Source organism: Geotrypetes seraphini, chromosome 8, assembly GCF_902459505.1.
Source record: "Geotrypetes seraphini chromosome 8, aGeoSer1.1, whole genome shotgun sequence".
NCBI classification, from domain to species: Eukaryota; Metazoa; Chordata; class Amphibia; order Gymnophiona; family Dermophiidae; genus Geotrypetes; species Geotrypetes seraphini.
The window spans coordinates 133,475,936-133,540,600 of record NC_047091.1 but is presented as its reverse complement, the minus strand read 5'-3'; the positions used below and the strand labels follow the sequence as shown (position 1 = coordinate 133,540,600).

General features: G+C 43.3%; 1 protein-coding gene across 4 annotated transcripts; it reads left to right on the top strand.

Moving 5' to 3' along the window:
• The first annotated feature begins 21,994 nt into the window (after positions 1 to 21,994).
• LOC117366142 (carbonic anhydrase 15-like) lies at positions 21,995 to 64,440 on the top strand. Of its 4 annotated transcripts, none has more exons than XM_033957293.1 (9): positions 21,995 to 22,153; positions 31,376 to 31,481; positions 38,470 to 38,505; positions 45,638 to 45,808; positions 46,256 to 46,416; positions 47,191 to 47,283; positions 52,879 to 52,945; positions 59,256 to 59,422; positions 64,079 to 64,440. In XM_033957293.1, the coding sequence occupies exons 2-9, from the start codon at positions 31,412 to 31,414 to the stop codon at positions 64,301 to 64,303; spliced, it is 990 nt and encodes a 329-aa protein (XP_033813184.1). In that variant the 5' UTR covers positions 21,995 to 22,153; positions 31,376 to 31,411; the 3' UTR covers positions 64,304 to 64,440. The 4 variants fall into 4 exon arrangements, with proteins under 4 accessions (XP_033813184.1, XP_033813183.1, XP_033813182.1 ...); XM_033957292.1 differs by lacking the exon at positions 21,995 to 22,153 and adding an exon at positions 31,038 to 31,114; XM_033957291.1 differs by lacking the exon at positions 21,995 to 22,153 and having other exon boundaries at positions 31,044 to 31,481.
• Positions 64,441 to 64,665: the final 225 nt, after the last annotated feature.

The following is a 64,665-nucleotide window of genomic DNA, read 5'->3' as shown; positions in this document are numbered from 1 at the left end:
CGACGTCGGCCTCGGCTTCGGCCCCGACCTTGACCTCGGCCTCGGCGTCCTCGGGGGCCTCGGCCTCGCCTCGGCCCTCCTCCTCGAAGGCGTCGTCAGTGAAGCAAGCTTCGGGTAAGTCCTCTGTTCCATCCCCTTCAGCAAAGAAGCCATCCTCGAGTCAGGCCAAGGCGGGTGGGTCGACCCCGGCCCCGCATCGGACCTCGACTCCGCACACCCCGAGGGAATACTCGAGACCGAGGTCGCCCTCCAGGGAGTGTGCCCCGGACTCGGAACTCCCCACCTTCGTGGGGATTCCGGCCTTCCAGGATCTCCTCCGAGCTCTGATCTCATCGGAGCTGTCGGGAGCCCTGGAAGTGTTGCAGCGTGCTGCGGTTCCGGCGGCCTCGACCTCGGCCTGGGCGCCTTCGGTCTCGGAGGCCACGGCCTCGGCTCCCTCGGGAGCCCCGGCCTCGGCGACCTCGGTCTCGGGTACTGGGGCCCCGTTCACCTCGGTCTCGGCCCCGCCCCGGACCTCGACCTCGGGGGAACCCCCTGAGCGGAGTGTAAGGCCCAAAGAAAAGTTGCGCAGAGTGCGCCGTCTTTCCTCCTCTTCCTCCGGGTCTTCCAGACACGCCTCGCCCTCGACGCGACCTCGGACGGGGCGTCGATCGAGGAAGTCTAAGCGGCCCCGAGGCTCGCCTCGGCGCGACCGTTCCTCGTCGTTCGGGGGCGAGGCGCTGCAGGTGTCGGAGTTGCGCCTCGACAACCCGAGGCTCCTCCGCTCACCCCATGGGAAGTCTTCCCGGGCCGCCTCGCCGAGGAAACGGGAGAGTGTCCCACGAACCCCGGGGTCCTCACCCAAGGGCTCTGCGAGGAGGATAACTTCCCCTTCCCCCTCGAGGGCCCTCGAGAAGGGATCCTGGGATTCGGGATCGGTTAGGGATCCTCATTATTCCCATGAGGCCTCCCCCCTCTCCTCGGTGGGGCGGTCGAGAACCCCCTCTCCCCAGACTAGGCCGTCCTCATTTTCATCCTTCGTTCAGGACATGGCCCAAGCCCTGGGGATTGACCTGATGGTAGGCTCTCGGTATTCCAAAGAATTTTTGGAGGAACAGGACCTCCCCACTCTTCCTAGGGAGGTGCCTAGACTCCCTCTCAACAGTGTCCTTCTGCAAACCTGGCTGAAGAACTTGTCAAACCCTCTTACAGTCACGTCTGTGCCTTCAAAAATGGAATCGAAGTATAGGACGATTCCCCCTAAAGGGTTCGATAAGGCGCAGCTCTCACACCAGTCTCTTCTGGTGGAGTCTGCTCTTAAAAAATCACAGCCCTCACGGGTTTCTGCGGCGGTTCCACCAGGCAGGGAGGGGCGGACCCTGGACAAGTTTGGCCGTCGCCTCTATTCAAATTCCCTGATGGCCACCAGGGTTCTAAATTACGCCTTCACCTTTTCCTCCTTTTTGCGTGGGATGGTGAAGGACCTTCCTCAATATCGAAACTCGTTACCGGACTCCCAAAGAGCAGGATTCGACAAGTTTATGTCCAACCTGTCTCAATTGCGGTTGTACCTATTCCATGCAGTGTACGACGCCTTTGAGCTGGTTTCGAGGGTGTCGGCCCTCGCGGTGGCCATGCGCCGCTTGGCCTGGCTTCGCACCCTCGACATGGACCCAAACCTGCAGGAACGCCTGGCAGACTTGCCTTGTGTGGGGTCCGAGTTATTCGACGAGTCATTGGACGCGGCGACCAAGCGCTTGTCGGAACAGGAGCGCTCTCTAGCATCCCTGGTCCGCCCCAAACCTAGGCCCCCGCCGCAGAAACCCTTTCGGCCTCCGCCGCGCCGATACCCTCAGAAGTCGACCCCGGCTTTCTCGAGACCGCCTCCGAGACGCCCGTCTCAGCGAGGCAGAGGGGGACAACCCCAAGCCCCGGCGCAGGGCCCTTCGAAGCCAGCGCCTTCCTTTTGACGGGCTGAGCGGACGGGGCGGGTTCCCCTCCGCACTTTCACAAGAACCCCTTCCTATCGGGGGCCGTCTTCGGTCCTTCCGGGAGGCATGGACCGGGATTACCTCAGACGCTTGGGTGCTCCGGATCGTCTCCGAGGGCTACTCGCTCAACTTTGTGTCCTCGCCGCCGGACAGTCCCCCAAGTTTAGTCCCCTGCAACCGTTCGCAGCTACCGACCCTTATAACCGAAGCCAAAGCCCTCTTGAAGCTTCGGGCGGTCGAGCCGGTCCCCAAGGACCAGTGGGGTACGGGGTTTTACTCCCGCTACTTCTTGGTCCCAAAAAAGACCGGGGACCTGCGCCCCATACTGGACCTCAGGAAGCTCAACAAATTCCTGGCCCGGGAGAAGTTTCGAATGCTATCTCTCCCGGTTCTGTATCCCCTCTTGGAGGAAGGGGACTGGATGTGCTCCCTCGACCTGAAGGAAGCATACACCCATGTTCCGGTGCACCCCGCCTGTCGAAGATTCTTACGATTCCAGGTGGGGGACCTCCACCTCCAGTACAGGGTACTGCCCTTCGGCCTGGCCGCGTCCCCACGAGTATTCACGAAGTGCATGGTGGTGGTTGCAGCAGCCCTCAGGTCGCGTGGACTTCACGTGTTCCCTTACCTGGACGATTGGCTCATCAAAGCCCCGACCAGGGAGGGGGTTATCTCAGCGACCCGACAGTCTATTGCCTTCCTGCAAACTCTCGGGTTCGAGATAAACTTTCCAAAGTCTCAGTTGAGGCCGTCGCAGTCTCTTCAATTCATAGGTGCGGTGCTGGACACGGTGCGCCTACGCTCCTACCTGCCGACCCAGCGGTTGGAAGCCCTGGTACGGATGAGCCACCAGGTCTCTCAACTGTCGAAGGTGTCGGCCAAGCGCATGATGATGCTGCTGGGCCATATGGCCTCGACGGTACATGTCACGCCGTTTGCGAGGCTACATCTGAGGATCCCTCAGTGGACCCTCGCGTCCCAGTGGCGTCAGGAGTGCGACCCTGTGTCTCGCCTCATTTCGGTGACTCCGCCCTTGCGGAAATCGCTGCGTTGGTGGACAGACTCTTCAAATCTGTCCATGGGTCTATTGTTCCGCACTCCGCCTTTTCGCAAGGTCCTGACCACGGACTCCTCGGAGTACGCGTGGGGAGCCCACCTCGACGGTCTTCGCACGCAGGGCCTGTGGTCGGCAGAAGACCGTCAGTGTCACATCAACGTGCTAGAGCTGCGGGCCGTCTTCCTAGCACTTCGAGCCTTCGTTCACATATTGCAGGACCAGGTGGTCCTCGTCCGCACGGACAATCAGGTGGCAATGTATTATGTGAACAAGCAGGGAGGAACGGGGTCATGGCCCCTCTGCTCCGAAGCTCTTCGCCTCTGGGAGTGGGCGGCCTCCCGGAACATCTTCCTCCGGGCGGTCTACATCCAAGGAGAACGGAATTGCCTGGCGGACAAACTCAGTCGACTTCTGCAACCGCACGAGTGGACTCTACACTCAGCAGTTCTACGCGAAGTTTTCGCTCGCTGGGGAACGCCACAGGTGGATCTGTTTGCCTCTCCGGAGACACACAAACTACCACTATATTGTTCTCGGATGTACTCGCAGGACCGTCTGGAAGCGGATGCCTTCCTACTCGACTGGGAAGGGAGGTTCCTGTACGCATTCCCTCCGTTCCCTCTGATCATGCGAACGTTGGTACACCTAAAATCGTCCACGGCCACGATGATTCTCATAGCACCTCGGTGGCCGCGTCAGCACTGGTTCTCCCTGCTGCTCCAGCTCAGTGCCAGGGAGCCTCTTCCCCTGCCTGTCTCTCCTTCTCTGCTGTCTCAGAGTCAAGGATCCATGTTACATCCCAATCTGCAGTCATTGCACCTGACAGCCTGGTTTCTTGTTCCCTGACTCCTCCGGACCTGTCTCAATCGGTGAAGGAGGTGTTGGAAGCCTCCCGCAAGATCTCGACGAGGCTTTGCTATGCGCAGAAATGGACCAGGTTTTCCACCTGGTGCTCGTCTTTTCACCTGGATCCGGTATCAGTTCCGGTATCCTCGGTTTTAGAATATTTGTTTCATTTGTCGCGCTCCGGCTTGAAAACCACTTCGGTGCGGGTTCATCTCAGTGCGATTTCTGCTTTCCACCAACCTCTGGAGGGACGCCCTCTGTCACTCCATCCCTTGGTGACACGCTTCATGAAAGGGTTACTCAGGGTTTGTCCCCCTCTTAAGCCTCCGTCTGTCGTGTGGAATTTGAATGTGGTTCTGGCTCAACTGATGAAACCCCCGTTTGAGCCACTCAACAAGTCCCTCTTGAAATTTCTGACTTGGAAGGCGGTGTTTCTAATTGCCCTCACCTCCGCCAGGCGGATTGGGGAGTTGCAAGCCTTGGTTGCGGACCCTCCTTTCACTGTCTTTCATCACGACAAGGTGGTTCTCCGCACCCATCCTAAGTTTTTACCTAAAGTTGTTTCTGACTTCCACCTCAATCAGTCCATTGTCCTTCCTGTGTTCTTCCCGAAGCCCCACTCCCATCCTGGTGAGACGGCGCTTCACACGCTTGACTGTAAGAGGGCATTGGCATATTATCTTCAACGCACCAGGTCTCATCGGAAGGTTCCTCAATTGTTTTTGTCCTTCGATCCCAATCGATTAGGGCATCCAGTTTCCAAGCGCACTCTGTCTAACTGGTTGGCCGCTTGCATTTCCTTTTGCTACGCTCAGGCTGGCCTTCCTCCCCCGGGTCGAGTCACGGGGCACAAGGTCCGAGCAATGGCAGCTTCGATAGCCTTTCTCCGATCCACTCCGATGGAGGAAATATGTAAGGCTGCCACTTGGTCTTCGGTTCATACATTCACCTCTCATTACTGTCTGGACACTCTATCCAGGAGTGATGGCCGGTTTGGCCAGTCAGTATTGCAAAATCTGTTTTCCTAATTGCCATCCTCCCACCTGCCCTGTTTTGGTTAGCTTGGAGGTCACCCACATGTGAGAATATCATGCCTGCTTGTCCTGGGATAAAGCACAGTTACTTACCGTAACAGGTGTTATCCAGGGACAGCAGGCATATATTCTCACAACCCGCCCGCCTCCCCGGGGATGGCTTCCTTGCTAGTTATGGAACTGAGGACCACGAGGTGGGATGCGCCCTCTAGTGGGCGAGAAGGCACGCACATGCGTGGTGCAGTGTGCAAACTTGAAACTTCAATCAAGTTTGCTTGAAAAGCTGTCCGCGCCGGGGCTCCGTAGATGACGTCACCCACATGTGAGAATATATGCCTGCTGTCCCTGGATAACACCTGTTACGGTAAGTAACTGTGCTTTCCTGATGTGTTGTAAATAAATTATATAATTTGAGTATTTACACTGTAGACTGAGGCAGGGGCTGTGAAGGGAAGTAGTGAAGCACTGGTGAACATGAGGGTGAAAGTGCTGTAAACAGCAGAGTAAAGCCAGAAGTGAAAGGCTACAGAGGGGGCTCATCATAGGAAGTGAGGATTTTGTGTTGTCTAGTGATCAGTTTCCTGTCGATTGGTTCTGACACTTACCCTAATACTTCAAGAACACTGTTCTTTGTTTCTCTGTTCGTCTTGTGTGCAGTGTTGTAGCAAGTGACAGTAGCTTTTTTTGCTGCTGGGAAATTAATTTTTTGCTCTCCTCCTGGAGACTTGATTTTCTTTAGCCAGAGGCTCAGTATCTGCACTCTTTTTTCCTGCCCTCCTCATTGCACTTCCCATGAGTTCTGTAGTAAGAGGTGATTGCAGAACACTGTTCAGCTAGTGCATATCCCTTTTACATGTTCAGGAGAAAAGGGAAAAGCATATACATATCCAAAACATGGATTACTATTCCTGGTAGGCTGCAACATTATGTAAATGCACAGAATCGGAAATGCACAGAACTCCATAGACTACTTATAATAAATAAGTAAAAATGTATCTAAAAATGGTAGATTATTCTGAAAATCTTTACAAAAAACTGATTTTAAAGTCATGAAAACTCTATAGTTAGTGATGTTTTCTATGTATTCTTCCCATAGTCCTATGGGCTGCATAAAATTCAGTGACAGGTTGCTGGATGCCCACCCCTAGTCTAGCTGTTTCTGAGCACTGGCATTATGCTTATGACTTTTTTGCCTCAAAAATTTGCCATTGCCTTTTGCAGTCCACATATCTGGTCTTACTAGTAGTCCCCATCCAGGTGCTAGTCAGGCCTAACTCTGCCTAGTATCAAATATAACGGGTTGAGGCTTTCCCAGGCCAGTTCTTCTATAGATTTAATGTTGTATTGAAACAATGGAAACTTGGAGGTAACAAAAGTTCTCCCTCCCCTTCCCAACCATTAAGCCTTGGTATGCACTGTACTTGGTCAATTTTGATGGGACTTTCTTCTTCTACATGTCTGGGAGATGGTACTTGAGAGGAGGGTTTAATATCTGCTGGCTTGTGCAGGTTGCATGCAGTTCATGTCCTCTCTGTTTCACTTACTGAGTGAATTTGATACTGTCCCTGTGACCATTTTATGTTTTTTATTTCATTGATATAATTTCAGGTGTGGGGGGGTAGTACCACATCTTTACGCAAGATGCTGTAAGACTCATTTCATCTAAATGACATTAAAATAAGTTCTGTGAAATACTGTTTTAAGTGTGTTACACTAATGTGTTAATGACACTTGTCTTGAAATTTGTTCCTTAGTAAAGTTTATTCTTTGTTAAACAGAGGAAATAAAGGACATTTCATTTTAGTACACAGCCTGCTGCCTTTTTCTTAAAAGCCTATATTGCCCACAGTGTGTCTAGACTGTGGGAGGCAGTATGAACCTGCTGTCTCTGAGTGCCTTGAGACCAGATCCCACAATTCTCTAGCCAGGGCTTCAAATTCTCATTCTTACTGTGGCATTGGTGGTTCTTCTGGACTTTCAAATGCCCATATTGTACAATTCAAAATTCAGGTTGTGCCTAAGCAGCAAAGAAGGAATAAACAGCCTAATCGGAGGAGGAGTGCTAAGGTTGTGGTGGTGGTGGAGGAGGAGGAGGATAAAAGGCCAATGGGCCAACGAAGGAAGTAGGTAGGGTAGGGGTTGGGGGTCAGCAGGAATATTGTGTGATAGAGAGGTTGATAGAGATACTAGAGAGAGTGTGATGTTCTACCTCACACTTTTGCAACCGTTGACTTCTCTTCCTGTCACTTTTTTTTCTTACTCTGATTGGAGCGGGCACACCATTGTTTACTTGCTTACCCCTTTTCTTGGAGCACAGTGTTTAGCCAAAGCTCTAGTTAGACTTGAATTTCTCATTGTGAGTGAATGTTGGCACTCTGGTTTTTTATAATGCTGTGTATGTTTCAAAGGCCTGTGCACAGGTAATCAATGCAAATTGTGGCCAGTTGCTCACCTGCAGGGCCTCTCTCCAAATGCAGACTGGACCACATATGTACATAGGTCACAATGTGTTGTACTTCAGCCAGGTCCATATTCATGAATTCCATTTGGATTTTCAAAAGACATTTGACAAAGTACCTGACTTCTGAGGCAATTAGAAAGTCATGGGATAAGAGGTAACGTCCTTTTATGGATTGCAAACTGGTTGAAAGAAAACAGTGGATTTAAATGGTCAATATTTTCAATGGAGAAGGGTAAATAGTGGGGTTCACAAAACCACAATGTTTTCCTTCTAGCAAACAATATTATCCAAACAAAAACCCAATTGCTTTATGTAGAATGTAGTGGAAGAAGAGCTTATTCAAAGGAGGAAAAGCCTCAACCTCAGAGGGGAAAACCTCACCCAACAGGAAAGAGTAAATCACTTCATTGGTTGAAAAACCTCCTTGTCATTGTAAGTTGAACAGTTGTTACGGTGTGCAGTTAACTAATCTTTGTGCGTTCTTATGTTATATAAAAAATATATAAAAATTCAATTATTTATCAACTTCATTATAAATTCATGAAAATAAACTATATATTAAATATATGCGAGTGCTCAGTTTATAACATCATTCAAACACAGCAGTGTTGTAAAATAATGATGTTGTCTCATTACATCATTGCACCCTCCTGCCTGCCTGCCTGCCTTACATATAATTAAGAAACTAGATATCAATCTGTTTGATCAACAATCAAAACATCTGATAAAGATGGTTCTTAGCTTCAAACAGTGATCGTCAGATCAAAGTGAGGACTCGGGTGCGAGGGATTAAAGAGTCTCATTGCTAATCATTGTCGCTGGTTTGAAATCGAGTCCAAATGATTCAGGTGTCGCTGTGACAATTGTGTCCCCCAAAAAAGAAAAAAATCCACAACGTGTAGTGCCAAAAAACAAAATCCTCAGTGTGTAGTGCTATTCAATGAATAATATTCCAATCGAAGAAAATAATGATGATATTCCAATCCAAAAAACTGCTGTGTTTGAATGATGTTATAAATTGAGCACTTACATGTATTTAATATATAGTTTATTTTCATTAATTTATAATGAAATTGATAAATAATTGAATTCTTATATATATTTTTTATTGTTTTCAGTGAATTCATATAATATTTAGTTTTTTTTTCTCCTATGATATATATTTTGTTCTTATGTTATATAACATATAACCTGTTCATATAGCGTTTAAACTGTTATAAACTGGTACACTTATCTTTTCCGGTGTGCCGATGCACTGATCTGTCTTAATGTGGTTGAGCAACACAAACTGGTCCTCCCTAGGGCCTTAGTGGGAACAGACCTGTAAAAAGAAAATCTCAATGTGCATACAGCTGTAAATGTTAACTAACTTGCAGATCACTCTTCCACGCTCAACGCTGCCCATCCCGCGGCGTACACTCTGGCTGACGTATTTATAGAGCTGCCCTAAGTTAAAGGGCTGGCTTTTTGATCGATGTGGGAACTCTAATTTAAAGGGACAATGTACTTTTGATAAAAATATGGTTTATTGTATAGCAGAAAAGTATATTGTCTTACAAACTACCATCGGCACAGAATCAGCAAAAAACAAATGAATCAGAAGAAATGGCACCATTCTACTTTAGCATTTAAACCAGTTGGCTCCTCCATGTTCAGTTTCAGGAGTGGCTCTATAAACTGAACCAGGAGCAGCCACTATGGCATTTCTTATGTTCATTTCTGCTCCATTCACTGCAGGAGATGATGCCTTTACTGTTGACTGGGCTCATCTGTTCTGTTGCCTTATTTTGCTATGTAACGTTAGGCTTTTATAACCCGCTTTATCCCCAACCAAAGTCCAGAGCAGGATAAGAAATTTAAGAAACTGATTTAAAAAATTGGAATAGTACAAAAGAAAATACCCAATCATTTGGACAAATATTTGTTTAGGAAGTATGGTGTAATCATTACAATTATATGACTTTAGCTGTTTTCAGAACTGAAGGTAAGAAGAACATGATTGTATTTTTGTTTGGTAAGGAATTCCAGGACTTTACTGACTGGTAACTGGATGTCGTTCTATCAATTGAAATTAAATAAAGAAAAAACAAATTTGTTTAATCATCCAAAAATGGTTAGTTAAATAAGTGTTATCAATAAATAATACTGAGTATACTCTGACATCAGTAATCGGAATTCTGGGATTATATTTTGATGACAATCTCTCATTACCACAAGCTAATATACTAATCAAAAAGTCTTTTGGCCTCTTTTGGAAACTTAGGGCTCCTTTTACGAAGGCGTGTTAGGGCCTTAACGTGCAGAATAGTGCGCACTAGCCACTACCGCTCCTCTTGAGTAGGTGGTAGTTTTTCGGCTAGCATGCGCTAATCCAGTGCGTGTGCTGAAACGGAGCCCTTAGAAGGTTAAGAAGATATTTTGATCATCAATTCCATTTACTGGTGCAATCATTATTCATGTCCTTATTGGACTATTGAGGCAAATTTCTTCTTTGGACTATTGTAATGTTACTTTCTTAGACTGTCTCAAAATAATAATAATAAAAAACTTCAAAAGTTTAACCCTCCCCTCCAAAACAACCCAAACAAACCAAAAAAACCAACAAAAAACCTATCTGATGAATTTGTACTTAAAAATATATAACTTTACGGTTAACCAGTTCATAATGTTATATAGATTTATTTTATGTAAACCGCTATGAACTTCCATGAGGTATTGGCATTATATAAATAAAGATTGTATTGTATTGGTAAATAAGAGGTTTCATGAGAATTCTTTCAAGTCTTAAACCTTTCACAGAGGGGAAACCCAGCGGATGTGAGGAGATATGATAAAGAGATGTTTAAATCTACATAATGTAAATACGCATGAGTTGAATCTCTTATTGGAAAGGAAACTGCGATGAGGGCATAGGATGAAGTTAAGAGGTGATACGCTCCAGAGTAATCTAAGGAATTACTTTTTTTTTTTTTTTTTTACAGAAAGGGTGGTAGATGCATGGAACAGTCTCCTGGAAGAGGTGGAGACACTGTCTGAATTCAAGAGGGCCTGGGATAGGCATGTGGGATCTCTCGGAGAGAGAAAGAGATAATGGTTACCGCAGATGGGCTGACTAAATGGGCCTTTTGGCCTTCATCTGCTATCATGTTTCTATGTATAACAGCTAGAACTTAATAATTGCATAAAAGAAGATAATTCCCAGCAGAATGGCCTAAAGGTTTGAAATTTAAATATATTTTAAACAAGATACAAACCTGAGGGAACCAATGGAATGCACCAATAGGGGAGACACATGGTCATATATCATCTTTCTAAATATCAATCGAGCAGTTGTCCTGTTATTAATTTCAAAGAAATACTTGAATAAAGTTACTGTAGTCCAGGTGTGAAAGAACCAACTGGACTAATACTGTAAAATGATTACTGGAGAAGTATGAGCAGACTAAAAAAGTTTGGAAAAAAATTGTAATAGTTAATCTGAGATTCCATACTTAAAGAAGAATCTACTAATAACTCCAAAACTCATGAAGATTTTTCCATATTTTTAAAGGAGTGCCATCATTATTTGGAATGCAGTTTGGAATTTCATTAACACACAAGGAATAGCCTAATAGTGTAGTAGACTAATAAGAACCCAGTTCAAATCCCACTGTGGCTCCTGACATAAGAACATAAGAAGTTGCCTCTGCCGGGTCAGACTAGGGGTCCATCGTGCCCAGCAGTCCGCTCCTGCGGCGGCCCATCAGGTCCATGACCTATAAGTGATCCTTTGTCTAAAACCCTTTAATCCCCATTTTTCTTCTATCTATAACCTTTCATGATCCTTAATACTCCATTGCCTTCACTATAAACTTAGATTGTGAACCTACTTACAGACAGGAAAAATACTAATGGGGGAGGGGGGGGGGGAGAAAGATGAGCTAAATAAATAAAACCAAAATTCTTTGGTTTAGTTATTAAGAGTATTTGAGAAAATGAAAAGATAAACCAATCTCTAATTTGATTTATACAATTAGTACTAGTAAAAAAAAAACACATCTGAATTTGAACTCATAGGAACCAAAACAAAAATGTCTGTTTAGGAATACATAATTTCCTCTACTCTCAAAATAATAGATCCTACAGTATTAAAAGTGGGGAAATGAGTGACTCCTGCTGTACACCACATGGGGGATTCCAAATGAATGAGGGTTCTCCTTCAAACCACATGTTCCTATTTTTCAAAAAGGAACTAAACCAACTGAAAATAAACATCAGTAAACCCTAATTCTGACAATAGACCATAACACCTTATGAGTATTGTTTAAATATATCCAACTTTGCTGATATGCCAAATTGTCATTTGTCTACCTCTACTTAGTACTCTTCATACTTCAGAAATTAGAGTGATCAAGAGTACTATAAAAAACAAAACAAAACCCAAAACCAAACAGCTGAATGTATTGAGAATCCTGTAATAGATTGAACTTATCAAGATAAGATAATTGAGACCAACCAACAATTCAATTAATGTTCTAAGGAAAGGTATATTAGCGATCTGTCTGAAGTTAGCAACTTTCAAGTTCAGTCAACTAATTAACTATTTCAAGGGGAGGATTGTCCAATAAAAAAATAGGATAATTGTTCAGTGGACAGTAAGTTGATAAAAGCTTTTTCACAAAAGGCTTTATATCATGGTTAAGTTCTAAAACATCTCCCCAACAAAATTATTCAGAACCTAGTGTACAAATAATAAAACTGTGTGTTTTCACCTAAGCACACCACCATTCAGCAATCCCCAAGTGTAAAACACTCAAGTATATTCACATCAGCACACTATGGATTATTCAAACATTATCCTTTTTCAGTTTTTCTTCAAAAGATTTTTTGGGACCATCAGACATCTTTCAGGTAATAAATAGTATATCCTGCTGGTCTTTAGTGGTCCGTTCCGTATCAAGTGCAGTCCATCTCTTAAGCTTCTTCAAAAGAGATGAACTGTTCTTGAGATTGAATGGACTACTTCCCTGATGAAGTATTGAAACACTGGCCATGTTATGAATTAAAATTTTGGACCAATGATAAGTTTTGACTGGCATGCTATATGCTACTTGCCACCTGAAAGATGTCTCTGAAAGTCCCAAAAATTATGTTGGGGGAAAAACATTTAATAATCCACATTGTGCCGATGTGATTATACTTGAGTGTTTTATGCTTGGGGCCTTGCTGAATGGTGATGTGTGTTCCCATGTATATAATATTCATCCTATTCAAAGTGGAGTTAACCTAAGCACAGGCATTCTCAATCAAAGCAGTTAAGTTTTTGCACCATGCATAATAACTTACACAATGATTTGAAGGAAAGAAATTATCCCCAACTTTTGGTATATTTTATCCATACTTTGTAGGGGCATGAACGCAGGAGATCTATATTACCTAAAACATATAAAACAGATCAAACTCATCCAGATAACAATGGCGGTTCATAGACAACCCCGTGAAAGACAAAGGCGCGCACTGACAACTGAGCGCAAGACGGAGGTGTGCGCTGAAGAAAATTACAGTTTTTAGGGGCTCCGACGGGGGTTTTTGTTGGGGAGCCCCCCCCAGTTTACTTAATAGAGATCGCGCCGGCATTGTGGGGGGTTGTAACCCTCCACATTTTACTGTAAACTTAACTTTTTCCCTAAAAACGGAAAAAGTGAAGTTTTCAGTAAAATGTGGGGGGTTACAACCCCCCACACCCCCCACAACGCGGCGCGATCTCTCTTAAGTAAAGTGGGGGGGGGGTTCCCCCCAAGCCCCCCCCCGTCGTAGCCGTAAAAACAGTAATTTTCTGCAACGCGTGCCTCTGCCCTGCGCTCAATTGTCTGCGCGCATCTTTGTCCCAGCGCGCTTTTGACCTGACACCAACAATGGCCATAGTGGTTTTGGAAATAACACTCATTTGTGCTGTAACAAATAGGAGATAATCAGTGGAATGCATGTATGTCAACTTGTGTAGTCCATGTAATCTGCTGTCCCTGTTTAAAAGTTTTACATAAATCATACAATGTGTCCTATGAAGACAGATTAACGGAAGACAAAAGTCATTTGACCACTGGGATCATAAATCTTGGTCCTCTATTGTCAAAACCATAGCCACTCTTTTCAGACCTTGTTTGGTTTGTTTTAGATCATGTTCCCTGCCTGGAATGGTTCCACTGTATTAAACTTTTTATTTTTGTCACTTCTACTAGACCCTCTAAAAATTAATCCATTTGCCTTCCCCTCATTGAGGGGCAAAAAGAGACATAAACAAGTGGAAAAACTGTTCTCTTTCCAAGCTGTAAAATTAGGCAAACAATTTTCCCAACATGACTGACTATTAGGAATTTAGAAGTCAGATTTATTTTGGATTTTTTTTCTGGATCAGAATTAGGATTTGTTGGAATGAGATTGTAGTGTAGTTGTTTAATGAGCGTTTGTGATTCCAGGTTATGACCAGCTTCTGTGGTCCATATAGAACTCTAAGATTTACTGTGGAAGATAAATAAATAGGTTATATTTTGTTCTGCCATCATTTATCATGTTACATGTTTAATTTATTTCTATACCGTTCTCCCAGGGGAGCTCAGAACGGTTTACATGCATTTATTCAGGTACTCAAGCAATTTTCCCTCTGTGTCCCGGTGGGCTCACAATCTATCTAACATACCTGGGGCAATGGGGGGGGGGGGGGGGAGGCCTTAAGTGACTTGCCCAGGATCACAAGGAGCAGCGTGCTAAGGATGTAGCTTTAACCACTGTGCCACACTCTCTTCTGTAATTGCCACTCCTCCATCACTATAAGAAATTCTAGTCCCAGAAAACTTGCCGCCACATGTCCCCCCAACCCCCCAATCAATTGTGCACACAAGGTTAAAAATTAATCTTATCCATTATGTTTAAAATGTGTATACAATGTCCTGTAGAATATTCTCTGGTAAACTGAAATTCTAACTTGCTGTTGACTGGTCTTAGCAATATTCTATTTGCTTTAATTTTGTGTGTGCGCTTGCCTATGTTGTTTTTATGCTGGAAAAAAAGAGCGAGTGACTAGGTAGGACCAACTAAAAGTCCCCATTAATTCAGCTGTTGTTGACCCCTGTAACAGAAAAGTTATGGGAAGATAAGGGAGAACGATTTATGTCCAGTGCAATGTGGAAAGCTGTCAAGCTAAAGAGAAATGTATGTGACGAATGATTCGTTAGTACCTTGGATAGCTCCTGCAATTGTACTCATTGCCTCCAGGGGGCAGGAGAAGGCAAAAAGAGACCTGACAGACTTCTGAACCGCATTATCAGAGGATAAGCGTCTGGTCCTACCATACTGAAACCATACCTAGAGCCGACTGAACCATAAGAAAAGACTACGAGGGCAGTCAAAGCAAAATCAAAGGCCCTAACAACCCTAGTAATTCAAAGAACAGACATGCAAAACTGGGGTTTTTTAAATGTAATATTTTGTTGAATTTATATAAGCAGAAGTAAACCAAATTAACACCACATAATATAATATTTACTACAAAGGCAAACCTGTAAATTAAACTGAAGTCTGATAATAGTCATCTAAAAGTCTCCAAACCTTGTTAAAATTTGATAGCTGCTGTTAAAATGCGCAATTTATCTCTTCATATTTCCTTCCTAAGCAAATAGCATTCCACTGAACGCATTCAGACAAAACTGAGTTATTCTTCCAGTTTGCTAATATTTGTTGTATTGCTATTCCTAATACAATATCTAATAACCTAGCTTTTGATTTTTGCAAAATATGTGATAAAGCTAAAGATGGTAAAACAATATGGGGCTCATAATCAAAACAAAAATGCATCCAAAAACTGGCTTAAGTCAGTACTTGGACGACTTAAAATACAGGTTGTCCAAGTGCTGATAATTGAAACCAGTTTTTGGACCTATTCAGAGACTTTTTAGGCCTCTGAATCCCGCTGTGCGCCCAGAGCTCAAAGGGGTGGTTTTGGAGGAGTGGTTAGGGTGGGAGGTGGGCAGGATGAGGGCCAACCTAAACTTAGTCATCCTGCAGCGATAAGTGAAAGTTTTTCAAGGCTGCCTGTATGGAACTTATACGTTGTGACTTAGATGAAGTCAAAACAGGTATAAGTGCTACATTGGGTTGCCGCTGAGCTGATTGTGGCAAGGAATCTCCCTGTCATGATCAGTTTAGCAGCCCAGACAGCCCCCCCCCCACTGTGAATTATACTGGCAGGAGGGATGCCCAATCCCTCCTATTGGACAATCCCCACAAACCACGAAAACATTGGCAGAACAATGCCTAGTCCCTCCTGCCGGACCCCCTCCAGCCCAGCCAGATCCCCCTTACCCAGTGGCGTACCTAGCATATGTGACACCTGGGGCCCATCATTTTTTGGCACAGCCCCCATCTGTATGAAAAACATGATTTTTAGTAACAAGCCACACGTCACACATGAGTACCTAGGAAAAGTCAGCATCTTAAAGCAGTACAACAGCAATACACCCATTGTAAAACTAAACAAGCCAGACTAGTACAGATCAATCCTAACAAAAAACCATGTCTTTTGAACACACAGAACACAAAAAACACCTTCGCCTAGTATGGAATGTCATTACAAACTAATCCCTCCCCCTTTTACAAAATTGTAGTGTGGATTTTAGCCACGGTGGTAACAGCTCTGACTCTCATTGAATTCTGAGCATCAGAGCTGCTACCACCACGGCTGGCGCTGAAAAACGCTCCACAGTTTTGTAAAAGGGGGGATAAAATAGAAATACATAGACAAAAGTTAAATTGAACCAGCAAGAAGCTGGACTCTGCATACCACAGAAACAGTGACGCATGTCTCCTAAAGCAATAAATAAATAGAAAATTTTTGTTCTACCTTTGTCTTCTCTGGTTTCTGCTTTCCTCATCTTCTTGTTACTCTCTTCCTTCCATCCACTGTCTGCCATCTCTCTGCCCCTATATGGCATCTTCTCTCCTTCTAGAAACTGTATGCCTCCCCCTTCCATCTCTCCTTTCACCCCCATTGGTTTGGCATCTCTCTCCTCTCCTTCCCTCTCCCACACCTCTCTTCTGCAATTCCTTTCTTCCCTCATTTTCCTTTTCAATGTATTTTCTGCATCTATCTAAATTACGTTCTTACTACCCTCTCATCAATTTCCTTTTTTACTGTCTACCTACAGCTTGCCACCTCTTTCCCTCACCCCCTCCAGTATTTCCCTAACTCAATCCTTTTCTCCCTATCATGTGCCCTCCTTTTATTTATCCCCTCCTTCCATCATGTGCCCTCTTTCTCTACTCCTTCCATCTAGTACCTTCTCTGTCCTCTTCCATTGTCTGCTCTCCTCTTTCTATCCTCCCATTTCCTTCCTGCATTTGCTCCTTTATCTCTCCCATCTGCACTTCCATCCAGCATAGGCTCCCCCTCTACCCGCCACACTACCATCCAATGTTTGCCCTTTCTCTCTCCATCCACCCCTCTTCAATCAGCATCTGCCCCCTTTCTTTCCCTCTGATCCAATTCCATCCAGTATCCTTCCCCCTTATGTCTCTCTCCCCTTTCCCTGTACATCAATTCCATCAGCACCACCCTTCCATACCACCCTGCCCCCTTTCTCTCCCTGCACCACTCTTTCATTCCAGCAGTCCTGCTCCTTTCTCGCGATGACTGTAGCTGCTGGCTGCCAGTCCACCCCACTCTGACGTACTAGCTCTGGAGCAGAGCCGGCAGCCACGTGCTGGAAGGTCCCACGATGACTCCAGGCTTTGCTCCGGAAGAAGTAAGTTACGTCGGAACGGGTTGACCCGGCAGATGCAGGGAGTTACGATGACTGCGTCTGCCGGGTCCACCCCCTCCGACATAACTTACTTCTTCCGGAGCAAAGCTGGCAGACAAATCATCGGAGGATCTTCCTGCACCTCAGCGCAGCTGCTGACTCTGCTCTAGAGCAGTGTTTTTCAACCTTTTTACACCCGTGGACCGGCAGAAATAAAAGAATTATTTTGTGGACCGGCAAACTACTAAGACTGAAATTAAAAAAACACATTTCCGCCCAGTATCCGCAAGCTCAGTCCCCGCAAACCATCTGATCCCATCTGCACAAGTCTCAGCTATGATTTTATATTGAACATATTTTATTAAAGTATAAAAAGAAACAATATTCTGTACAATTGTCATTTTATAAATATAAATATACAGAGCAAGGACCAACAAAACCCTTGTCTCCCCTCTCCTTCACATATATCCCCTCTATTATCAAGAAAACTGAACAAGCCAAATTATTATAGAATGCTACACAGAAATATCATGCTAACAGAATACTGCAATCACACATGACAGGAATAGTGTTAGGGGAGTGCAACTAGGGCAACTGCCCCCTGGTCTGAGAGAGCCCTAAGCCAGCTAGAAGCTAAAGAAGCACTACCTGGGCTTTGCAGTCTCCAGTTATGTCTCTAGCAGGATATATATTTCAAATCTGATATATTCTAATTACAAAATAGAAATAAAATGATTTTTTTCTACCTTTTGTTGTTTCTGGTTTCTCCTTTTATCTTCTTTTCACTCTTTTCCTTCCAGCATCTGCCCTGTCTCTTCAATCCAGCATTTGCCCGTTACATCCACTGTCTGCCCCTTCCAGAAACTGTCTGTCTCCCCTGCCATCTCTCCTCTAGACCCCCCCCCCCCCCATTGGTCTGGCATCCATCATCTTCCCTCTGTTCCCTCATGGTCTGGCATCTTTCTCCTTTCATCTCTCTTTCCCTCCCCCCTGTGGTTTTTAGCATCTCTCTCTTCTCATTTCCTTCGCTCAGATCTGATATCTCTGTCTCCTTCCCCTTCCCCGTTCTCTGGCATCTCTTTCTCTCTTCCCTTCTCTGGTCTTCCTTCTTTATTTTCTGCCTCCGTCTAAATTAAATTCTTTCTTACTATGCAGTCCTCAGTTTCCCTCTTTTCACTATGTCTACCCACAGCATGCCACCCCTTTCCTTCACCCCTCCACTATCTCACTAACTCTATCTTCATGCACATGGAAGGGGAAGGCCCACCATTTGGATGAAGGTGGGCTTGCCAGCTGGCCGGAAGAAGCATCTAGCTGGCCAACTAAAAAAGGTAGGTGGGGTCTGGCTGGGCTGGGGGGTGGAGGTCCAGTGGCTGCCTACCTTTCAGGGGGGGTTGGCCGGCAGGAGGTTCTGGGCATCCCTCTTGCCAGCAAACTTTCGGGGTTCGTGGAGGGTATTCGGCAGGAGGGATTGGACATCCCTCCTACTGGCAATCTTTGATAGATGCCGTTTAGAGAATCATGGTGTTAGGTAAAGGACTGGCCCCTCCTATGCCTAGAAGGTCTTGATTTGGGTGATTTTTTTGGTTGGGAATATGTTATAAAGATAGACATAGTGGTGGTCTGGATGATTAAACAAAGATTGAGTAACAGAAGCTGATAAAAGTGGAAGACAGATTCTAGTCCAAATAGTTGCCCAAATCTTCGTATCTAAAACTTCTCCCAAATATGTTCTCAAGCAGAACATCTAGTATCACTCTTGAATTTTCTGTAAATGGAAGCTTGTTTAATGTTTAAAAGGATGTTGCACTGATGGTATGAGTGGGGAGGTATGGATGCAGTATGCTTGGTTTATTTCAAGGGGGAAGGATATCAGGGGGGGACCTGTGGGAGGGGGATGTTAGCTTTCTTGTTTGGGACAGGTTTTTTTTTCACTCGCTGATTGCCAGAGAGTATCTGAATGCAGCTCTCTGACAGTGTGCTTGCTGGTTTTTTATATTTGGGGGGCGGGGGTTAGGAATAATTTGGGATGGTTATTTCTATCTTACTGGTTCTTGGGCTTGGGGACTTGTTATCTGATGTTTCTATTTGGTTACTGTACTGCAATTGATGGGGGGATTTTCTTTTAGGGGTTGGTGGAGGGGGAGTTGGGGAGGTGTTGTAGGGTGGGAAGATACTTTACGTATCATGATTGCCATATTGCTTTTTTGTATTTTTCACAAGTTCCATCTGTTCTGTGTTTTCCAGTATGATTTTGGACTGTGTTGGTTTGGTTGTGGTTTCTTTTTTTTTTTTTTTTTAACTTTATTTTTATTGAATTTAACATACTTACAAGTATAACTACTTGGTTTAGAAATACAGAATCATGTTCCAAAAGAAAAACATCATTGAACATTACAATATTTAAAATAAATATATATATATGAAACTTAACTCTTCCTTAGACCTCAAATTAGGAGGAGGAAAAAGAAAACAAAGATATTATAGGGAGTAATATTACAATAATATAACAAAAAAGTAAAGGCTTAAACGCTACAACCCAGCAATTCCTTTAAGCTACACTCCCTCCACTAGATAAACCTTTGAGATCCAAAAAGGAATGTAGATGATCTGGGCTCAGCGGCTGCTGTGGTTTCTTAATAAAAAATGATTTGATCTAAAAGGATGTTGCACACTTATGCATTTTACTGGATTGTTGTGTTGCGTGATAATGAGGAAGGAGTGATATAGTGGTTAGAGCAGGAGTCTCAAAGTCCCACCTTGAGGGCTGCAATCCAGTCGGGTTTTCAGGATTTCCCCAATGAATATGCATGAGATCTATGTGCATGCACTGCTTTCAATGCATATTCATTGGGGAAATCCTGAAAACCCAACTGGATTGAGGCCCTCAAGGAGGGACTTTGAGATCCCTGGGTTAGAGCCACAGCTTCAGTACCCTGAGTTTGTGGGTTCAAGCCCCAGCACTGCTCTTTGTGAAGCTGGGCAAGTCACTCAATCCTCCGTTGCTCCAGATGCATTAGATTGTGAGCCCACAGGGACAGGGAACGGGAACATGCTTGAATATCTGATTGTAAACCACATAGATAACTTAGATAGGCAGTACAGTATATAAATACCTAAAATAAATAAATTATCAAAAGGGGGTGGGGTGGGGAAAATTTATGGTTGGACGTTCGCCTAGGGCAGGAGTAGGCAATTCCGGTCCTCGAGACCGCAGCCAGGTCAGGTTTTCAGGATATCCACAATAAATATGCATGAGATAGATTTGCATCTCAAAGAGGCAGTGCATGCAAATCCATCTCATACATATTCATCGTGGATATCCTGAAAACCTGACCTGGCTCCGGCTCTCCAGGACCGGAATTGCCTACCCCTGGTCTAGGGCACCGGCTACTCTTGCACCAGCCCTGCCCATGTTCAGTAACCTTTTATTATACCCTTTCTTGCGGTTTTGCCTCCATAAAATACCAATTGTCAACACAGCACAGTGAAAGCACAATTCTTGAGCGGACCCTAAGCACACTTGCTGAATGGGAGCATATATTTCGTCCCTAGTACATTATTGTTATGGCAAATATATATTTGTCATGTCTAGGAAGTTCATCCCCTGTGGCTGGTTTTAGCTGATCCCAGAGCAAGTGTCAGAGGAGGAAGGGGCTGATGAGACAAATCGCTGCTTCTGTCAATGATTATAAAAAAAAAAAAAAAAAGACTGCCATCCTCGGTGTGCTGCTGTGTCGCAAAAGCGAAAACCCAGGAAGGATATGATTTATTTATCAGCCATGCGTTTGGCAGAGCGGTGCAGTTTAAAACATTTATTACACGTTCCTACATGACCTTAGACTAGCAAAGTCATTCCGCAGTGCAGGATAACTGAAAGGATCCCAGCCTTTGGTCGTTTGGTATCGGCGGAGGCAGCCTATTGTGACTTTTGAGGGGGTTTTGCCATCTACCTGACACGTCACTCTTCAGATGAGCCAGGACAGCGCGGGAAAATGTGGGGAGGAAATGTGCAATAAAAGATGCCCCATGCTAACCGTGCTCATTTCATTAGATAATGTGAAAAAAGACAATAAAAGATGCCCCATGCTAACCGTGCTCATTTCATGAGATAATGTGAAAAAAAGACAACATTTAAACTCATAAATAACTCTTTTTTTCTGACTAGAATTCCAAGGCATTCCATTATTATTCTTCTGTTGATTGTGTCAATGCCTTTTGGTAATGCTGGTGTCGGTCTATTCTGTGTGGATGTAGCGTTGTGTGCTTATATGCTCGCTGCAAGAAAAGTCAGACAAGTGGTAATGGGACTGATTAACAATTTTCCATCAATAGCTAATAACCATCACAGAAACTCTCCCTCCCCTAATCCTAGTAACACAATTAAAGATGACTTGAGGAGGAGGGGCTTTTCTGCTGTTTTATGAACTTTCTGGAACTCCAGGGACAATTCTGGTGCCATTTCATATTACTAGCCTATCTTTTTCGGGAAGGGGTAAAACGCGGATCTAAAACCGCACGTCCTTAAAAAAAAATCTGAGGACTGTCTCCGTGCCACTTGTAGTTTCTGTCTCTTACAGACCTCTATGACATTTTAGCGCCGACGGATCATAATACTTTCTCCTCCCTATGCTGAGACGGATCCGTCAGCGCTAAAATGTCATAGAGGTCTGTAAGAGGCAGAAACTACAAGTGGCACGGAGACAGTCCTCAGATTTTTTTTAAGGACGTGCGGTTTTAGATCCGCGAGGTCCGTGTTTTACCCCTTCCCGACATACACTGAGTTCTGCCTTGCACAAAAACCACTTAGGTAGACATGACTAAGATTAACTGGATAGCATGTTTGTGTTAAAAAAAATATGTTGATTTTATGAAATACTGGAGAATCTAGCCATGTGTTTGCAGTATCCTTGAATATTTTAAAAAGAGAAACAGAATAATTTCATGGGCTGATGGATGGCGCCGTGTAATTCACCTGACCATGGAAGCTGAATCCAAATCCTAAGAAACAGGTGAGTCCATGACCTGGAGATGAAACATTTGGTTAATAGTCTTATTGATTTTGTCTTTTTTTTAAATATGTTCACGCAGTTATACGTTTCTGATGATCCCAGGCTGCTCAGCACACCATGAGCTGTGCTTTGCAGAAATCAAAGCTTTTCCTTACTGTCACAATAGAGCCTAAATAGATATACAGCAGACCTCTTGTTAACTGGAACTCAAGCAAGCAGCCAAAAAAAAAAAAAAATCAAAGAAATACTATAATACTTTAAATAAAAATAAAATCAATTTCTGGCTGAAATTTAAGTGTAAACTTGGCACACCACACCTGAGTACGCCCATGCTTTGCCTACCACATGTCTGGCAGTGTGTCTGGAACAGTTTATGGTATGGCATAGCATGGGCTATAGTATTAGTTAGGCCTATTTTATAGTAACTCTCAAGCAACCAGAAACTATATTTATCCAGCATCTATCAATCCCCATGGGTGCTGGTTAACTGAGAGTCCACTGTATATATATCAATTCCTTGATTTTGGTTTAAAAGTGCTGTCTGAGGCTGTTAACAATGAGGGAGGGAGATAAAACAAGAAATCTGTGTGGTTCTATTTTTTTCTACCAGCTCAAAGCTTCCTTCTGCTGGTTTCCAAATGGGGTACCCACACTCTTGCTGGGTTTGGGGTGGACTGGGCCTATTTATCTTTTTTTTTTTTTTCCCTGAAACTAGGATCAGTGGCGCAGCAACATCTGAATGAGAGTTAACAACAGTTACAGCTCCTCCTATTTGCTTATTTTATAAGAACATAAGAATTGCATCTGCTGGGTCAGACCGGCGGTCCATCGTGCCCAGCAGTCCGCTCATGTAGCGGCACTCTGGTCAAAGACTAGCGTCCTAACTGAGACTAGCCCTACCTGCGTATGCTCTGGTTCAGCAGGAACTTGTCTAACTTTGTCTTGAATCCCTGGAAGGTGTTTTCCCCTATGACAGACTCCGGAAGAGTGTTCCAGTTTTCTACCACTCTCTGGGTGAAAAAGAACTTCCTTATGTTCGTACAGAATTTATCCCCTTTCAATTTTAGAGAGTGCCCTCTCATTCTCTCTACCTTGGAGAGGGTGAACAACCTGTCCTTATCTACCAAATCTATTCCCTTCAGTACCTTGAATGTATTGATCATGTCCCCTCTCAATCTCCTCTGTTCGAGGAATAAGAAGCCTAATTTCTCTAATCTTTCGCTGTACAGCAACTCCTCCAGCCTCTTAACCATCTTAGTCGCTGTTCTCTGGACCCTTTCAAGTAGTACCGTGTCCTTCTTCATGTACGGCGACCAGTGCTGGATGCAGTACTCTAGGTGAGGGCGCACCTTAGCCCGGTACAACGGCATGATGACCTTCTCCGATCTGTTCATGATCCCCTTCTTTATCATTCCTAGCATTCTGTTCACCCTTTTTGCTGCCGCCGCACATTGCATAGACGGCTTCATTGATTTGTTGATCAGAACTCCCAAGTCTCGTTCCTGGGAGGTCTCGCCAAGTACCGCCCCGTTCATCCTGTATTCGTGCATGAGATTTTTGTTACCTACATGCATCACTTTACACTTATCCACGTTGAACCTCATCTGCCAGGGGACCTCAGAACAGTTTACATAAATTTATTCAGATACTCAAGCATTTTTCCCTGTCTGTCCTGGCAGGCTCACAATCGATCTAATGTACCTGAGGCAATGGGGGGTTAAGTGACTTGCCCAGGGTCACAGTGAGCAGCATGGGTTTGAACCCACAACCTCAGGGTGCTGAGGCTGTAGCTTCAACCACTGCGCCACACCCTCCCCACGTCTTCTGCAAAGTTCACCTCATCCGCCTTCTACTCATTTCAAGTTTGAGTATCTCCGTATTCTCCTGCTGGGTTTGGAATGGACTGAGGGCCAGATTCTCAAAACTTAAAGTTGCCTTTAATGCAGTTGCTACACTGGTTCCAGCCAGTTTAGCGTGCATGTATTTTAGAAGTGGATTATCAAAACTGCATACCCAAAGATTACAGGCTGCAGATACAAATCCTTCTTGGACAGAACCTTTAAGTTCCAAGCGAACAGACAGCAAACCTGGCTGAAAAACCACATAAACGAACCAAATATGACTTATAATACTTTCCGCAAATCGATCAAAACCACCCTATTCGCTAAATTCATTGACTAAAACGGTCCCCTCCCCCACTAAGACCCCTCTCACGGATGTTCTAAATCTTTCAGACACTCATTACCCTTAGATCCCCAATTAGTATGTAAGTTTACCATTTAGACTATTGTACTGCATCTAGACTCTTTATTCGGTACTGTATTTAAACTTATTGTATGGTATTGTATTTAGACTCACTCTACTGTATTATATGTGGATTTATTGTATTGTATTAGTATTGTACTGTACTAAGACCTTTGTTATTCGCTGAATGTCCAGCCTTCTTACAATGTAAACCGCCTAGAAGTCGCCTGACTATGGCGGTATAGAAAAATAAAGTTATTATTATTATTATTATTATTAGTCTTTTCCGAGCTTCCTAGCAGTCTCCAATTTTGCCATGCAAATGGGCTCATCAATATTTAAACAAGAACTCCAGTCAATTCTTCATCATTGCTGAGTGATTTTCCAAATGTGGTGGTGGTTTTTGGTGACCAAAAATCAATGACTGGTCTGGGGGGTGCTGGTACTGTGAAAACCGCATCTCTGGCGTGTGTTTTGACTGTGGCTCATGAAAAAAATACATTAAAAATTATAGGCTTTCTTTGGGGGGAGGGCAGAAAAAAGAACGCTTCTTGAGCGCATGCATTATAGCCGTCTCTTATGTGTTGCTGGCTGTGCTTCATGATAATTTGACATTAAAAACAAATTACAAGATTTACATGAATTATAGCAGTTTTTTTGTGGAGAAAAGGCATGTCTTATGCATGCTTGTTGAAAGCTGATGATTTTTAAAAAGGGTTCCAGAGGTGATCCAGGAAATTAAAGACTGGTGAGTCTGACTTCGGTCCCAGGCAACATTGTAGAGACTATTATAAAGAACAAAATGACAGAACATATACATAAACATGGATTAATGAGAGAAAGTCAACATGGTTTTAGTCAAGGGAAATCTTGCCTCACCAGTCTACTACATTTCTTTGAAGGGTGAATGAACATGTGGATAAAGGTGAACTGGTTGATATTGTGTATTTGGATTTTCAAAAGGCATTTGACAAAATACCTCATGAAAGACATCTGAGGAAATCAGAAAGTCATGGGATAAGAGGTAATGTCCTTTTATGGCTTGAGAACTGGTTGAAAGACAGAAAACAGAAAGTGTGTTTAAATAGTCAATATTCTCAATGGAGAAGGGTAAATAGTGGGGTTCCACTACTGCGTGTAAGCAGATGGAATGCGTATGTTTCAATCCACACCTAACCCACCCCTCTAATTCTTCTTATTAGAAATACTTAATATGAACAAGTGCAAAGTGATGCATGTGGGAAAGGGGAACCCGAACTATAGCTATGTGATGCTGGGTTCTGTGTTAGGAGCCACTGCCCAGAAAAAGGATCTAGGCGTCATTGTTGAGGATATGTTGAAACCCTCAGCTCAATGTGCGGCGGCTGCTAAGAAAGCAAATAGAATGTTAGGAATTATCAGGAAATGAATGGAAAACAAAGATGAAAATGTTGTAATGCCCTTGTATCACCTCAAATACTGTGTGCAGTTCTGGTCGCCGTATCTCAAAAAAGATATAGCGGAACTAGAAAAGGAACAGAAAGGGTGACACAAATGATAAAATGGATGGGTCGACTTCCCTGTGAGGAGAAGTTAAAGTGGTTAGGGCTCTTCAGCTTGGAGAAGAGATGGCTCGGGGGTGATATGATAGAGATCTATAAAATAATGAGTGGAGTGGAAAGGGTAGATGTGAATCACTTGTTCACTCTTTCCAAAAATACTAGAACTAGGGGACATGCGATGAACCTACTAAGTAGTAGATTTAAAACAAAGCTGAGAAAATTTTTCACACAACGTGTAATTAAACTCTGGAATTTGTTGCCGGAGAATGTGGTGAAATCAGTTAGCTTAGCGGGGTTTTAAAAAGGTTTGGATAATTTCCTAAAAGAGAAGTCCAAAGGCCTAGGACAAGCAGCATAGAATCTGTTTTGCTACTTGGGATCTAGCTAGGTACTTTGGACCTGGGTTGACCACTGTTGGAAACGGGATGCTTGGCTTGATAGACCTTCAGTCTGTCCCGGTATGGCAATTTTTATGTTCTTATGTGAGCCAAGTATAGAACAATCAAGCAGATGATATTTCTATTTTAATTCCTTTAAATAGCATAACTAATGAAATTTTAGAACAAATCTCTTACATTAAGACTGAGATAGAAAATGGACAATCAACTTTAAATTGAAATTAAATACAGAAAAGACAAAGGGCTCCTTTTATGAAAGCGCGTTAGGGCCTTAATGCGTGGAATAGCATGCACTAAAATGCCATGCATGCTAGCTGCTACCATCTCCTCTTGAGCAGGCGGTAGTTTTTTGGCTAGTGCGCGCTAATCCGGTGCGTGTGCTAGCGTGTGCTAAAAATGCTAGCACTCCTTCGTAAAAGGAGCCCAAAATTTTTCCTAGCAAGTCCAAAGGATAAAATAACTAGAACATCGCTTCACTTGAATGGTCATGACTACCCAATTTCCAAATCTATAAAAATGAGAGTCGCATTAGACTCTCATTTATCCATAGTAGAACATACGAATTTAGTGGTGAAGAAGTGTTTTTTTGCACTTCGGAAACTAAAGACCATCAAAAAATACTTTGATCCTCTATCCTTTGGATTATTGGTGCAGGCATTGGTTCTATCTATACAGTATTGGACTACTGCAATATCGTTTATTTGGGTGTACCTAAAAAAACAATGAGAAAATTGAGAATAGTACAGAACACGGCTGTCCGTCTAATATTCGGGCTGAAGAAAAGAGATCATGTTAGTCCCTACTATAGATTGTTGCACTGGTTGCCAGTGGAGGCACGAGTAATATTTAAATTCTCTTGTATTTGCTTTAAGTTGGTTTGGGGATTGGCCCCTACCTATCTTTTGTCTCATTTAGTGCTATACAGCCCTACAAGGATAACCAGAAATTGTAATTTATTTGCCTATCCAAAAATTACTGGTTGTAGATACAGGTCTTTTCTGGATAGGACTTTTTCCTTTCAAGCAAGTAAGCAGCAGTCCTGGTTAGGTAATTACATCAGTGGAGTCAGGCTGTCTTACGGCGCATTTCGGAAAGAAATTAAGACTGTACTGTTTGATAAATTCATTTCATAAATAGAAGTTATATTAATAACAATAATTCTACTCTGACTACTCCTAGGAAATTGTTGTACTCTTGCTATTTGTATTTTGTACTTCGCTAATTGTCCAGCTCTCTTCAGTGTAAACCGCCTAGAAATTGTCTGATTGTGATGGTATAGATTAAGAATAAAGTTATGTTATGTTATCACTGATGAGGCTGGCTCTTGGGCATTGGTGGAATGAGGCATTATGACATCACAGTCTGAGCTCTGGAATGTTGCTATTCTTTGGGTTTCTGCCAGGTAATGGGACCTGGGTTGACCACTGTTGGAAACAGGATATTGGGCTTGATGGACCTTCAGTCTGTCCCGGTATGGCAACTCTTATGTTCTTGTCTCCCCCCTCCCATCCCTTCATCTAACAGCTCTGGCAAGCCTATGATTGACACACCACTTATGGTGTTGCTTTTCCCAGCACATGTGCACATTTATGCCTCTTTCGTGGTGTATTCTGCGCATGTGCCGATCACTATCACCAGCGACTCATCTCATGTTAATTTAGCAACCTTTCACTACTCTCTGCCAACCTCATTTGCATGTGCGTTTTTTTGAGAATGACTCGTCTTTTTGAAATCGCTACAATAAAGGCTGCAACAGCGGCCTATCGTTTTTTTACCGCAAACTTTTGAGTATCTAGCCCTGAGTCTACTTTCCTTTCATTTCTATCTCATTCTCTACCCCCGCCCCCCAAGTAGATATTTTCAGTGTATGCCTCTCTCCTCTCTCTGTTTTATTTTTTTACGTGTACAGTACTTTATTCTTACTTTTTAAATATATTTTAAACATTGAAATCTGCATAGCTATTGTTTGTGATTTTAGGCATAGAAGAGTAATTAAACATAAAACATAAATTATAGATGTAGAAAATAAATAACTCTTGGATCTGGGACTGACCTGTCTGGTGCCCCAACTCTCCCCTCCCCCCTCCCTCTTTTCCATGTTAACCATTTAACTCACAAGCATTACAACAAAGTAACAGTGACACTCAGATTGGACATAAATAGGCCACAACTTTAATTATTAACAATAACAATAATCCATAAACAAGTTCTTTTCCAAGGTACCATAGTGAAGTATTATTTAACCTTTGTTAAAGTTCCCTTCCCCCCCTAAATTCCCGCCTTGGCAGTTAGGGCTTAAGGATATGACATAGACTTCTATGCCTCTCTTTGTCGGATCACCTGATCTTCCTATGAGCCTGCTCCTAGAGCTTTACTTAAAGTAATTGCTTATTTCCTGATCGGCTACTACAACTAATATGCATCATTTCTATAGCGCTGGCCGAAGCACACAGCCCTGTACATTACATTAACTGTATAAGAGACAATCCCTGTTCAACAGAGCTTACAATCTAATCAGCTAAAATCCTGTAGTTTGGTAAAATGTTGGCATATCGGGCGGCTCTGTGGGAGAAACAAATTAGTACTTATATATCATTTTTGACCTCCTAGTCAGCTTTCAGAAAAATGTTAAAAAACTTATCTCTTTGGTAAATATCATGATTAATTCATTGTGATCTACTATATTGTTAGTATTTCTTGATTTGTAAACCGCACAGAACCGTGAGGTCGTTGCGGTATATAAGAATCTATGTTATATGTTATGTAGCTCGGGTGTCCCACCTGTTGTGACACACCAAAACTTCAGCCCTGATCTCACCCATCAAATTCCCCACCCCCACCCACCAGAGCCAACCAAAGGGGAGGAAAGGCAGGTAAGCTGCCTCCGAGGATCAGGACAAAAAAGGTCCTATGATTTGTAGGTGGACCACTTAAATGAGATAGTTCCTGGGGTCCTCCCCTCGAGACTGCCTGCTCAATCCTGCTGTGAAACATTTTTGAAATAGAAAATGAACAGCCATTCCTCCCGGGGGTCTCATACCCGTCTTCCTAATGTCCTCACATTGTTCCCTACACCACCCCCAATGTCAGCTTCCTGAATCTTCCTCTATTCCTTCCCCATCCCTTTGCTAACTTACGGCCACCAAGGAGGCCTTCCAGCCCAAAGTTAAATTTGTCCATTGAGACTAGCTCATGGACTAAGATGAAATATATGGAGCCCGAGAGTAACAAGACATTTTTAAAGGGAACATTTGAGTTTCATGTTTAAAGATGTGTATGAACTGATATGATCTATGCTCACTTAATGAAATGCGCACCAAGCTGAAGACTAGAAAAACTCAAAGGTTCCCCGACCCCCTGTATGTGTCTGGGTCTGTGCCAAGTTGTGGAGTCAAAGGGAGACAGGGTGGTCCACAAGAGAGAGGAAATAGGTGCCTTGAGGAAGCCAAGGTGACCCTGTGAATGAAGCAAGGGAAGCTGGGGCTGGTACTAACCTGAGAAAAGGGAGGATCTTGGGGAAAGGTAGCAATGAGAATTGCTTTCAGGTTGCACTGCTACAAGAAATGGTTCTTTGGAAATACTTTGGGATCTGGCAGCACAATCCCTCAGCTATCTTACACAGTATGCTTTACTTCAGCCAGGAAAGCAAACAAAATGTTGGGTATCATTAAGAAGGGTATCACATCCAGGATGAAGGAAGTCATCCTGCCACTGTATCGTGTAATGGTGCACCCGCATCTGGAGTACCGTGTCCAGTACTGGTCGCCGCACCTCAAGAAGGACATGGCAGTACTTGAGGGAGTACAGAGAAGAGCAATTAAGCTAGTAAAGGGTATGGAAAACTTCTCATATACTGACAGACTGAAAAGTTGGGGCTGTTCTCCCTGGAGAAGCGGAGACTTAGAAGAGACATGATAGAAACCTTCAAGATCCTGAAGGGCATAGAAAAAGTAGACAGGGACAGATTTTTCAAATTATGGGGAACCACAAGTACAAGGGGGCACTTGGAGAAACTGAAAGGGGACAGGTTTAGAACAAACGCTAGGAAGTTCTTTTTTACCCAGAGGGTGGTGGATACATGGAACATGCTTCCGGAGGCTGTGATAGGCAGGAGCACGTTACAGGGCTTTAAAGAAGGTTTGGATAGGTTCCTAGAGGACAAAGGGATTGAGGGGTACAGATGGGAGTAGAGGTAGGTTATAGGGATAGGAGCAAGAGGTAGTTATAGAAATAGTCAGGGACCATTGCTCAGGCAATAGGCCTGATGGGCCGCCGCGGGAGTGGACCGCTGGGCGAGATGGACCTCTGGTCTGCCTCAGCAGAGGCAACTTCTTATGTTCTTATGTAGAGAAGTCTTTCTTATGCCTATTTTATTTATTTATTTAAGATTTTCATGAAGAGATTTACCCAAAGTGTTTTTTAAAATTGCACATATGGTACCCATTCCTTTATTACCAACTGTATATGAGGTTGTAATGACTTTAGGACGTTCTGGTGTCTTATAAACTACAGGATCAAGTCACCAGAAGGTTCAGGTGCCTTATATTATTGGGAGCTACAGTGTGCCTCCTCGTCTCCCCTTCTCTGTCCTTCCTTCTTTCTCAGCTCGCTCTACATTTCTCACCCTCTTTTGCTGCTTCCTCCCCCCCTCCTCCTTTTCTCCTCGCCCTCTGCATCAACCTGCCTTTTCTCCTCAGTGGAGTGGAGGATGAGGATGGTCTGGTCTGTGAAGGGGACTCTGGAGCTGTTGCTGATAGTTGCAAGTTGAGACTGGTTTGGTCAGTACTTTAGGCCACTCGTGGTTGCTTATTATTCTCATCCAAAGGAGGATAAAGAGTTAAAAATCCAGCCTATCAACTTCTTCTGAATATTTATCAGTCACACAGAGGCTGGTGCTGAGACGTTGAGCTCTGCTCCTGATCGTGGTTCCTGCCAGCTGCCGTGTGAGGAGCAAGGGGGGGCAAGATTCCTGAAGAGCAGTCTTAAGTATTGGGGAGGGAAAAATTCCTACTAAATGAGAAACCTTGGCTTTTTTCCAGACCTGCAGATCACCGAACCTTCTCACCTGGGACAGCATGGAAACCCCAGGGTACTTCTTAACTTTAATCACCTTCCCACTGATCTTAAGGCAAGCATCTGCTACAGGTGAGTTTCGCCCTCCATCCCTTGCTCTGCGTTTCTCACTCACTCTAACTACTAATAAAAAATTAAGCTCTAAATCTCTTTTTAAGTCCAAGCTAGAGATACTACCTAATCCGGGTGAGTGCAGTATATTGTCTAGTGCTTTCTGGGAACTGTACACTTGTGATTTTAATAAGACAGGTTCTGGAATGTATTTCAAAGACCAGCTAAGAAAACTAGCTGGTCACCTGGCTCAGACCAACCTTAACAGGTCCAACACTGATTGATTGATTCAGCTTTTCTATACCATTCTCCCAGGAGAGCTCAGAACAGTTTACATGAGTTTACTCAGGTACTCAAGCAATTTTCCCTGTCTGTCCCAGTGGACTCACAATCTATCTAAAGAACCTGGGGCAATGGGGGAACTAAGTGACTTGCCCAAGGTCACAAGGAGTAACATGGGTTTGAACCCACAATCTCAGCGGGCTGAGGCTGCAGCTTTAACCACTGCACCACACTCTTTCTTCCGCCATGCCAGGTACCTGTTCATCTACCTCTCTTTCCTCTTACTTGTCCTAGTATTGGAATGAATGTGTTCTGCTTTCTATCAATGTTCCTTCTCGCATCTTAGAAAGATTAATGTGCAGATTGTACATATTGGAAAGGATGTATAGATCTGGGTTACTTGATCAACTGTGCAGGAAGCCGCAGACTGCCCAAAGTCAAGGGATTCCAAAAGAGGTCCATAAACTTTCCTTTTTAACATTCTCCCCTCCATTTAATTCTCTTTCCATTGCTTAATTTTTTATTAGTAGGAATGCCCAAGATGTTACAGAAGTTTTAAGTGTCACCTAGCAGCTAAGAGAGGAAAGCTCAGTGTCTCAAGAGTGGCAGAACAGAGTCTCTCGTTCAACATTTCTCCCTCTTTTTCTACTCTTGAGATGTCTTCCTAGATTTCCTTAATGCTTCTCTCTCTCCCTTTCTTTCTGTTTCTTAGGCCACTCTTACAAACCAGGTCATTTAAGAAATTTCAATAATAGCTCTCTTCAATAACAGAAAGTCTCCATTTCTACTACTGAAAGTCTCAAAAATCTCTTTTGAGCTTTAACCTACTGCATGTGGAGAGTTTTATAGTAAGACAAGCTTTCGTAGCTTTGTTAGTTTGGGTACTGCACTAGAACTGTCATTCATAGGGGGCCTACACAGCTTCAGCCTCAGCACCTTGAGGTTGTAGGTTCCTTGTGACCTTGGGCAAGTCACTTCATCCCCCCCATTGCCCCAGGTACATTAGATAGATTGTGAGCCCGCTGGGACAGACAGGGAAAAATGCTTAAGTACCTGAATAAATTCGTGTAAACCGTTCTGAGCGCCCCTGGGAGAACGGTATAGAAAGTTGAATAAATAAATACATAAATTAAATCAACTTATCTAAAATAAATATATTTTTATTTTTAATTTGTATCTGGAATATTAGAGTTAAAAGAAAGTTCTAGAGAGAGAGGTCATAGGATAGAGAAAGGGATAGGTACAGGTATAATCTAAGTAAATATTTCTTTATACAGAGGCTGGTGGATATATGGAGCAACCTCCCACTGGAGATGAGGAAAATATCTGAATTCAAGAAAACACAATATATGCACTGAAGATTTCTGAGAGAGAGGAAGGGAGAGTAGAGATTAGTAGTTGGTATGGATGGGTAGACTTTATAAGCTGTATGATCTTTATCTGTCATCAATTTCTATGTAACTATGAAAGGCCTAAAAGAAACAGGGAATAAAGACTCTCTGCCGACATGTTTAATCCCTTCTATTTCAGAGGTAATGATGAGCTGGTTCCTTTCAAATGCAGACTGAAAAACAAAATACAACATGCAGCTTGTGATGTATCTCTGTAAAAGTCTAACAGAAATACATTTTCCATGCTCTTCCTAATACCAGGAGCTAAACTCTGCACAAACTGTCTAAAGGGTTTGAAATCAGTTCAGGACAGATGGATTACTAGCTTACAAGGCTTTTTTTTAAACTTAAAGAAGAGATGGAAGGATAGAGTTCAGGTATGTTCTGGGTACTTGAGTCTTGAAGCTCTGAAAGAAACAGATTGGAAGGATTGTAGTGTATCTGGAATTCACGCCTGAGGAAAAACTGTAAGAGGAGGGAAGGGGATGATAGACATTCAAATACCTCAATAGTAGGGAACGTGCACGTGGGAACCCCAGAGATTAACTGGGATCTATAGCATTGCTATAAACACCTGGAAATTCAGAAAACCTATATGTAACAACATATTTGTGTCTTTTTATTAAGGTGCGCAAACCAATTTAGCGCATGCTACATGCTAAGACATCCATTATATTCCTATGGGCATCTTAGCATTTAGCATTCGCTAATCTTTAGCACGCGCTAAATCAGTTAGTGCACCTTAATAAAAGGACCCCATAATGTGTAAAAGGGAGAAAAGACCTCAGAGACCTTAAATGTTAGAATTTATATTTTAAAGTTCTTGACTCAAACAGGTCAAATTTCAGCCAATGGTCTGAAACACTCCCCTGTTGTGCATTTAATATATATATATATATATATTTTATTTATTTATTTATTTTTTTCCAGTTTTTTGTCATAAAGAAAGCGCCATCATTTAATTGATAACCACCTCCACACACACTTATCTGCATTTGTAGAAATCATCACACTTAAGACGCCAACACTCCTTCTTAAACCCAACGGAGCCTCCATTTCACCAAGTTTCTGAGGCTTCATCAGGGGTTTTAGTGCTGAAAACTTTTGGTGTGACAGTCATTCTTGAAAATGGGTTTAAAAGAAGGAGTGCTGATGGCTAAGTGTGACAATTTCTACAAATGCAGATATGTGCTTTTTTTCAATTAAATGATGACATTTTATGACAAAAAAATGTTTGAAAAAATACATAATATATTACATGCACAACAGGGGAGTTTTTCAGACCAATGATTGAGATTTAGAAGTATAGAAACATGACGGCAGATAAAGGCCAAATGGCCCATCTAGTCTGCCTATCCACAGTAACCATTATCTCTTTCTCTCTCTGAGAGATCCCACATTCCTATCCCAGGCCCTCTTGAATTCAGACACAGTGACCTATTTGAGTCAAGAACTTTAAAATATAAATTCTGACATTTAAGGTCTCTGAGGTCTTTTCTCCCTTTTACACATTATATGTTGTTGCATCTCTGGGTTGCAACTCTAGGTGTTTTCTGAATTACCAGGTGTTTATTGTAACGTGCTTTTGGGATTAAGACACCTGAAATTGCATTTCATTTTTTGTGTTAGATCTATAGCATTACACCAGGAAGAAAGCTGGGCAGATTAGATAGGTCTTTCAATGCTTATCCTATAATATTCAAAAACATTTTCTGGTCTGTAGAGCTATAATATGTTGACATGGTAAGCAATGGTAGATAAGGCCTACTTGATCCACTCTGTCTGCCCAACTGTTCTCTCCTGTCTCATCATTGATTCATTCAGTGTTATATCTTGGCCTTAGCACTTCCCTCTGTATCTGTCCCAAACAATCTGGAATAATGAAAATCCACTTCAGTGAGGTATGCCTCTTTATTAAAGGGATGACAGACGAGCAGCTTTGGCAGACAGCTTTGCACCTGAGACAACAGAACGAGCCTTATTGTAAATTTCAACCACACAGTTTACCACTGTGGACTTGAAATCTAAGCACTGGTGGAAAGATTGGGGCTTGGGGGTAGAGTTGTCACGTGGTCCAGATCAACCCTGATAGTCACATCCAGCTCTGAATTTGTACCTATGAACTTGTAGTTTCTGTTTCTCCAGGAAAGGGAGGACTTGCAAGTCAACAGATGGAAGTGAGCAAAACCCAGAGTTGGATCAGACTGTCAGGGTTGACTTGGATTTAGTGCAGACATGGGCAAACTACGGCTCACAGGCCATATCCAGCCCATTTAGTTTTTTAATCCGGCCCACCGAATTTGTCTAAATTTTATTATTTTGGATTTTCATAACACTAGCGCTAATCTCGACTCCTCTGGCTTTGCGCTCCTTCCTGTTGTCTCTGCTTCTGCCCGCCCTCTCGGTGGCACGAGGCTGGGAGAGATGCACGGTGGTCGCCTTTTGCGTCATCCCCCATGCAGCCTCCACCTGGAGACGTACTGCCACCGTTCACAATAGGCCTGCACAGGTGAAAGGGTGGGGCTGCAACAGCAGAAGCAGTGTTTCCGCTTCTGCCAGCATGGAGTGTCCCAAGTATCTCAGGTAAAGGAGTGCGCCCAATCAAGGTTAATGATATAATAATTTTAATTGTTATCGATGCTGGATCCTCTGCTTAGTTCAGTAATTATCCTTGACTTTAAATGTATGCTTTACTCTGCTGTGACTGTTGGATGGAAGAGTGGCATATATCCCACAGGATTCCCCTAGTGACTAGGTTTCCCCCCCCCCGGCCCCTCTGTCAGATTTAAGAACTCTTTGTGGCCCACGAGTCAAAAAGTTTGTCCATCCCTGGTCTGGGGCCATATGTAAAGGTTTCAGATACATCTAACTAGGAGATTCTCAACCCGGTCCTCAGGTCATGCCCAGCCAGTCTGGGTTTTAGGATATCCACGATGAATAGTTGAGATAGATCTGTGTACAGTGGAAGCAATGTATGGAAATTTATCTCATGCATAATCATCGTGGATATCCTGAAAACCAAACTGGTTGGGCGCATCCTGAGGGTTGGATTGAGAGCCACTGCTCTAACTGTCTCTTTCTACCTCCTCCTAATCCAGTGATTGCCAAACCTGTCTTGGGGGAACCACAGCCAATCAGGTTTTCAGGATATTCACACCAGTAATAACTCTGTCCTTATTACATTAATATGGCATGTCTCCCATTGTGTTGAAATTGATCGTCTCTATGTATGCAAACTTAGATAATAACCTAAGATGATCGAATTGTATGCTAAGCTTGACTCCCCATGTACATCAACCTAAGAAATGCAATCCATACTGTACATATGTAAATTATAACCCGATTGTCTATACATTATGTATGTCAACCTGTAACCAGTTCTGAGCTCGCTGCGGAGGATGGGATATAAAACAAACGGGCTATCTAACATTGTGGATGTATTTGACTTTATCCTACAATAAAAGGCAATTCAAGAACATTGTATTCCACAGTCTTTGTTTTACTTTGGTATCCCGTTCTCTACTGTGGAATTCTTGGGCCTTACTTGTTTGCCTTTGGGGAAAAGATTATGCCATGAACTGAAGACTGAATATTTCTGAGATCAATGTAATAGATGACGGCGGAAAAAAGGGCCAATCAATCTATCCTGTCTGTCCAGTTGTCTTCATTTCTGGTTTTCTACTATTGCAGGTAGCTGAACAAATAAATACCCAGATGTAAACCAACACCATCGGCTCCCTCATATTGTTTAATCACTGCACACTCTCTGTCATGAGCACTTTAACATTGTTACAGTGTTTACCTTCCCCACCTTTACTGGTAGATATTCTAGGTCGTGTTCCTCCTCCTGGGTTCCTGTGCTGTTCAAAATATCTTGTCACCCTATGCTCCTTGATGTTAAGTTTGTGTAGGTTATCCAAGTTCTCTGGGAAGTCCAAAAGCAGCTGTACCACCACTGTCTACTCACTGGATTGAAGTCTCCCTTTCTTGGCCTCTTCAAGTTTCATGCAAATGTGCCAACATTCAGAGCCTTTCTCTCATGTCTTCTACTTGTCATCAAGACTGTGATCTCTGTCTGTCCCAGGCATGTTTCATTCCGTCAGGTATTGTGGTAGATGTTGTCTCCAGGTATCTCAAGCTGTCTTGTAAAGAGAGATTTTCTCATGTTTCCTCTGAAACGTTTTCTGTGTAACTTCAGATTATGACCCTTTTTCCATGAAGACCCTTTCCTTTGGAAAGTGTCACTTGCTTGCATTTTATTGAAATTTAGCAAATATTTGATTGCATCTAGGGACAAGGGACATGTATGGTTTTCTAGAGTATTCAGCAGTGATATAGCAAGGGTAGGAGGCGCCTGGGGCAGTGGTGCTCCCTGCTCCTTCTGCGCCACACTCATGCCCTCCCTTCACATCCCAATACATCTTTAAATCTTCGCCAGGGCAAGCAGCTTCTTTAGCCTGCTGCTCTCGTAGGTTTTCCCTCTGATGTCATTTCCTGGCCCCATGACCTGGAAGTGATTTCAGAAGGAGCCAGGCCAGCGCAAGCAGTAGGCTAGAGTAGTTGCTCGTGCTGTTGAATTGTTTATTAGACAACCCAGTGGCATTATCATATGATACTGTGCTGTTTGGTATGGCAATGAGAGCAAAAAGTCAGATTTCTTCTAATAATAACAAATTTTACATATAATGACGGGGGTTGCCATTCAACAAATTATGTATAATTGGAAAAACTGGAGTAGATTAAATTATAATTTCTGGTGGAATTCCTTGTGTCATATTTATAAAATGGAAAGATTTATTGCAATACAGAGAGGATGTTTTAGGAAATTTCAAGATGTGTGGAAGCCATTAACAAAATATTGTACTGATTAGATGACATTTTTTCCCTTAAATTTACAGGTTTAATTATGAGGGGGGAGGGGGTAATTTTATTATTATTACATATTGTACAAGGCATTTGATTATATAATAGGAAAGGGTGGGAAGGGTGGGAGATAATAGCATTTCATTTGTACTACTGATGATTATAAAGTGATATATTTATTGTTAATCTATCTTAACATATTGACACACTTATTGTAAGTTTGAAAATGAATAAAGATTTATAAAAAAAAAAAAAAGATTTTAAAGAGGTTTGGGGCAGGGAAGGGAGGGCGTAAACATGGAATGGGAGGGGGGTGGAGAGTTGCTGGGACCCCCACCAAGACAGCGCATGGGGCGGACCCCCCCTCCCTTACTACGCCAATGGTACTCAGTGTTAATACTGGAAGATAACAATGACCCCTGACCACTGATTGAGGCTAAGGGTCATTTAACAATGATTCTTCTGTTTTGTAGATAAATGGTGTTATGACTCCCAGGACATCAACTGTGGTGAGTATTGATGTGAAAGTGACCGAACTACTGTCAACCTACAGTATTACCAAAACATGTTGCAACAAGTGATGTAGTGAAAGGAGCTTCCAGAGTCTCTGAAGCTGCTTAATTGATTCTTTGCTTAAAATAGGATGGGGCTGGCTTCAGAAAGTTAAACCGTCCAAGTTTTTCGGTAAGACTTTGCAGGGCATTACTTTTTAAAAAAAAATTCTTTATTAATTTTTAATCTTTGACAGTGTATTACAATTAATATAACTTTAACAGATTATTTACACACATTATTAAAGAAAACATCCATTTTCCCCCCTCCCAATTATTAATATATTAAATCATATTATTTAATACAATATTATATTTAAATATTTTTAAACTCTTCCAAATACTTTCCTCTCCCCTCCCCCCACCCTGGATGTGTAAGGAAGTCTAAGAAATAAAATATATATCTCTATTATTGTATGTTAACAAATGCAGGCAATGGGCTCCATACTTTATTAAATGTATTGCTAAGACCCATAGCCATCCAAATGATCACAAGGAACTGGAAATGTTATGATAGACTTAACTACACATTCTGGTGGGCAAGTGTGTGTAATACATATAAATATGAAAGAATGAATGCGGAATGCTTGGGTCTTTGCAGGGCATTACTGATTATAGCAGGAAAAAAGTCACTACCAATATATTGACGATGCTGTCCTCAGGGAACCCATGCAGCCAGCTGTTCATAGTGGGAGGCCCCAGCTGCTTCCAGAGAAGGGTCCTCCCAAGTTTGGTTTATTGGACCTCATAATCCTGCTGACTTCCATCACTCCTTCTATCTGCAGAATGTCTGTGCTACCCACTGGCGTAGAAAGGGTGGGTGGCGCCCCATTCACCCTCTTCTCTGTCCCCTCCTTCCCCCCACCACGCGCGCATCCCTTCTCTTCCTCTGTACCTGTTTAGCTTCCCTGGCACGGGCAGCATCTCCAGCTTGCTGTCCGTAGTGGCAGCGACTCTCCCTCTGACGTCACTTCCTAGTCACAGGACCCAGAAGTAACATTAGAGAGGAGCGCTGAGGCCAGCAGGAGCAATAGGTTGGAGCTGCTGCTCATACTGGTAATAAGCTAAAGGTATGGTGTGGGGGGGAAGTGAAGGTGTGTGTGTGGCAGGGGAGGAGTGGCTAGGAGCGGGGGGCGGAGAGATACTGGCGCCCCCACCAAAATGGCATCTGGGGCAATCTGCCCGCCCTACCTTACCAGTGACTATTTTAAGCTTACATACCAGCTGTGCTGATCTCATGCATTGTTGGCCGATTTCTGCTAACAGTGGGATAGATGCTGCCAGCCTGGCTTTTCTGGCATTAAACTGGGGTTTGAAAATTTCTACCCTGCTATTTCTGGCATTGGAATGGGATACAGATGTTTCTACTCTGCTCGTCCTGGTATTAGAATGGCAAAATGGTGGAACTCTTTCCCGACACAACTAAGAACCTTCCCCTTGGGAATTCTGATCGACAAGTCGATGAAGCCGTCCACGCAATGTGCTGCGGCGGCGAAAAGGGTGAACAGAATGCTAGGAATGATAAAGTAGGGGATCACGAACAGATCGGAGAAGGTTATCATGCCGCTGTACCGGGCCATGGTGCGCCCTCACCTGGAGTACTGCGCCCAGCACTGGTCACCGTACATGAAGAAGGACACGGTACTACTCGAAAGGGTCCAGAGAAGAGCGACTAAAATGGTTAAGGGGCTGGAGGAGTTGCCGTACAGCGAAAGATTAGAGAAACTAGGCCTCTTCTCCCTCTGCTCTCATCACCTTGCGCTTAGACTACTGAAATGTACTTCTCTCAGGCCTCCCGCGCACCCGTCTCTCACCTCTTCAATCCGTTCAAAATTCTGCTGCATGACTCATATTCCATGAGAGCTGCTATTCTCACATTACCCCTCTCCTCAAGTCACTTCATTGGCCCCCCCATCCATTTCCGAATACAGTTTAAACTAGAGAGTTGCACGGGAACGGGGACGACGGGAATCCCGCGGGTTCCCCCTTTGGGTCACGGGGATCCCGTGGGGACGCCCCTAGGGTCGCGGGGTTCCTGCGGGGCTGGATGTACTCAGTCGCGCGGCTCTTCTCCCTACCTTCTCTGCTTGCAGCACAGAGCCGAACGGAAGTCTTCCAGACGTCAGCGCTGACGTCGGAGGGGAGGGAGGGCTTAAACCAAGCCCTCCCTCCTTCCGACGTCAGCGCTGACGTCGGGAAGACTTCCGTTTGGCTCTGTGCTGCAGGCAGTGCAGGTAAGGAGGAGAGTAGCCTCGCGGTTCGAGTGGCTACCAAGGGAGGGGGCGGTCCGCCCCGTCACACCCCGCCCCGGTTGCAGCACAGCCGGCCAGGTCCCCTTACTTTTGTGGCACTTCCCCGACCGACCGACAACAGCCCCGGTCCGACAATCCTCCCTGCCCTGTAGCCGCGAATCTAAATTATCTTCTTACAGCAGCTGTAATAAGGTAATTTAGATTCGCAGTTAAGGGCAGGGAGGTTTGTCGGACCGGGGCTGTTGTCAGTCGGTCGGGGAAGTGCCACAAAAGTAAGGGGACCTGGCCGGCTGTGCTGCACCCGGGGCGGTAGAGAAGGAGTGGGGAGAAGGACGCTGAAAGGCCATGGGGAAGACGGGAGGGGGGGGAAGGACTCTGAAAGCACTTGAAGACAGAGGAGGGAGAAGGATGCTGAAAGCACATGGGGAAGACAAAGGGGTGGAGAAGGACGCTGAAAGGACATGGGGAAGACGGGGGTGTGTGTGTGGAGAAGGACGCTGAAAGGCCATGGGGAAGACAGAGGGGGGAGAAGGACGCTGACAGGACATGGGGAAGATGGGGGGAGAAGGACGCTGAAAGGAAATGGGGAAGAGAGAGTAGGGAGAAGACGCTGGCAGGGAAGAAGACAGATGCCAGACAATGGGGGGAGCGGAGAGAAGAAGATGGGTGCCAGACCAATTTGGAAGGGGGAAGAAAGGGAGAGGCACAGTAACAGAGCAAATGGAAGATGCAGAAGGAAGAGAGACAGTGGATGGAAGGAATTGAATGAGAACATGAGGAACGCAGAAACCAGGCAACAAAGGTAGGAAAAGAATTATATTTCTTTTTTTTTATTTTGCTTCAGGATAAAGTAGTATATTAGTTGTGTTGATAAAAATTTATAAACATTAGAGGCTCTGGTAGAAACCCATTTGCAAAGTATGTATTCTTCCCAATTAATATTTTCAAATTAATAAAGTCTTTTTGCTTATTTGTAAATGGGTTTCTACCAGAGCCTTTAATTCAGTAGCATAATTAAATGAAATAACTATTTCTGAAGTTTATAGGGACGGGCGGGGATGGAGGGGATTCCTCGCGGGGATGGGTGGGGACGGAGGGGATTCCTCACGGGGACGGGTGGGGACGGAGGGAATCCTCACGGGGACGGGTGGGGACGGGTGGGATTCCTCACGGGGACGGGTGGGGACGGGTGGGACTTTGGCGGGGACGGGTGGGGACGGGTGGGATTTCTGTCCCCGCGCAACTCTCTAGTTTAAACTCCTCTTGCTGACTTACAAGTGCATTCACTGTGAAGCCTCACAATATCTCTCTTCACTTATCTCCCCCTATGCTCCCCCCATGATCTCTGTCAATCGGGCAAGCCCTTCTTATCTGTAGCCTTCTCTTCCACTGCCAACTCCAGACTCCGTCCCTTCTTTCTTACGGCACTGTATGCCTGGAACAGGCTACCTGAATCAATACGTCATGCTTCTTGAGGAATGTTGCTGTAAAACGATGCTACATCCACTGTCGTCTCTACGTATGTTGCAACAGATACTCATAGAAATTTCTTTCTTAATAATGAGCAAGGTCCCCGGGGCATGCGAGACTTTCTGAAGGTAGTTCTTCTTCTGGATGTTAAATCCATTTTGTTTTGCTTGTTAACTCCATCAGCCCCATTACTCGTCCAGTCGAGAGCTTTGCTCATTCATCATCTACAGTTTGTAGTAGGATTTATGGTTCACTTAGCAGTATTATAAACACGTTACGTCTCTGTTAAGTTGTCTAGGGAAAACCATAACCTCTTATCCAGGTCCAAATATCATGGTCTAATTATACGACACAAAACCCAGGCTAATGAGAAATATCTTTATTATGAAAATAGAAAAATATAATTCACAAGCCAGCTGCAAAATCTAAGTATTGTTCACAAAATATCTGATTACACAAATGAAACTCAGTACATAATTATCACAATCTAATTGTTAGACAATTGAGTAATTTTACTTGTTAAATACACACTAAACAATTCCTTATAATAATAATCCCTGATTAGCAAATGATTATATTATCAGCAATGGAGCTTTTCAACCCTTATCCTTTATCACAAGTGATCCTTATCTAACCCAGCTGATAAGAGTGTAAATCCCGTATTCTCACCTTAAGGTCAGCCGCTCAGACGAAATTAGGTGGAAGGGAAAACTTCTTGGTAGCTTTAGAAGACGTCAGGAATCCTGTTGTTAAAGGTACACGTGTTGACAATCCTTGATGAGGCTATAAATCATCCGCAAACAAGTCCCGTTCCATGCTGAGTTCAGAGCCGTTTTAAAAGTCTGAATTTCTCTCTCTTAGGAAGAGAGTCACACGAGGTATCTTACAGGTCTAATTATTGAAAGAAAAAGTTTACATATAGAACATCTGTGAGCAGATCTGAGCTTCCCCGGATCTTATCACAGACTAACTAATTAATTAATTAGCCGTCTTTCTTGTATCTCATCAGATGACCTCTCGGACCAATCCAGAAACGGATGAATAGCCTTTCTGTGGAAAGTATCATATAGGCTGGTAGACCCAGGGCCGTTAGACAGATAAGAACAGGATAATTTCTTCAAGATTCACACTGTCCCATAATGAAAGCACAGATGAATGTCCTTGAATAGTATAACATTCTGGTACATACCCATAATGCATCAGGCAGAAACAGCAAAGCTGTGTACTTCTTTCTTCTTGTAATTCATGCTTGGAAAAATCTCTTGTTCAGCAGAAAGATATCTTGAGAATGGTTCAGGCTTGGATGACATCAGAGAGGCCTAACTCACAGGTGTGAATACGGAAATATCCCTACAAGTTGGAACATCTAGGGATCTCTGATATCGATTCTTCTCAAGGACTCAGACTGCAGAACACATAGGCGCCCTTTGGAATTCTCTGACGCCACTTGCTAGAAGTAGATTGTTAAATTTGTGATCACCTTTTTTGGTCCAGTGATATTCATTGATAGGAGAGCTGATGGTTGTTTACTCAGGGAAGGGAAGGGGATGGGAAGGATAAAATAGATAAATGTTCTTGTTCAACAGATTTTTTTATATCCTGTTCATGGTACTGATATTTTTTCTTTTGTCTGATACTACTTGTATTACCATGCCAAATTTTCAATAAATATGTTTAAAAAAAAAGAGCAAGGTGTCACCTCTGTAGGTGAGCATTTTTGAGGACCAGATCTTTCCATCAATGATGTTATGGTCAGAATACTAGAGAGACATTTTAAAATAATCCAGGAATGTAAGACTTTTTGACGTTAAGATGATGAAATACCTCAACAAAGGACTTAACAAAGAAACAAAGAAACATAATGGCAGATACAGGCCAAATGGCCCATCTAGTCTGCCTATCCACAGTAACCATTATCTCTTTCTCTCTCTGAGAGATCCCACATGCCTATCCCAGGCTTTCTTGAAATCAGACACAGTCTCTGTCTCCACTACCTCTTCCGGGGGCTGTTCCATGCATCTACCACCCTTTCTGTAAAAAGTATTTCCTTAGATTACTGGGTTTCCTATCCCATTATAAACCTAAAATGATACCAGCTCCTTCTGATTACTCCTCCTATCTTGTTTCTCCCCCCCCTCTCTCAACTCTACCTTTTCCCTTGAAATTGTCATTGGAATGCTTTTATGTTACACTTAAATATTCTGATATTTTCGTCTTTCGCCCACTCCTGACCTGAGGAAGAAGGTTCTGGCCTTCAAAATGCTGTCAAAAATGTATTAACATAATCCAATAAAGAGCATCACTTTAATTTTCTCTTTTAAACATTTCTATTTATTATCTGGTAAATCAGGCTGTATGTTAATGTTATTCTCCGAAACCTGTGGCATGCTTCTAACCCTGCTCTCCAAAGGCCCTTCTAACTCAGCCATATGAAGAGACTCATTGTGGGGCCTCATCCTACCTACTCCTTTTGGCAGCAATATTTTCTCGTTACCTCCCACCATACTTCTTTCCCCAATCACAGCCAGCAAGAGGAATTGGGCAAGCCATGCTTCTTACTTGCTGAGCCCTTTCCACTGCCAGCTTCCTTCTGAAGTTAAGAACATAAGAATTGTCATACTGGGACAGAACAAATGTCCATCAAGCTCAGCATCCTGTTTCCAACAGTGGTCAACCCAGGAGTGAAGTACCTAGCTAGATCCCAAGTAGTAAAACAGATTCTATGCTGCTTATCCTAAGAAGAAGCAGTGGATTTCCCCAAGCCATCTCAATTGCGGTCTATGGACTTCTCTTTTAGGAAATGTTCCAACCCTTTTTTAAACCCTGCTAAACTAACTGATTTTACCATATTCTCTGGCAATGAATTCCAGAGTTTAATTACATGTTGTGTGATTTGGATTCATTATGTTTTTGTGTGTGTGCATGCATGCATTTTAATGTGTCCAGAGCTAATAACTTCCCTAATGGAGAGGCAGCAGAGAAAGTGGGGTTCCTGATCAAAGAGGAGCTATGTGCAAAGAGCATTCCTACCCCTGCACAGGGCTGATCCTACTCTAATTGTATCCCTATTGTCCCCTGCCTTGAGCAACTCTGTGTCCTTTTTCACTGAAGTACAATGTCCTATAGTACTCCTGGGGCCCTTAACTCCGAGCACAGTGCCTTTAATTAGAGCACTCCAGACTGGCATCACATCTGGATAGAAGTCATGTTCTAGTTTCTTCAGTTCTGAAAAGGATCACTGTTTCTGCTGAGGATAAATCCAGGTATCTCCTTCTGCATCTCTGTTGATGAGTCGGTCTTTATCTGCTGTCATTTTCTATGTTTCTGTGCTTCTCTCTAGTTCTCTCTATCCTCTTTCCTACCCACAGGTCCAGCTCACTGGAAGGATGTTAACCATAACTGTGGAGGGGAGAACCAGTCCCCTATTAACTTTGACTGGACTCGAATGCGCAGGGACCAGAACTTGGGCGGCATCACATTTCAAGGATACGACAGAGCTCCTCCTGGCATGTGGAGGTTAATGAATAATGGACACTCAGGTGAGCGATGAAAAGGGACGTCATAGCTGTGTAATTAAGAATCCAGTGCTATACAGAGTTTACAGAACTGAACTGTTCACAGCATGTACCATGAGCCCAGTGCTGCATACAATGTTTTTTTAGTATCAGTTGTGCCCCATAGTCTGTTTCCAAAGTCTTTCCATTCCTACCTTCTGCAATTAACTCCCCCCCCGCTGCCTTATATTAAGATACATCTCTGCAACACATGCTGCTTTATACTTGGTTATTGTGCTATCTATATAGTCAGCCCTGTTTTCTGCTGCAGTGCCTTGATTTGTATTAATTTGCACTGTATCATTAAACTTTTCATATTGTGCTGTGTTTCTAAGCTCCGCGCAGCATTTCATTGTGTTGTGGCATGCTGATTTCTGCCATGTCGTGTTGCTGTCTGACCTCTTTATGCTGCCTGTGTATGATCATCTGCAGTGCTGGTGCAGCTGGAAGGTGAGACAGTGATTTGGAACATGAATATCAGTGGAGGTGGCCTCCCCAACATATTCCAGGTCTTACAATTCCACTTCCACTGGGGAAGTCCCACCAGCAATGGCTCTGAGCACACTGTGGGTGGCAACCAGTATCCCATGGAGGTAGGCGTGTGGTCCACTGACCTTTCTAACCATTTCTATAAAAGGAGAGTGACAAGCAGTGCTCAGAAATTCCTGTTAGGTTGTTGCCTGGTGCAGTATGACTGATAGCTTAAGCTGGTCCTGGTTCTTTCCCATTGCTATCTATATAATTGTAGTGGAACTATTTGGGCATTACTGGACCTGGATCAGCATGTCAGATGGCAACCTTCAGTTTATGAAGGTGTAAGTAGGGAGAGCTAGAGTGGCCAGAATGCTTGTTTATTCTAGTTATTCATGTAAATTTAGGTCACACCTTTCAGTAGTACCACAAGTGTTACACTAACTTTGTTCTACAGGTCTTAAGCCCCTGAAGCAGCCCTTGTTGGGCAAAACCTGACCAAGTTGGGCACAGTTTTTAACTCCTCCATATCTGTTGCTAATAAAATGCTTGGACTTCACTTACAGACTTTTGGGTCTTTTTCCTGATCTACTCCGTACTCCTTGCTTATTTGTACAGTGCCTTGACTTATCCTTACAAAAAAGGCACATAAAAAAATCTTAAACCATAGATAGACCACATGTGAGCACATATGTTTCATTGTACCATCTCTAAATCCATATGTATGATACATGTTGCTTTGTATTTGGTTATTATGCCATGTCCTAGAGCAGTGATTAAGCAATAGGGGAGGGGAGAGCACTAACTGCATGCATGTGGAAGATAAGGGTGATCATCACCAGGGCCTATGCAATCCCTAAGGATTGTGGGTAACATCTCTCCATGCCTTTTCTCAGCTGCACATTGTTCATCTGAGTGTCAAGTACCAAAGTATCGCAGATGCCATGAAGGATCCAAGTGGATTGGCAGTTCTGGGTTTCTTCTTCACGGTAAGCTTTGTGTACCCATGTGTAAGAGCCTTTTCTCTTACTTGTGTATGTGTATGTGTATGTGTGTGAGTGTGTATTTGTATTTGTGCATGTGTCTTTCTGAAACGATAGGATATTTCTGTTTCTGAGAGAAGAGGGCAATTCTCTGGGTAAGTATACATTATTTTGCTCTAAACTTTGATAATTTTTGAGTTAAAAGCTAAATTGTAGGTTCCTTTTATAAAGACTGTTTAGATTTCAAAAAAGCAAACTTTAAAAAGCTAGTTTCCATAGTATAAAAGCCTTTTATAGTTTTACAGTTTTTAAACTTCAACTTTCTGCTAGAGATAGTCTCTGGCAGGCATAGCAGGGTCTGGCTTAGTCTTAATTCCCACCCACCCCTAGCTCATTTCTTTATTTATAGTCTTAATTTATAGGCAATTATTCTAATTAGGACAACAGGAGAACTGTTTATTATATATTCTCATTACATTTCATTAGTTGCTAAGAATCAAACACTAAATAAAACATACAATATAATCCTAAGTCTCTAATATTCCTAGAACCTTAATAAGGTTTAATTAATCAGCCCATAAAAAGATACAGACAGTAGTCCAGCAGCAAAAGAGGTGCTATCCAGTCTTTTGCAATGAGTGTCACATGTATGATTTATCATCCACTTGATGAGAAATTGTATGTGTGTGCTTGCTGCAGAGTTCCTAGCTCTCAGAAAATGAGTTTGTTCTCTTGAGGCTAGAGTTGTAGACTTGGAGGAACTGAAGGAGACTGAGAAGTACATAGAGGAGACCTATAGGGACATGGTAAAGAAGTCCCACCTCCAGTCTGGAAGTTCCTGTGCTGCCTTGGAAAAGTGAGGTCTCTTAAAAAGAGAGCATCACTCTAGTGAAGTAGGAAATAATTCTGTATCCAGGACCACCAGGAGATGCAATTTACAAAATGGTGCAAAATTTGAGCATGGAATGAATACAAGCGTGGTGCAGGTACAAGCTTGTCAGTCTCTACAGTGACAAACCCTGAAGTAGTTGTTTATGAAATTTAGACTCCCTGTTGGATTGAACAGCTGTGTACTGCTACCCTTTTATTGGAGGAAAGAGAGCATGAAGATATGCAGCTAAGTATTTTCTGGATTGAACTATATCCTTCTTTAAAGCATTGAAAAGTTGGCATTTGTTTTTGTTTGTGAATGCAGTGAACCTCATAGAACACTCTTTGATAGTATATGGATATAAATGAGGCCGATAATATTTGATACCTCAATGAACTTTGGGTATATATATATTTTTTTCTACTGGTAGAGTTTCCTCTGACCAATGAAGATTAACTGAGGTCTTTTTTTCCACCATAATATATTTTTGAGAAATATATCATTGTGAGTCAGGTTGGGGTTCCTGCTTCCATATAAGGGTGTGTAATAGTGGTGATTGTGATTTTAATTACCACAACATTTAGTGGATAAATGTTACATCAGGGAGTGATAGGAAGGTAAAATTCCTAGACATCATAAATGACTGCCTCTTGAAGCAACTGTTCCAGGAACCAACAAGAAGGGAAGCTATTTTAGATTTGGTCCTTAGTGTAATGCAGATCATATTATGGGAGAAAACTGTGTTGGGTCTGCTGAGAAGCAGTGATCATAACGTGATCAAATTTGAGCTGATATCTGAAGTGACGTTGCTAAAGAAATCTACTGTAGCAGCACTTAATTTTCAAAAGGGCGACTAAGTAAAATGAGGAAAATGGTTGAAAAGAAGCTGCAAGGATCAGTGGCAAAGGTTAGGACTGCAAACCAGGTACGGATGTTAGTTAAAATACCATTGTGGAAGCCCAGATGAGATGTATTCCACATATTAACAAAGGTAGAAAAAAGAGGAAACGAGAACTGGCATGGCTAAAAGGTGAACTGAAAGAGGCTATTAGAGCCAAAAAAAAACCCATCCTTTAAAAAATAGAAAAAGAATACAAATGAAAAAAATAAGAAGAGACATAGGCACTGGCAAGTTAGATGCAAGGCATTGATAAAGAAAGCTAAAAAAAGAATATGAAGATAAACTTTCTTAAGAGACAGAAACTCATAGTAACAATTTTTTTTAGGTACATCAGAAGCAGAAAACTGTGAGGGAATCTGTGGGACCATTGGATGATCAAGGAGCAAAAGGGGCATTCAGGGAGGATAAAGCCATAGCAGAGACTGAGGGGTCCTTTTATCAAGCCGTGCTAGCGGGGTTAGCGCGTCGGACATTTCATCACGTGCTAACCCCTGCGGCCGGCTAAAAAACTAACGTCTGCTCAATGCAGGTGTTAGTGGCTAGTGCGGCAGGCAGTTTAATACGCGGTATTACGCGCGTTAAACCCCCTACCGCAGCTTGATAAAAGGACCCCTGAATGAATTCTTTGCTTTGGTCTTTATGGAAGAAGATGTAAGGGATTTACCTGAACCAGAAATTATTTTCAAGGGTGATGATGTGAAGGAACTGAAAGAAATCTCTGTGAACCTGGAAGACGTACTAAGACAAACTGACAAGTTAAAGAGTGATAAATCACCTGGACCGGATGATATTCATCCCAGGATACTGAAAGTACTCAAACATGAAATTGCTGATCTTATACCCCATGAGCGGCTACTTAGGAAGCTGTGGAACCACAGGGTGGAAGGGGAAGTACACAGATGGGTCAAACACTGGTTGGCAGGCAGAAGACAGAGGGTTGGAGTGAAGGGTCACTACTCGGGCTGGAGGAAGGTCACGAGCGGAGTTCCGCAGGGGTCTGTACTCGGACCACTGCTGTTCAATGTATTTATTAATGACCTGGAAACGGGGACGAAATGTGAGGTTATAAAATTTGCGGATGACACTAAACTCTGTAGAAGGGTTAGAACTATGGAAGAGTGTGAGGACCTACAAAGGGACCTAAACAAACTGGAGGAGTGGGCGAATAAATAGCAGATGAACTTCAATGTAGGGAAATGCAAGGTCATGCATATAGGGAGAAAGAACCCGATGTTCAGCTACCAAATGTAGTATTAGAGGGAAGTAACCTTGAAAGAGATTTGGGTGTACTGGTGAACACAACAATGAAGTCAACGGCACAATGCACAGCAGCCGCGAAGAAGGCAAACAGAATGTTGGGTATTATTAAGAAGGGTATTACGACCAGAACAAAAGAAGTCATCCTGCCGGTGTATCGGGCAATGGTGCGCCCGCACCTGGAGTACTGTGTTCAGTATTGGTCACCGTACCTTAAGAAGGATATGGCAATACTTGAGAGGGTCCAGAGGAGAGCGACACGAATGTTAAGGGCATGGAAAACCTTTCATACACTGAAAGATTGGAGAGAGTGGGGCTCTTCTCCCTGGAAAAGCGGAGACTCAGAGGAGACATGATAGAGACCTACAAGATCATGAAGGGCATAGAGAAAGTAGAGAAGGATAGATTCTTCAAACTTTCAAAACATATAAGAACAAGAGGGCATTCGGAAAAATTGGAAGGGGACAGATTCAAAACAAATGCTAGGAAGTTTTTCTTTATCCAGCGTGTGGTGGACACCTGGAATGCACTTCCAGAGGACGTAATAGGACAGAGTACGGTACTGGAGTTCAAGAAAGGATTGGACAATTTCCTGCTGGAAAAAGGGATAGAGAGGTATAGATAGGGGGCTACTGCGCAGGTCCTGGACCTGTTGGGCCGCTGCGTGAGCGGACTGCTGGACACGATGGACCTCGGGTCTGACCCAGTGGAGGCATTGCTTATGTTCTTATGTTCTTATGTTAGTGATCTGTAACCTGTCGCTAAAATCATCTGTAGTACCTGAAGATTGGGAACAGCGCCTAAGAAAAAGATCTGGGTGTCAATGTAAACAATATGCTGAAACCTTCCACCCAATGTGTGATGATGGCCAAAAAAGCAAACAGGATGCTGGGAATAATTAGAAAAGGGATGGCAAATAAGACTAAGTATGTTATAATACCTCTGTATTGCACCATGGTGCTACTTCACCTTGAGTATTGCGTTCAATTCTGGTTGCCTTATCTCAAAAAAGATATAGTGGAACTATAAAAGATTCAAAGAAGAGCGACCAAGATGATAAAGGGGATGGAATTCCTTTCGTATGAGGAAAGACTAAAGAGATTAGGGCTCTTCAGCTTGGAAAAGAGACCTCTGAGGAAAGATATGATTGAAGTCTACAAAATCCTGAGTGGTGTAGAATGGGTTCAAGTGAATCAACCTATTACTCCATCAAAAATTTCAAAGACTAGGACAGGGCTGAGTCAGAGTTGGAAGCAAATTTTGGATTACTGAAGTTGGTGAAAATGTGCCGACTCCAGCTCCGACTCCTAATAGAGTTAAATTGTATATCATGCAAATATTATAATGCTTAAATTTCATATTTCGCAGATGATAATTTGAATAATCCTTTTTTCAGGATATGTTTTACTTTTAGAATATATTTTGATATCAAGTTCTTTGATGATTACAAAATGTAGTATATTTTATGATATTTATATTAGTGAAAGTGGCACTTAGAAAATGATAAAGGGACAAAGTTTGTCCCTGTCCCCACAAACTCTGTCCCCATTCCTTCCCCAGCCCCACACTCTGTCTGATCCCATCCTCACAAGCCTTGAATAGTTATGATTTTATATTGAAATCATTTTATTATAGTATAAAAATAAACAATATTCTGTACAACTGTCATTAGATAAATCACAAATAGAGAGCAAGTATCAACAAAACCCCCATCTCCCATCCACTCCCCCTCACAAATATCCATTCCACTATCGAGACAACTAAACTAGCCAAATTACTACAAAAGGCTGCATAGAAAAATCATGCTAACAGATTACCTCGGCCACACACAGAGAACACAAATGCCAAATCCATAATAGCTGACCAAAAATGATAAACCTAAATTAAACCAAAATCCCAAGAAGCCACACCTTACATGTAGTACAACACTCGCAGTTACAGGGATATACTTTTTAAACCACTAGGAGGAAATATTTTTTTCATTCAGAGAATAGTTAAGCTCTGGAACGCATTGCCAGAGGATGTGGTAAGAGCGGTTGGCATTGCTGGTTTTTAAAAAGGGTTGGACAAGTTCCTGGAGGAAAAGTCCATAGTCTACTATTGAGACAGACATGGGGGGAGGAGGGGGGAACCACTGCTTGCTCTGGATTGGTAGCATGGAATGCCGTTACTATTTGGATTTTGCCAGGTACTTGTGACCTGGATTGGCCACCATGAAGATAGGATACTGGGCTAGATGGACCATTGGTCTGACCCAGTAAGGCTATTCTTATGTTCTTATGTCTGTGAATGCCATATGTATGTACCTGTACTGTAGCATGTGATCCCTTCTTGGGGAACCAGCTGAAAGAAACTATAGGTAGAATACTGATATTTATGTACTACCTGAAATCAGAGTGGATGGAGCATGGCATATTCCACATAGGTAGAGTGAATCCCTTCCCTGAACAGCTTACTGGGTATGAGGAGATAAGAGACTTTGCCAGATTAAGCAGAGAGTCCCTGGCCAATAAAGTGATGCAGGTCACACTTGGGCTGGGCAGGCCATATCTAATTCTTCTCTTCCTCCTAGATAGCAGAGGCGGATAACCCAAATTATAACACTATCCTGGCAGGCTTGAAGAATGTGTCTTCTGAAGGTGAGTATTTGGTAGTTTTTGCATGGTATAGTGTCTCTTGGAGGGGCAAGGGAAAATGTACAGGCACTGCCTCCCCCGTCCTCACTAAGTCACAGCTCTATAAAGACATTTTGGGATAGTCAATATTTTTCCGCATACATGCTCAAAGACTTCACAAGTCTGTGTTTTCTAGTAACATAAAATATAATTTCTATCCTGCAATACCTTGCAGTTCAATGCGGGTAACAATAAAAGAAACTGTTCATGTACAGTGAATTACAAGTATAACTCACACAATTAATAAATCGACAATCATAAATAAATATTTAAATGCTATGGGGCTCATAATCGAAAGAAAAATACGTCCAAAAACCGGCTTAAGTCAGCACTTGGACGAACATTTCTTAAATACGTCCAAGTGCCGATACTAAAAACGGGTTTTGGACGTATTTCTAAACGACCTAGGCCTTCATAGTTCCGCTGAATAACCAAAGCTAAACAGGGCATTTCGGGAGGAGTGTCGAGGGAGGGAGTTGGGCGGGATGTGGGCCGGCTTAGATTTGTCATACAGCATGTATAACCGAAAGTTATACAGCCCACGATTGACGGAACTTGGACGTTGTGACTTAGACTATATAAAACATGGTCTAAGTCACAAAAACCCACCTAAACTTACCAGATAAGCACTGAAAATACATAATACCAAACCCCACACACTACTCCAGTGATCACCGACCCCCCCCAATAAAAATATTAATCACATCTTTAAAATTCAGCCTCCAGACCATCATCACCTGGCCACCTGACATAGGAAAGCCTAGTCGTCCAGCATAGAGGCAACTTAAGTCATCGTAGGGGTGGGTTAGGGACCCATAGAGAGGAGGACCCATGCCCATAAGCCCCTGTAATCACTGCATTGATACTTAAACATGTGCACTGCCCTATACACCCCCAAAACCTCTTTTTTACTGGCATATATGTGGCTCCTGCAGCCATAAGGGCTATTGGGGTGGTAGATAAGTGGGTCTAGGGTATTCTGGAGGTGGTTTGGGGGCCTCACCGTAACCTATAAGGGAGCTGTAAGGAGGAGAAGACATGGCACCATTTTTGTGAAGTTCACAGCAGTGCCCTGTAAGGTACCCCATTATTTAGGTGGCATGTCTGGGTGTGCAGTCCATCACTTTGCAGACCCCTCCCACGTCCAACAGGGCTTGTTCTAGGTGTTTTGGACTTGGACGGAAAGTTGGACGAAAAAGTGGTATAAAGATGGACGATTTAGCGACTTGGACGATCAGGTCGGCAGGTCGTATAATTAGACGATTTTCGAAACGAAAAAAAGTTGGACGTATTTTTTGAAAATGTGTCTTAAGCTGTTTTTTTACTTTGGACGACTTGCGAGATGGACGTAAACGGACTTAGACGTCCCTTTCGATTATGCCCCTCCACACATCTAAAAATTTCTTAAGCAAGTAGGTTTTAAGCAGTTTTCTAAACTGGAGATAAGATATAGAATTTAATTTAAAAAAAATAGCATGAATTATGATTCCCATCTTGCTATCTAGTAAGAAAACAGTCTACCCGGTGGATATAATTTACTTGGACTTCCAGAAAGTGTTCGACAAGGTCCCGCACGCAAGGCTTATGAGGAAACTACTAAGTCACGGAATAGAAGGAGACGTACTCAGATGGATCGGCAAATGGCTAGAGAACAGAATGCAGAGGGTAAGCATAAATGGGAAATTCTCGGACTGGGAGAAGGTGACTAGCGGTGTGCCCCAGGGCTCAGTTCTTGGGCCCATCTTGTTCAATATCTTTATAAATGACCTGGAAGAGGAAACAACAAGTAATATAATCAAGTTTGCAGATGACACAAAACTATGTCGGGCAGTTGGCTCACAAAGGGACTGCGAGGATCTCCAGAAGGATCTGAACCAGCTGGAGAAATGGGCGGAAAAGTGGCAGATGAAGTTTAACATAGACAAATGCAAGGTGATGCACCTGGGTAGGAAAAACAAGGAATATGAATATAAAATGTTAGGTGTAACATTGGGCAAAAGCGAACAAGAAAGGGACTTGGGGGTACTGATAGACAGGAACCTGAAGCCATCGGCTCAATGTGCGGCGGCGGCAAAGAAAGCAAACAGGATGTTGGGCATGATAAAGAAGGGGATCACGAGTAGATCGGAGGCCGTCATAATGCTGCTTTACAGAGCAATGGTCAGACCACACTTGGAATACTGTATCCAATACTGGTCTCCATACCTAAAGAAAGATATAACCCTGCTGGAGAGGGTGCAGAGGCGAGCCACGAAACTAGTAAAAGGTATGGAAAATTTGAGCTACAAAGAACGCCTTGGAAAACTGGAACTGTTCATCCTCGAAAAGAGGAGACTACGAGGAGATATGATAGAGACTTTTAAAATATTAAAAGGATTCGACAAAATAGACCAAGAAGCATCGTTATTCACTTTCTCAAATATGACACGGGCAAGAGGTCATGGACTGAAACTGAGGGGCAGCAGGCCCAGGACAAATGTCAGGAAGTTCTGTTTCGCACAGAGAGTGGTGGACGCTTGGAATGCTCTCCCGGGTGAGGTTGTGGCGGAGACTACCATTCTGGGATTCAAGTGCAGGTTGGATGCACACCTTCTTGCAAATCACATTGAGGGATACGGATAATCGAGGTCTCCTTCAGGGATCACCTATCTTGGCCTCCGCGTGTGCTGGTCGCCGGACTAGATGGACCTAGGGTCTGATCCGGTGAAGGCGTTTCTTATGTACTTATGTACTCTGAAATTTCTTAAACATGCATCCTCTGGCCAGGGGAAAGACAAAGAATGCCAGATTTTGCGAAGAGCGAAGAGAATTGTTAAATACAAAGTGATCCAGTAAATAACCAGGCAGCAAACTGTGACGTGCTTTATAACAAAAACAATCATACTCATTTCTATAACTCGGAATCAGTTCTTCCCTTGAATATGTCTCCAGGCAACATTCTTTATGTATATTGAAAAGACACTGGGCCTGATATTCTGTGCTATTTAGAAGGCAGGGAATGCTCCTTCTTATTGGATTTGGTGTAATCGCTTGTATGCTCTGATGCTGCTTGAGAGGGGTCGAGTGCGTCATTCTTTGCGCCAATCGAAGTTTTTTTGCAGGTATGGGGTCCTTATATTTACTCTCTGTCCCCTCGGGCCGGCAGTTTGATTCTTAATACTCTAACTATTTGATTCCTGAGTGGTAAGGGGTTTGCGGCCTTGGGGTGGCCTCCTCCCAGCTTTTCTCCACTTTCCCCCCTTTTTTTCCCCCTTCTCTCTTTCTTCCTCAGGGGGTTCATTTTCTGATCCTTCGGGGCCCATCAGAGCCCAGGGCTCTGATTGTTCTGCTTCTGTTTAGTGCTTGTTTTGTCCTCCCACCTTGGCTGTGCTAGATGGGGTTTCGGGTTTTTTGTTGTTTTTTTTTTCCTTTTTTCTTCTTCCCCTTCTCTTTCTCTGTTCTTGTTGTTGGGTGGGGGGGAGGGGGGGTTTGGGGTTTGGAATATCCTTGCTATTTCGCTTTTGGTGCACTCGTGGGTTCTTTGTTGTACTCATTGCCGTTTCTGCCTTTACTTGCAAATCAGAGTTCTAGGCAGGTTATAAGCGGCATAACATTACATAGAGTACTGTGTGAGGTAGAACACGTTACTTATAAGAGCATAAGAATAGCCTTACTGGGTCAGACCAATGGTCCATTATGCCCAGTAGCCCGTTCTCATGGTGGCCAATCCAGGTCACTAGTACCTGACCAAAACCCAAGGAGTAGCAATATTCCATGCTACCGATCCAGGGCAAGCAGTTGTTTCCCCCATGTCTCTCTCAATAACAGACTATGGATTTTTCCTCCAGGAAATTGTCCAAACCTTTCTTAAAACCAGCTGCTATCCGCTCTTACCACAACTTCTGGCATAGCATAGCCTAACCTAATTCAATCTACTTTACTCTAATCTAATCAAAAGAGGATAATAAACTCCTGGCCACCCCGATTACACTAGAAGAGTGGTTCCCAATCCTGTCCTGGAGGACCCCCAGGCCAGTTGGGTTTTCAGAATAGCCCTAATGAATATGCATGGAGCAGATTTGTATCCCTGGCACCTCCATTATATGTAGATCTCTCTCATGCATATTCATTAGGGCTATCCTGAAAACCCGACTGGCCTGGCGGTCATCCAGGACAGGGTTGGGAACCACTGCACTAAAAGATATTACAGGTGCAATAAAGAACATGGCAAAAAAGAAATCACCTGGCTCTGATGGCTTCACTGTTGACTTTTATTGGACTTTTCAGGATAGTCTCATCCCTCAGATGTTGGAATTCTATAACCATTGCCTCAATACCGAAAATATTACCAGATCTTTTACAGAAGCCAACATAATACTGCTTCCTAAAACAGGAAAGGATCCGTTACTAGTTTAAAGCTACAGGCCTCTTTTACTAATAAACGTTGACGCAAAGATATATGCCCAAATCTTGGCTAGCAGAATTCAATGAATACTTTCCAAGATCATTGGACCTGAACAAAATGGATTTATGCCAAATAGACTAGCAAGCGATAATACCAGACTTTTTGCTACGTTCATACAATTTGCAAGTCAATCTACCAATCCATTTCTGGCACTGGCATTAGTTGCGGAAAAAGTCTTCGACAGGGTGGAATGGGACTTCCTGTTCAAAGCTTTACAATGGTTTGATTTTGAGGATAAGTCTATCACTATGAGCAAGGTTCTGTATGCATCCCCATCAACTTCATTGAAAATTAATGGTATGTCGGGTATATTCCATCCTTCTAGAGGGACTCTTATTATTGAATATAGCTTTAGAACCCTTGTTTATTACTATTCGCAACAATCCCAACATTAATGAAATTGAATGTGTAAGGAAGGAAGTGAAGATGTCTGCATATGCCGATGATGTTTTATTAAATGCAAATCCACAATTTTTACCGGCTCTGTTAGATAATATTTCAGTTTATTCAAAGGTTTCTGATTACAAGCTGAATACCTTTAAAACCAAATTCATACCACTACATAAACACGTTCAACGTGCCAATACAACAGATTTCAACTTCCAATGGGCTAAGAATAAAATTAAATACCTGGGAATAAATCTCAGTTCTTCAATAGAGGAAACAATAGAATATAGTACTGGTGATATTTTGCAAGCAATAACAAATTTAACTGCAAGATGGTCTCCCCTAAACTTAACATGGTGGGGTCGTCTGGAATCGATTAAAATGGTAATTGCACCAAAAATTCTGTACCCCATAAGTATGTTACCTGTCCTGTTCCTGAAATCGTTCCACAAGAAAATAGATCAAATACTGACTAAGCTCTTATGGAATGGTAAAGTTCCGCGTATTTTGCTATAGAAATTGAAACAGCCCCATCAAAATGTTGGTGTCAACTTTCCTAACTTTTTAGACTACCACTATGCCTTCCTGGTAAGACAAATCTCTAAATGGATTCTGTACGACGAATGTGTAGATGACAATACAAACTGGGTTCTACTTTGATTGGGAAATCTACCAGTTGACGAATTATCTACCATTCATATCTCCCTCAGGAATGTTCTGTCGTAAAGATCATATGCTTGACTCTTCTCAGCTAGCTGTTAGAGAATTAGAACCCTTATTAAAGGTAAAATGGAATGGAACACTTATGCCTGACATCAAAATACAGGATTGTACCATCAATTGGAAGTCTTGGAAATCATTGGGCATTTGGCACATTGGTCAATTATTTGATGGTAATAAGTGGACCTCCTTTGACCTGCTGTGCTCCACTTTTAAATTATCCCCCTCTGGGTTTTTTCAGTGGTTACAACTTAAACATGCTTTCCGTGACTACCCTAACTTTCCTGTGCTAGCAACAGATATGCCTGATTTGTTAGTTTTATGTCATAAATTTGCTTACAACAAGAAAGAGGCTTCTAATTGGTACAAAACATTTCAGTTACTTAGAGGGCCTGGAGCATGCGCGGATGTGTGTGACGTCATCTGCACATGCTCAGAGGCCCTCCAGATGCAGCTCATTGGGGCTTTCCAAAACCTGGACAAATGCTGGATTTTGGAAAGTCCGTCCGGGAGCCCGGACAGTCCTCTAAAAAGATTTTGCCAGACATCTGGTAATCCTACCCTACTGTGTATAATCCTATGGCCAAACCCATGACTCACTTTTCTTTGTGTATTATACAGACTGTTTATAATCCCACATGGGACACTTTTCTCCATGTATTTTCTGACTGTTTATAATCCCATGGACCTACCCATAAGCTCCTTTTTCTCTGTGTTTTGCAGGAAACTTTGTAGACCTAGAACCTACCTTTCGTCTGGATAGTCTCCTTCCCAGCACAAACAAGCTTACCAGGTATTACCGTTACCAAGGCTCACTGACCACGCCTGATTGTGAGGAGGCTGTTATCTGGACAGTATTTGAGGACACTATCCCTATCAGCTGTGCTCAGGTACACTGTGCTTTACCATCTCACCAACTTGACTATTCAAAATAAGGACCACGAGCAGCATTTTTGAGACCTGTCTTAACCCTTTAAATCTAACCTAATTCAATCTACTCTACTCTAATCTTGGGATTTATATCTTGCCTTATCCCCAGCAAGTCTAAGACAGGTTGCACAAAACAAGTCAGAAAGACACTGGGAATTACAATAAAAACTAATAATCAAATTACAATTCAAAAAACTCAGTTTCTTGAATCAAAAATTTGTAGATGACTTTGAAAATAATTGGAAGATTGTCCCTTAATATTGAAAGGTAAACTATTCCATGTGCCTGCTAATGGAGGAACTTTTTAAAATTTGCTTAAAACATGAAACTTCACTAAACAATGTTCTAATAAGTGGAAAGTGTGATGTGAGCTTCAAACCATTATTGTGGAATATAGAAAATCAGGGGATTGGCTGTAACATATTTGAAAAGCTACCTTGAAAATAATGTGAGCTTATATTCAGGCAGCCAGGATGCTTATGACCTTTGACATCCCTCCTCCTCCCAATTCTAACAAAGGAAGAGCAGAGCCACCCTTCCTAATGTGCCATCCATTTCTGTTCTGTCCTATTTCAATTGTAGTTCAGCCATTGGTTCCAGTATGTCATGCTATGTCAGCCATTGGTTCCAGTATGTCATGCTATGTGTTATCTTCTTGTTCCATCCCTCAAAATTTTTAAACTTTTTATATTGTACACCGTTTAGACAGCTATTATAAGCGGTATATTAAATTTGAATAAACTCATTTCAATATTGGGGAAACACTGTCAAATCTTTTTAGTCTATAAATAAGCCTGGCTTGCTACTCTTCCAAAGTTGAAGATTTTGTAGCAATTTGATGGAAATGACAGAATATAATGATCTCTTAAAACGAGGGTTCTCAATCCAGTCCTTGGAACACAGTTAGCCAAAGAAATTTGCATATAGTGGAGTCGCTGCATGCAAATCTAGATCATGTATATTCACCTTGAGTATCCTAAAAACCTAATTAGCTAGTGCAGTGGTCTCAGACTCAAGCCGTTTGCAGGGCCACCTTTTGGATTTGTAGGTACTTGGAGGGCCTCAGAAAAAATGGTTAATGTCGTATTAAAGAAATGACAATTTTGCATGAAGTAAAACTCTTTATAGTTTATAAATCTTTCCTTTTGGCTAAGTCATAATAATAATATTGTCATTTATAGCTAAAGAGACATTTGATCAAGAAACTGTTTTATTTTACTTTTATGATTATGATAAACATACCGAGGGCCTCAAAATAGTACTTGGCCCAGAAGTGTATTCTTTTGTTTTGGCGCCAAGCTGATGCGCCAACCTTGACTATGTGGAGAAATGAATTGTTTACATTGTTAAAGTTTGAATATCTGGATGTTCGAAGGGGGTTCCTGGGCCTTGGAGGAAATTTCAGAGAATATGGGCTCCCGTTTGGGAGGGATTATCCTCGAGAGCTCATAGTTCTTTACTGAACTTTTGACACTGGAATGCATGGGGTGGGGGTGGGGGGCTTCTGGTTGGGATAGTGGGGTTGATTTCTGTGGGTCTTTGTGAAGAAAGACGCGTAAGACCCAACTGTTTCTGCTTTTTGTCTTTTTCATTTCGGTTGTTCTGTTTGTATTGTGTGTTTGTATACAACGAAAATTAATAAAACAGATTGAAAAAAAAAAAAAATAGTACCTGGTGGGCCGCGAGTTTGAGGCCACTGAGTTAGTGTGTCCTGAGCAGTAGTGTAGTGAGAGGGAGTGGCGCCCGGGGCGGTGGTGTCCTTCTCCCGCCCTCTTCCTCACCTCCCCCCGCTGCACGCGCACTCCCCTTCCCTGTACCTTTTTAACTTCGATGCGGGAAGCCATGAACTGGCTGCCCACATCAACTTCGGCACCCTCTCTGACGCCACTTCCTAGGCACGATTCGGAGAGCGCGCCGAAGCTGATGCGAGCTGCAAATTCGTGGGTGCTCTCGCCAAAGTTTAAAAGGTACAAGGGGGGAAGGGCAGGGTTGCGCATGTGGCAGGGGGAGGAAAAGGAAGGGGGGCCGAAAGCAGGAGGGGTGCCAGCGCTTTGAGGAAGACCGCCTCTCCCCCGCACCCCCTTTAAAACACCATTGGTCCTGAGGACTATTTTGAGATCCCCAGCTTTAAAGGAAAATGTGTTTTTCCTAGTATAGGAGGCCCATTCCTTTTAAAGTAAGATCCTTATGTTTCTAGAGGAAGGAAGGTCCTTTAGATATTTTTCCATCCTCCATTAGCCACTTGTAGAAGATAGGGGAGACAGTCAGCCCTTGATGCTATTGAGGGGGGGGGGGTTAGGGGGGGTGCATGTGGCAGCCATCTCACATTGCTTATGGCCCCTTTCAGACATGCCTGTTGCACCATTCCCATCCCACTTTGTGGAATGTGCTGTGATCCCCAACTCTGCTATAGACATCTCAATAATTCAGGCTCTGAGGCCTTGCACTAGAATATCCACAAATTTAATGGAGTCAAACCAAATCTAGATCACCTCAGGTCCTCTGCTCTCACGGAAATAACTACCAGTCAACTGCTGGGGAAGGAAGGCGGGATAGGGGGGAGATATAACAGAGATGTTCAAATAGCTCCATGGCAGAAATATTCAGGAGGTGAGTTTTCTTCCATTGAAAGGAAACTCTGGAATAAGGGGCACAGGATGAAGGTGAAAGACAGACTCAGGAGTAATCAAAGGAAATACTTCTTTGTCAGTGGTCTCAAACTCAGACCCTTTGCAGGATTCGTAGATACTTGGAAGACTTAATGTCTTATTAAAGAAATGATACCTTTGCATGAGGTAAAACTCTTTATAGTTTATAAATCTTTCCTTTTGGCTAAGTCTTAATAATAATATTGTAATTTATAGTTAAAAAGACATATGATCAAGAAACTGTTTTATTTTACTTTTGTGATTATGATAAACATACCGAGGGCCTCAAAATAGTACCTGGCGGGCCGTGAGTTTGAGGCCACTGTTCTTTGTGGAAGGGTGGAAGGATGATGGAAGCATGGCCTCCCAGTGGAGGTGGTGGAGATGAAGACCATATCTGAATTCAGGAAAGTATGGGGCAAGTACATAAGATCTCTAAGTGAGAGGAAGGGATCAGAGGCATAGCGAGGGTGACTGGCGTCCAGGGTGGTGGCACCCCTTTCCCGTCCCCCCTGCTGTGCGCGCCCCTTCCCCGTACCTTTAGAACTTTGGCATGAGCAATGACGAACTTGCTGCCCGGCTCAGCTTTGGAGCTCTCTCTGATGTCACTTCCTCCCGGACATTGTAGAAAGCGCCAAAGCCGATGCAGGCAGCAAGTTCGTCACTGCTCGTGCCGAAGTTAAAACGGTACGGGGAAAGGGCACAGGTGTGTGCGCGGTAGGGGAGGGGTGGAGAGGAGGAGGGGTGCCGGTGCTCTGAGGAAGACTGCACCCAGGGAAGATCGCCTCCCCCTCCCCGCACCCCTCTTACTATGCCACTAGTAGTAGATGGCATGGATGGCATAGATGAGCAGACTGGAAAGGCTCGATGGTCTTTATCTGTTGTCACTGTCTACATTTTTGTATGTAATCTGTCTGTCCTTCTATGCTCACCCTATGTCCTCTGCTTCTACTAGAGCTGTCCTTAATGGGTTGGGCAAGTCTGGGTAGCTGCTCCACTCCCAGCCTCTGATATTAATTTAATCAGGAATGCCAGAAAGTGACCAGGGAAGGGGGCAGGCAAGGAAACACATTTCTTTCCTACCTCTTCTCTCTCCAAACATTGGGAGTTGGAGGGGGTCTGCTTCTACTGAATCCCCTGGGTCTCCAGCCCCTCTAGTTTCAGCTCTGATTTCAGCCTGCCTGTCTTCACACAATAACCCACCTGTCTCCCAGTTGCTAACACTTGAAGACTTGGTGGTTTGTTCAATATTGCTCCTCATTTAACAGGGATGAGAGAATGGGAAAGAGGGGATTGGAAGGCTAGGGTTTTATGTCAGTATTTTGTTTGTATTGTGATTTTTATTAAACTCTGAACTGTATAGTCATTGGTTGAAAGTTGTGAATAATAAGATTTTGTATTAAGATATTATTACAGTATATTAATACCCAGTCACCTGTGCTCCAATGGCAAACATGGTTGTTATTGGGCAATAACTGGAAGCTACCAAGCAAAATTATACCTTTTTTGGCGGGGATGCCCAAGCTCTGCCAGCTGAAGAGATCTACTGCCCAAATTACACTCTCCCCCACCCCACCCCGTGCTGCCTCAGCAATGACAAATTCAGTGATGTGGTTCCAAGCCACTGATGCCAACACTTCTGAGCATGCTTAGTTCATGTGCAAACTGAACCTGCGTAGGGAGCGCCAGCATTGGTAGCTGCTGACTTCCTCATTGTTGAGGCAGCATGGAGGGTGGGTGGGGGAGGGGGGAGGCAGTAGATCTCTTTGCCTGGTGGGGCTTGGGTATCCCTGCCATCTATTCAATGGGTGCTGCAGTTGTTGACAGGGCCTGAACCCAAAGTGGTGGTGGGGATCCCCTCATGGCTGTGCTGCTGCTACCAAATAATGAGATTGTTTAAATTGATGAAATAAGTGCAAAGCCCTAGTATGAGGCTGGGATTGAATCCTTGCTTTTTTGCTACTGCAGCTCAAAGTGTTTATGGACACAGTTCACTTTGGTGCTATTGGTGAGACCCCTGTGAAGATGAGGAACAACTTCCGCCCACCCCAGCCTCTGAAGAACCGGAAGGTCTATGCTTCTAAAGATGCCATAATCAACCACAGTGCCCCTGTCCATGTGGATTGGCTCACTCTAGTCTTCCTGCTGCTGCTGGGACATATTGGGGCTTTACGTGTAAGATCTGGGCCCTAATTAGTTCCTGGTGGTCATTGAAGTGTTATTTACCTTGCTCACTGTGATTAATTATTTTTCTGTTCATAAGAGATAAATGTGTCTATACATGTATATCTTTAGCTTACAATAAAGCACAAACCAACTGTGTCAGCAGATATAAGAGAATCAAATTATGTATCAATCCGCTATAATAATACCCTTAGCGCGCATGCACACTTCAATCTTCGTGGCTCCGTGCTTCTGTGGTGCCTTGCCCCCGCATGCACAGTAGAAGGAGCCAGCGGTGGTTTCCCCATCACCCTCCCTCGGCGATGCTGGCTCCTTCTACTGCACATGCGGAGGCACCTTAAGCATGGACGCACGGAGGCGGTGACCACGGC

Coding starts and splice junctions, on each gene's coding strand:
- LOC117366142 (XM_033957293.1), top strand. CDS start 31,412: ATGGAAACCCCAGGGTACTTCTTAACTTTAATCACCTTCCCACTGATC. Junction 38,506..45,637: donor CTCCCAGGACATCAACTGTG/GTGAGTATTGAT, acceptor TCCTACCCACAG/GTCCAGCTCACTGGAAGGAT. Junction 59,423..64,078: donor TCCCTATCAGCTGTGCTCAG/GTACACTGTGCT, acceptor TTGCTACTGCAG/CTCAAAGTGTTTATGGACAC.